A 72,089-nucleotide genomic window follows, 5' to 3' on the forward strand; every position below is an offset into this window, starting at 1 on the left:
GGCTGTGGCCTGCTTCTTGCCAGCAGTGCCTTTCACTGCCAATCACTGGCTCCAGTGGTCATGTGAGGTAGTTGGGTACGTCATCATTGTAGCAAGACTGATGCTGCAGCGATGATATTCCAAGTATTCAGCTAAATTTGCGTGTGTATGTTTTTGCAATTAAACAGCATGCATGCCTACAAAAACAGCATGGACATAAAAACAAACACCATACATGGTTTTCTCTCCATATTACCGCCACAATTTGGTGAAACACAGGAGGCTTTATTTTTACTTGATCAGTTTTTCAGATGATTTTAAGCTTAAGGCATCTTTCACAGAGCCATAGTGCCCGCAATACAGGGGTCACCAGCCGTGTGCATTCCGTGTGCATTGCTCTGGTTGGTTCCTTGCACCGAGGGATGCTCCTTCTCTTCATGTCACTTCAATCCTCTGTGTGGGCCTAGGCTTATCCGAGGACATCTACATCCGTGGCTGCATACCAACCTTCATATTGGGGATAAAAATTATCTCCCACATGTCTACAATAGCGTTGTGCCTACAATTGCGCAACCCTACAAGGTGAGCCTCCCAAATTGGAATTTAATCCAAATTTTCAAACGTTTTTACCCTATGGTGCGCCCTCTTCTCTGTTTATACAGTAAACAACTTCCCTTTATACGCATCACAGATGTAGACCCAGTCACTTGAATGGGTCTGCAAATCCAGAGATGCGGTGCGGAACAGAAGCACGGAATGGAACCTCATGGAAGCACTACGGAGTGCTTCCGTGGTGTTCCATTCTGTTGTGCAAAAATTACTTATATATATATTTTTGCGGAACGGACGGATCAAAGACCTGTCATGGCTGAGGATGGGGGAAATCCTTAGCCGTGCGGTGATGGTGGATGTCCGGTCGCTACTGGCCAGGACCACAGAGTTAGGGAGCAGGTCACCTCCTATTGCGTCCCTAACGCTGACCCTGTCTCCTGTCAGTATGAGCCGACCTTGATGGTAGGAGGGCTCATACGCTGGAACCTTATAGTCCCTACAAGCCCTCAAGTCGGCCCTGAACTAAGATCACAGAGTAAGACAACCCACTCCTCCTAGACACGGAGGAGCAGGAGTCTCCTTGGCCAAGCAGCATGAAGAAGGGAACATCAACAGGCCTATGGATATGGCAGGTGCTGCACTAGTTCCAGCCACCTGCCACAGCCTTGCTGACTGGGTCCATGTGCAGGCAAGCTAGAGTCCACAAACACAAATATAACTCAGCACACACACATCCACACACAGGAACCCAGATCCATAGCTGCACAGAAAAGTAAAGGAAAACATAAACTGAACATCACACAAACACCAAAGGACATATATTTTGCTATGACCAGAAGGATGGCCCCCACTTGGCAGATGGAGGAGACAGGAGGCTGCTCCAGCAAGCATGGCTGAAGCAACCCCACTGAGCCATAGCAAACACAGAGGCTATATAGGGCCCAGAGGCCACACCCACCAATCAGACACAACCCGTGACTCACACACACAGAAGGGAGTTAACCCTTCCAATACAACAGAAGGGGAAACAGAACATAAAGGGGAAGTGCCCAAATCCAACACACACTGTGGCTGTAGCCGTCGGCAACGACATGGGTCGCAACTATGTCCTGGGAGTCAGCCCGAGGGCCGGGACAGTGCCACCACATGTACACACTACAACCAAACGTTGCCACGGGCAACCACAGTGCGGGGAATGATGTCAGTGCACACCAAAACAACACAGTGTACACAGACATACAAAAAGTGCATACACAAACGCACACAACTCCAAGGGAACCGCACACATAGCTGTTGTCCGCGGCAACCGCACTGAGGCTAACTACATCAAGCCCCAAGCTGCGGTTGAAACAACTACCCAAACCGCGGGCAACTGTATGCGGCTCCCAAGGAGTCACGGCCATAACCGTGGCCGTGACAAGACCCCATTCAAGTGCGATCTGCATGCGGCTGCAATTTGCAGTCCGCAGCACGGGCACGGAGCCCTTACGTTCGTGGACAAGAGGCCTATAGTACTATCATTATAAGGAAAAGTCATTCAGTTTTTGAACTTGCCTCTATTTGGACTGTGCACTCCCACCCAACTGCCCAGGGCTTTTAATCAGAGTATAATATATCTGGATTCTACATTACCCTGAATTTTGTAGCCTGAGGCACAGGAGACACAATTCTGATAGTATAGATCCCATCTGTTGGAAGCCACCTTGTCATTGGTAGATGGGCCCAACACAATTTTGATAAAAAATTTGCACAAACAGATTCTAGTTTTCAAATAGTAAGTATAGCAGTAATGCAATTCATATTTATCCATGTGGCTTTGCCCATGGATCAGTGTGTGAATGATGTAGCCGTAGTAGAATGCACCTGTACTTTATTTTATATAATTTGGAGGTGATGGTCTAACATAGGTTTTTGCTTTGTTCATTTGGAGGGTTGTTGGTTGCCTCCATCTGGACCGTGCACACCCATCCATCTGGCCAGGTCTTGTAATTAGATTAAGGTATAGGTGGATTCTACATTGACCTGAATTTAGTAGGCTTAGGCTCAGGAAAGTCAAGTCTGATAGTGTGAGGGTCCATTCACACACCCGTGTGTGTTTTGCGGATCCACAGATCCGTGGATTTGCAAAACACGGACACCAGCAATGTGCATTCCACATTTTGCGGACCACACATCGCCGGCACTTAATAGAAAATGCCAAATCTTGTCTGCAGTTGCAGACAAGATTAGAACATATTCTATTTTTTTCGGGATCGGAATTGCAGACCCTGAAGTCCGGCCCTGCATTTCTGGATCCAGGCAGCACATTGAGTGGCCCCATAGAAATGAATGGGTCCGCAATTCCGTTCTGTAAAATGAGGAACAGATTGCGGACATGTGAATGAAGCCTAAGTCCTATCTTTTACAGCCACCTGGTCGCTGGGAGATGGGTCTGACACAGTTTTGATAAAATTTGTACTCAAAGAGCTTCTAATTTTCATGTAATAAGTATAGCAGTAATGCAATTCAGATTTACTCATGTTTCCAGTGTTTGCATGTTTGAGCATGGAGCACTGTGCTGCTGCATATAGGGGTCATTTATTAAGACCGCCGTTTTAGACACCAGTCTTAATAACCCCTATATCTGGCAGTGGTTTTGCTGAAGCTATGAAGAGGCACAGGCTTCTACATAACTTCGGCACATCCAGCACCAGTCTAAATGTAAGACAGCTTCTGAGCTGTCTTACATTTAGACCATTTTGTACGCCTAAAACAGGCGTAGAAAATGATGAATGAGACGGGCCTGCCTGCCCTTCCCGGCCCACGCTATGCCCACTTTTTTCCACCTGGCGTGAGTGGGGAAAAGTTGCAGATTGCGGTGCAATTAATCGTTGTGCTGCAATCTGTGCCTGAAATATCCCTAATATAAGCGTAATTCAGGATAATAAATGACCCCCATAGTGTTTGCGTTTGCATAGCAGCCATAGTAGCATGCACCTGCTCTTTATTTCATATTGTTTGAAGGTGCTGCTCTAACTTAGTTTTTTGCTCATGAATGTAGTCATTAAATAAGAAACTGAATTCTTTCAGGGGGGAAAATAACAGCCATGTAACGGTCACACTGCTCACTAGAGTATAGTTCTCAGCGCTGAGTACACCCGTGTGATCAGGGCAGATTTATATCCATTTGAAGTAAGGAATAAAGGTTCCGACTGAATGACTGCAAGCAGAGATCTTGCAAACCATGAGGAATTGATACAGAATTTATTTTAGATAGTAGTTTGGATTCTCACAAAACAATGTATACGCTCTATTTGCTGAAACCGTAATACTCTTTTAATATATGTATGAAGCATTTGCATGAAATTATCAGTGACCATAAAGAGACATGTTTTATATATGAAGTTGAAACATATTTTAGCTGGAAATAGTTAAAATACCCGTGAAGCAACTTATATCCTTTCATACCAATTTCATTTAAATGTTGCTTTTCTATGCCATATTTCATGGATGCAATTTAATAGTTCTTTCTAAAATATTAATTTGTGTGACCTCTTTGAATCCATTTTTCACTGCCGCTGGCCTATTTGCTGATGTGATGTTCCCTTCTTAAGATTTCTTTCAATTACCTTAAAGTACAGAGACCACAAAATTTTCCATTTAACAGTTTCACTTCTTGCTAACAACTTATTATTAAAGCGCACAGCGTGCGGGCATATTTTCTAATTCAAGGAATAGCATGAATATGTGTGAGGATAGTTCAAATTGGAAAACTGTATTTACTTGTTACTCACATCTCCTCCATCGTATAACATATTGTAAGGGTGCGGTCACACAGTATCTTTCTTTTTTAGCCTTTTTAGCTTGAAAAAAGCATCAGAAAAGTCTGACATTTTTGCATTGGCATTTTCATGTTTTTCCCCCTCTATAGAGTAGTTTATGGATAACGTCTGAAAAAGAAACACCACACCCAGAGCATACTGTGGTTTTACAAATACACTAGTTTGAAAAAAAAAACAATACAAAAAGTGTGTTTGTCTTGCGTTTAAAGGGGTTGTGTCACAAAATATATTCTAAATTTTTGAAACCAGCACCTGGATCTGAATACTTTTGTAATTGCATTTAATTTAACATTTTGTATAGCCAGTGAGTTATTCAATGAAATGTATCTGTACAGCACCACCTGCCATTTGTTTTTTCCTTATTTTTTTGTCTGTCTCACTAAACTCAGTTTAAATCTGTCGCACATTCTCAGTTTAAATCTTCAACTGGCACCAGTCATATCTTCTGTTAGATGCTGTGGCAGTTATAGGGAGAGAGCTGCAGCAGAAAGGACACACACCCCAGAGCTACAAGGCTAAAGATAATCTAGCAAAGCAATTGGAGAAGTGAATGTGGAGATTTCTGGATCCAAGTACGGTACAGGACTATTTCTATCTTTGTTAGAAAAGTATTGTCATATACTACATGATGTCTGATTTTCGTTTTTTACATCACTCATTAGTGATGCGCGAACATCGGCCGGGACGTTTCGCGAACGTGCAGTCGCGATCAAATATTTGCGAACCGTGCGTTCGCGGTGGGCCCCATTCAGTTTAATAGCAGGCGAACCTGAAAAACCTTCAGGTCATATTTGCAGCCACTTACTAGAAGTGCACAAATAGTCCCACAACTGCAAAAATTCCCACAAAAAAATATGTATTTAATCAGGGGCCATTTTTATGCATCTTAAAGGGAAACTCTCAAAAACATGCCCTGCTGGAGCCTAGAAATTTTTTATTTTAGACCACGAGAGTGAAGGCTCCAAAAAGTAAGCATTCACCTGACAGAAAATGACAAGTGATTATGTGGCTGGAGGTACATTAGATGGTCAGTGGATAACAATTTTACTGACGGCCAGTGGAGTACAGGCCCCAAACATTAGGCATTCACCGGACAGAAAAGAACAAGTGATTATGTGGCTGGAGGTATATTAGATGGTCAGTGAATAACAATTTTACTGCAGGCCAGTGCAGGCCCCAAACATTAGGCATTCACCTGACAGTAAATAACAAGTGATTATGTGGCTGGAGGTATATTAGACGGTCACTGAATAAAAGCTTTACTGTAGGCAAGTGGAGTACAGGCCCAAAGATTATGCATTCACTGGAAAGAAAAGAACAAGTCATTATGTGGCTGGAGGTATATTAGACGGTCAGTGGATAGCAATTTTTCTGCAGGCCAGTACAGGCCCCAAAATTAAGCATTCACCTAACAGAAAGAAACAAGTGATTATCTGGCTGGAGGTACATTAGGCGGTCACTGAATAACAATTTTACTGTTGGCCAGTGGATTACAGGCCCCAAAAATTATGCACATACCTGACAGAAAAGAACAAGTGATTATGTGGCTGGAGGTATATTAGACGGTCATTGGATAACAATTTTACTTTAGTCCAGTACAGGCCTCAAAAATTAGGCATTCATCTGACAGAAAAGAACTATGTGTCTATGTGTCTGGAGGTACATTAGGCGGTCATTGGATAAATATTTTACTGTAGGACACTGGAGTAGATGCCCCAAAAATTAGGCATTCACCTGACAGAAAAGGACTGTATATACTTAAGACAAGGACCATTCTTTGTTCTGGGTGGTGGCGTACATGTTGTGGGCTGGCATGAGGAAATTTAATTTCACGTGTTACACGTGGTCGTCACAGGTGTTGAATTCCTTCGAGATCCATGCCTCATTCATTTTTAGAAATATGAGGCGAGTGTGCTTATTGGTCACGATACCCCCTGCTGCGCTAAACATCCTTTTGGACAGGACACTCGACAAGGGGAAAGCCAAGAGTTCCTTGGAAAATTGTGTCAGCTGTTGCCACAGGTCAAGCCTACACACCCAGTAGTTCAGGGTTTTTTCGCTTCTCAGGGCGTCCACATCGGCCATTAACCCGATGTAGTCGGATATCTGTCGGTCTAGGTGTTCCCTGAGGCTGAATTTGGAGAGAGGCTCTCGATGGGTTGGCTGCAAGAATGATCTCATATCCAAAGTGACCAACACATGTTCAAACCGCCCTCTTTTTGCAGGTGCGGTAGGATTGGTACACACACCTGTTTAGCTGTGGATGGAAATTCATCTGCCAGCGCCCGCAACTGCAGAATGCAGCAAGGCCTGGAAATGCTGCATTCTGACAGCCCTCTGTGATGCTGGTAACATGCCCGCCATTTTGTGTTTGTTCCGAGGGTCTAAGTACGTTGCCGCCCAGTACTGGTCCTTGCGCTTTATGCTTTTTATACGGGGGTCCCTCTTCAAACACTGGAGCATGAAGGCCCCCATTTGCACTAAAACGGAAGCGGTTGAGCACCCTGGCTCCTGCTCATCGCCCAGGAGAATGTCCGCCTCGGTCTCCTCTCCTCATCCATGGACAACAGCAGAGATCCCCAAAAAGTTTAAAATCCCCCTCAATGCCTGCTCTTCTTGCTCCTTCTCCTCCTCTCCCCAGCCACCATACTCTTCTGACTTGTCTTCAGACTCCTGCTAATTTTTCACAGATGGAGTATCCCCACTGGGATTTCATTCATCATTGCAACTTCCTCATATTCCAGCTCTTGCTCCTCGACCGCTTGATCAATGAAACAATGCAATGCGTGCTCCAGAAAGTAGGCGTAAGGTACGATGTAACTGATGGTGCCCTGGCTGCGACTGATCAAATTGGTGATCTCATCAAATGGCCGCAGAAGCCACTGGCATGGTGAAAAGAAACAAAGCTCCCCAGAACCTATCCTGCTGCAGAGTTCATACAGATAGTCATTAACGGCAAGTTGCATCGCGAGCCGCCTGACCCCCCCCCCCACTTTCTCATTATTATGGTGACATTGGTTGGTGAGACTAGCGCAGCAGTCAGTGTCACATAAGCAAGAAGTCCTTGACTATGCAAGCCATGCCGCTCTGCTCGCATAGTGAAGGATAGGATTAGGATCGGGACGGGACAGGGAGCTGCCTTGGGCCCCCCAGGAGCAACTGGGCCCGGGGCAGCTGCTCCTTTTGCCCCGCGTTAAAGACGGCCCTATTAATATGATATAGACATACGACGCCAAGCAATAAGTTAAGGTGAAGATAATATACTAAAAATGAAAATAAACAATAAATACATACGAATCAGCCACAATAAATATGAGTACGAACAATATGTATATAAAAAAAACTATAAATACGAGTCAGCAGCAATATTCAAGCAGCAACGAAAAATAATATATGAGTTAGCAGCAATATACCAGCAACAATGGAATAGCAGTTAAAAGCATTAATTAGAGGGGCACACCTACATCCGTATTACACAGAACGCTAGCCAATGATACTGCTAGATGTTTATTGGATACATAAAAATCAATAGACGATACCTCTATAAAATAAAATAACAATAAAATAGCAATAAAATAGCACTATATGCATACGTTAATAATTACTAAAATTTATGCAACCAAACTAAGAAATTAAATAAGTGCACATTCGTGTTTGCCAACAGTCTTGTAAGTTACTGTTGGACCGTGGCCAATATACTAATTTGTTAGATCTCCGGTTTAAATGCACTTGTGGAGTGCGTGGTTCCCCTTTATGTCGTCAATTCCTCAGTCTGTGTGAACTCCGAAACGTGTCTGGTGTATACAAGTCTCAAAGAAAGAAAAAAAAACGCAGCACATAACCTACGGATCATCTGCACATATTTTGGAGCGCTCCCGAATGTTTTATAGGAAGGAGCAAGAGTCCCGTCGCGTCTAGAATGAATAGACACGAGGTAACGCCGATCTACAGACCCCGGCACCCAGCGGACTGCTCCCAATCTCGAAAGCTTTTTTTACTCACCTTAAGAGCAGATCAAAGGGAAGACCTTCTGTGCCGCAACACGTGGGACGCCACACCAGGCACGAAAACCTTGAAACCTTACCGCTTCAAACAGTGAGTAAAATAGCTTGAATAAACCACGATGTACTAGCAGATGAATACGCTATAACTGCGAATATGCATTAACAAATTGAGAGGAAATCTTCCAGTATAGCCGATGCTTTACAAATGAGGAACTTTGTACACTGAAAAGTCACTGCAAACAATTGACGACATAAAAAGGAACCACGCACACAAGTGCATTTAAACCGGAGATCTAACAAATTAGTATATTGGCCACGGTCCAACAGTAACTTACAAGACTGTTGGCAAACACGAATGTGCACTTATTTAATTTCTTAGTTTGGTTGCATAAATTTTAGTAATTATTAACGTATGCATATAGTGCTATTTTATTGCTATTTTATTGTTATTTTATTTTATAGAGGTATCGTCTATTGATTTTTATGTATCCAATAAACATCTAGCAGTATCATTGGCTAGCGTTCTGTGTAATCCGGATGTAGGTGTGCCCCTGTAATTCATGCTTTTAATTGTTTTCCTTTAAAGATTGGGGTGTATCTATTTTAGGGGGAGCACCCACTCCTTGTCAGTTGGAGGGAGAGCCATCCCAACCGTTCAGAATAATGGAATAGCAGCCCCACTGAGGAAGGGGCGTTTTGTCGGCCCCGAAACACGTTTCGTAAAGAAGGACAGCAAACAAATTTACACTCCACAAATGCGGCTCGAATATAGGAGCGATTAAGAATTATTCGAATTTTAAACCATCGATCAAATTATTATACTTCCGATACAGCGAAGCGGAGGAGTTTTAGGACCCAGAAAACACGCCCTGCATTCTTGCTGCCATCACGTGGGACGCCTAGACAGGACGTCTGGATCACATGGGACGCCGCGTAGGTCCTAGCAGGCAGAAAAGGAAGAAATATCCCGGACAAGCCACATAAGGCGTGGAGTGGTAAAGTACATTTATACACATATATATTGTGCAATATATAATATCTCTGGATGAAAGTATGGAATAGAGACATACATGTTGAAGAATGGTATTTATTTATTCATCATATGAACAGATGAGCACAGGTGAAACACAGGTGGACATTGCATCCTAGCCACTGCTGGACATTTATTTTTATACTCCGATTTTTTTATACTTCGACTTTGATGCTGCTGGTTCTTCTATCTTGTTACACATAGGATTGCTGCTGATCTATTGCTATCTATGCTGCTATTCCATTGCTGCTGATATATTGCTGCTAACTCATATATTATTTTTCATTGCTGCTTGAATACTGCTGCTGACTCGTATTTATTGTTTTTTTATATACATATTGTTCCTACTCATATTTATTGCGGCTGATTCGTATGTATTTATTGGTTATTTTCATTTTTAGTATTTTTTCTTCACCTTAATTTAATGTTTGGGGTCTTATGGCTATATCATATTAAATATAATTTTTATCAATTTTGTTATCAACTTTTATTTGTTTTGATTGCTGGTCCATGTGGCCCTGATAACTGAGTGCCCCCCCCCCCCCCCCACGCATTACTTTAATTTTTAATATCTACAGCAGGACATGTTGGGAGTTGTAGTTTTACAACAGCTGGAGAGCCGCAGGTTGGCCATGCCTGATGTAGTTGTTCCCTTAATGCCTGATAATTGTGGGAGATGGTTGAACATTTGCAGCCATTTATTCTAATTGTATGTACAGCTTCAGTTTATGACATGTAGCTATGTTATACCTTTTTGTTCATTTTTATAGATTGTTTATAGCTTAAAGACCATTTTGGACATTCTCATTTGTTAGAAGGATGCTCAACAGTAAGATGATCACCGAATGACCAGCCAGTAATCAATTGTAATCTGTGAATTACAGTATCTAGCATCAAGCATTCAATTGAGATGCAGAGGAATTGAAGTATTACACCATTGAATGGACAAATCTAGACTTTGTCACTAGTCCCCGCTGACTAATAATTCTTTTCACTGCTGTGGTGGGCATTTCTCTGGATTTTGTGTTGTTAGGTTTAAAAAAAATAAACGGATTGTAACTTGTCCGATGAAGCAACCTTGGTGTTTCGAAAGTTATTAACTCTCAATGTTTCCAGTTAGCCAATAAAAGCTCTTGCATTTACAAAACTTCCATACTCATGCCATTGAAGTGATCATAGGACAATATTTTGTAAGTCCTGCTCACGTGAGCTCCGAGGGAATCAATGCACAAGAAAAATTCCTGTAGAGCATTTTTGGCATTCCAGAGTAAAGACAATACCAAGGAATATGCTGTTAAATGGCGGACTGTTTAGTCTCTATTGCCCGAGGCAACTTCACTGGGTAAAAGTAAGAAAAGGTTCAGTGTAATGAGGCCAAACAAGATGACAGTAATATGCTATTGATCATTGGTGGAAAGGTGCTTTACATTTTTTGCCACCATTAGTAACAAATACTCGTTTTAAAACATTATAAATACAAGTAAAAATGATCTTAAAAGAATTATTGGAAATACGGGGGAAACATACTGCATGTAGATATCTGTGATGTCATATATAGAACACCCCTGTGCTGTGTATTCCTAAGAGATGGGGAGGCAATAGATTATGCTTAGAGATTAGTGAATTTCATGAAATAACATTTTCTGCAGACTCAATCTGGGGGCAAATAAATCCAACCCAAAACAAAAGTGTGCAGATTTCCCTAAAAAGTCATGTATGACAGTCTCCTAGGACTGTATCCAACCCTGTTCAAGTTCTTCAACATCAAGACAGCATTAGTAATGTCAAAGTGACATATATGGCGGTATATACCATGTAGATTGTAAGCCCTCACGGGCAGGGCCCTCTCTCCTTCTGTACCAGTTTGTAACTCGTCTTGTTTATGATTAGTGCAATTGTCTGCATTATGTATGTATACCGCTTATCATATGTACAGTGCCATGGAATGAATGGCGCTTTAATAATAAATAATAATAATATATGCTGGTAAAAAACAACCTGTTTAATAACACACTGCCTTGTAAGATTGTATTTGAATGAAGACATGGTCCAAAAATTAACTCTTGTTGCTAGCAGATGCCTTCTTCTCTGACTACTGACCTGTAACATGGTGGCCGCCATTTTGAGAGATTCATCCGAATTGAAGCATAAAAAAAAATTGGATTATGCTGGAAACCAAATTTTTGGGAAACTCAGGATGAATTACATTCATTTAGAAGCAATTCTGTAATTATGATTCATGACTCACCAGAAAAAAGGGGTAAATGGGGAAAACTAGGAACTTTATTATATTTGTACAGACAATTATTTTTTTGAAACATTGTTTTTTCTCACATTGACATTAGCATAAACTGATTTCTGCGGATCCATCTGACTGCTGAGGGAGAAAGCATAAACACTTAAAGTAAAATGAAACTATATTTATGGAGCTGTTGCTCAGGAAACATTATTCAACCGCTTAAGGACGCAGTCTTTTTTATTCTTAATTTTTTATTTATTTTTTAAAAGTCATTTTCTGTTGCCAGCTATATAAGGGCTTGATTTGGGGGACAAGTTGGGTGACAGCATGAAAAAAAAAGGTCACAGAATAAGTTAAAGGGGTATTCAAGTTGTTTTCCAACATGATAGAGGATAACTATTAGATCGGTGGGAGTTCTACCACTGGGACCCCACAGATCATGAGAACGTACCCCCTGCAGCCCCCTTCCCCCGAAATGAACGGAACACACAACCGCTGTTCTCAGATTTTATTGGATTACGGGCCAAGGGTGGCAGCATTTCTGAAACTGAGCAGTTTGTGAACTGTTCCCATGCTGCTGTGGTGAAAGTGAATCATGTGTGGACATATTGCACCATTGTGAACCGCTGTATTGGGCTATATCCGGAACTCCCATAGAAATAAATGGAACGGCCTCGGACATGTGTGACCGACTTCTCAGTTCATTTCAGGTGGGCTGTAGGGGGTACAGGGCCCCCATTCTCATGATTGGTGGGGGTTCTAGCCCTAGAACACCCACCTATTTAATAGTTATAACTTGAAACAACCAGAATACCGTTTAATTCTGCTGGAAAATATGTTTATGGCAATACAAAATTTATAGTTTTTCATGTTTTTTTAAAGTTTTCACAATAATTTTTTTTCAACCAGCAATTTTAGAAATGTTTATTTATTTTTTATATATGTGTTCATCATACAGGGTAAATGATGTGATTATGTTATTGCATGGGTCATTACAAACATGACGATACAAATGCATGCTATAGGATTCTCTAAATGGGCTTTCCCATTCCACAGGATAGGAGATAAGTGTCTGATTGGCGGGTTCCTGTGTGTCCCCATAAGTGGAGCTGTGGTCACACATGTTGCTTGCTGCTGCATGCACCTCTATGGGACTTCCAGCAGTCCCATAGAGTTGAATGAAGCAGTAGTAGTGTACATGCGTGAATGCTGCTCAGTTCCAATAGGGGGGACACAGAGCCCTTAATTCTTATGATCAGTGGGTGCCCCAGTGGTAAGAACAGCTAATCAAACACTTATTCCCTATCCTGTGGATAGGGGATACATATTTGTAATGGAACAACCCTGTTAACTATCAAGATTTCTTTAATGGGTTATCCCATTAGGACAATGTAGCCCCTATCCTCAGGATGGGAGATAAGCGTCTGATCAGAGGTGTTCTGACTCCTGGGGCCTCTGCCGATCCTGAGAATGGGAGCCCATGCTCCACCATTTGAATGAAGTGGCGGTCATGCATGCGCACTAGTGCTCAGTCAGCTCTATGGGGCTGTCAGAGATAGCCAAGCGCTTGTATGGAGTTGAATAGAGCGTCGGACATGCATGCATGTCTGCAACTCTATTCAAATGATCAGCATGGGTCCCTGTTTTTCTGGTGGCAGGGGCCACAGTGGTCTGAATCCTCACTGATCAAGCACTTATCCTTTACCATGTGGACTCAGAGTATTCAAGCTATTTTAACTACACAGTTGAGTCACATTATTATGACCACTTCTTACTTTCGATGGCAGCAGTGTGTAAACCATGAAGGACCCCAAGTGTTGTGAGCTGGCTTGGTGGGTATATATGGTGTGTGATAGGCTGTCTGCACACATATCCCACATTGCTGTCATGGGTAAAAGGGACAATTTATCAGAATTAATTGGATTTCGGGCCAAGGGTAGTATTTCTGAAACTACACAGTTTGTAAACTTTTCACGTGCTGCTGTGGTGTAAGTGGATTGTGAGTGGACAAATGGCATCATTGTGAGTGAATGACGCTAAAAATATGGAGTGCCACATGCCATTGATGTGAGAGGTGAACATCGGCTACAATGGTTAGAAAGGGCAGACCAAAACACTACAGTGGAGCAGTTCATCAGCAAAATGAACCAAGGAGCTACCATACAGTTGTCTACGACAACAGTTCAGCAAACCCTACTGCGTATGGGGCTCCAAAGCAGATAGAGGGTCACTGCATCTCTGCTAATGAAGTTGCATGTGCAGAAAAGGCTTCAATTTTCGAGGTAGTATCAGAAATAGAACTCCACTGATTTGCAAAAGGATGTATTCTCTGATGAGTCATGTTTTCTGCTTCATCAAATGGATGGACATTGGCATGGGAGGTGAGAAACATCAGAGAACAAACACCCTGCAAACATTGCTGGAAGAGCACAAGCTGGTGTTGGTAGTGTTATAGTCTGGTGAATGTTTTCTTGGCATTCTCTGGGCCCACTCAATGTGTAGAAGACACACCCAACCAATTTGGGTATGAATCCATTCTTGCAGATCATGTTCATCCATACATGTTTATTGTCTTCTCTGGGGCAGATGGGATCTTTCAGCAAGATAATGCAACATGATGGCTTGCAAGGTACTATCCTGCCCCCCCCCCCAATTCCCCAGACTTTAACCCAATTTTGCATCTGTGGGACCACCTTTATCGTTGTGTTCACTCTATTGATGCTCCTCTACACACCTTTCAGCAGCTGTGAGATGCACTGCAGTCAGAATGGCTCCAGATACCTGTGACAACCAACTAGGACCTATTGAGACACACACAGTGGTGAATACTAGCTTGTGGTCATAATAATGTGACTCAACTGTGTATATCTCTCTGTCTCAGTAAAGAGAAAGTAAAAGAATCCAAAAATTTACGTCTCCCCCTTCCCTGCCCCATATTTAAACTTATTTTGAAAATATCCTAGAGGGCTTTTATGTGGATCACTGAAGATATACACTAAAAGTGGTAAGGGTACGTTTCAAAAAAACACATTTTTTTACATTACTGTCTTCTATCTTTAGGACTGTCAATCCTACTTTCTTCCCACATACCTACTTGATGGACCTGAATGTGAAGGTCCTTAAACATGAAGGAATGTCCACATGACAACCTGTAAAAGCCCTTCAAGCAATCCAAACTCCTTCCCACCTTCCATGATAGCTTTCAACGATTCTGGGTATGCTGGATTTAAGGTGTGAGGATGTGAGGTTATATACACACATGACTGAAGATGCTGAATATTTGCTATTGAAGATCTTCCTGCAAATCCACAGTATTGTACAATACCAAAAAAATGAATGATATTTTAAGAAATTTCACCCATACAACACCTAAACAATTTTGCTGTAGAAATTTACTTGCAGTGCGGATTTGAAATCTGCAGCATGTCACTTTTAGCTTAATGGGACTGAGCTGTAATACTAAGCACAGCTGCTATCCAATGGATGATGCTGTGTTTCGTAAGCTGCGAGGAGGCCCCATCTAACAGCTGATCAGCGAGGGTGTTAGGTTTCAGACCCGATCTGATCTGAGGAGCATGAATCATAAACATATGATAGATGTGGGTCCCACCTCCAGGATCCACACATATCCCTAGACTGGGGGTCCCATGACCCTTTGTTCTGGGAAGATTGATGGAGCTACATACAGGGCAATCCTGGAGGAAAATTGGTTAGAGGCTACAAAAGACTTTAGACTGGGGCAGAGGTTCACCTTCCAGTAAGAAAACTGACAAAGAAAAGTGGTCTCAAAAGGCAGAGAAATGATCAAAACCCCAAATGCTGTTGCACATTTAGAACTTGGGGAGCAGATCCTGCCCATGTGATCCGTTGCTAACAGCAATCCCCAGCAAAAATGCATACAATGGAGAATGCCTGCAATGGACCACATGTGCCACAAGAACATTCTACACAGGATAGCTATATGTGTGGATGTGATTGATTATATAAAAGTACACCAAATTCTTGCAGTGTTCTACCTTCCAGTAGGACAACAACCCTAAGCATACAGCCAGAGCTACAATGAAATGGTTTAGATCAGTGATGCCCAACCTACGGCCCGCGGGCCAAATCCGGCCACGAAGTTGTGTCATGCGACCCGTGAGACTCCCTGGAAAAAGTCTAAGGCGTACCAATACACTGCTTCCCGCTTCTCCTGTCACCCGACTAGTGACCCTGCTCCGCCCTCCTCTTGTCACCCCACTAGTAACCCCGCTCCCCCTCCTCCTGTCACCTCACTAGTGACCATGCTCCCCCTCCTCATGTCACCTCATTACTGACCATGCTTCCCCCTCCTTCTGTCACCTCACTAGTGACCCTGCTCCCCCCTCCTCCTGTCACCCCACTAGTGACCCTGCTCCCCCCTCCTCCTGTCACATCACTAGTGACACTGCTCCCTTCTACTTCTGTCACCCCACTAGTGACCCTGTTCCTCCCCTCCTCCTGTCACCCCACTAGTGACCCTGCTCCCCCCTCCTCCTGTCACCCCCCTAGTGAGACCCTGCTCCACCCACCTCCTGTCACCTCACTAGTGAGCCTGCTCCCCCCTCCTCCTGTCACCCCCCTAGTGAGACCCTGCTCCCCCTCCTCCTGTCACCTCACTAGTGACCCTGCTTTCCCCTCCTTCTGTCACCTCACTAGTGACCCTGCTTCCCCCTCCTCCTGTCAGCCCACTAGTGACCCTGCTTTCCCCTCCTCATGTCACCTCACTAGTGACCCTGATTCCACCTTCTCCTGTCACCTCACTAGTGACCCTGCTCCCCCTCCTCCTGTTACCCCACTAGTGACCCTGCTCCCCCCTCCTCCTGTCACCCCACTAGTGACCCTGCTCCCCCTTCCTCCTGTCACATTACTAGTGACACTGCTCCCTTCTCCTCCTGTCATCCCACTAGTGACCCTGTTCCTCCCCTCCTCCTGTCACCCCACTAGTGACCCTGCTCCCCCCTTCTCCTGTCACCTCACTAGTGACCCTGCTTTCCCCTCCTTCTGTCACCTCACTAGTGACCCTGCTTTCCCCTCCTTCTGTCACCTCACTAGTGACCCTGCTTTCCCCTCCTTCTGTCACCTCACTAGTGACCCTGCTCCCCCTCCTCCTGTCACCTCACTAGTGACCCTGCTTTCCCCTCCTCCTGTCACCCCCCTAGTGAGACCCTGCTCTACCCACCTCCTGTCACCTCACTAGTGACCCTGTTCCCCCTCCTCCTGTCACCCCACTAGTGACCCTGCTTTCCCCTCCTTCTGTCACCTCACTAGTGACCCTGCTCCCTCTCCTCCTGTCACCTCACTAGTGACCCTGCTTTCCCCTCCTTCTGTCACCTCACTAGTGACCCTGCTCCCCCTCCTCCTGTCATCCCACTAGTGACCCTGCTTCCCCCTCCTCATGTCACCTCACTAGTGACCCTGATTCCACCTCCTCCTGTCACCTCACTAGTGACCCTGCTCCACCTCCTCCTGTCACCTCACTAGTGACCCTGCTCCCCCTCCTCCTGTCACCTCACTAGTGGCCCTGCTCCCCCCCCTGTCAACCCACAGGGAAGAAGCTGAACAGACTCCACCGACTATGATGGGATCCGTTCTGTTTCCATTCGAGATCCTGTCTTTTTACCGGACACAAAAGTGCTGCATACAAGGCTTTTTTGTCTGGTCTTTCAACAGAATCTGCAACAGAGGCTCCAAATGTAGCCTCCACTGCAGATTTGAAGGCCTACATAGTATGTATTTTAGTAATGCTCACATGTTCCCCCTCACAGTGTTTGCATTTCTTTCTGGCAAAGCTACCTGGTTCTGGCCCACAAAATGTATACCATGTCTAGTGTGGCCCTCAGACGAGAAATGGTTGGGCACCACTGGTTTAGATCAAAGCATATTCATGTGTTAGAATGGCCCAGTCAAAGCCCAAACCTAAATCCCATTAAGAATCTGTGAAAAGACTTGAAAATTGCTGTTTACAGATGCTCTCCATCCAATCTGACTGAGCTTGCGCTTTCTTTACAAAGAAGAATGGACAAAGATTTCAGCCTCCAGAGGTGCAAAGCTGGTAGAGGCATACTCCAAAAGACTTGCAGCTACAAAGTATTGACTGAATACAAATGAACGCCACACACAGATTTTTATGTATTAAAGATTTTGAAAACCATGTATCATTTTCTTTTCACTTTACACATACTTGCTACCTTTTGTTGGACTATCACATAAAATCCCAATAAAATACATTTAAGGTTATGGGTGTAATGGGGGGTGGGAATGTATGCATTTTGTTTCCCTTCATTTTGTAAGTGTTTTGTGAGATGAATAAAGAAAAAAATATATAAAAAAAAAAAAAAAAAAAAAGGTTATGGGTGTAACGTGAAGTGTGAAAAAGTTAAAGGGATATGAATACTTTTTGTCAGGGCACTGTATGTACGGTGACATCACCAGGTGCGTTATTTCTATAATGTGACAACAGTATGCAAATGATCACACTCTTATGACATCAATGAGTGCATTAGCCCTCTATTGTACCAGGCACTGTACTACACTGTACAAGGCACTGTAGATATTCTACTCAGTGATGTCACAGTACAGGAATTATACAATGAAAGGTCAGTAGGTACACTGTGAGATGACAGCATCAGAATGAAAACAATGATATCATCATGCAGGTAAAATGAGCCCATAGACATCACTAAGTGTTTGCCCCCCCCCCCCCCCTGCTGGGTGTAGGCTGGGGACACGCTAGCGTCATGACGTAGGGGTGACGCGTTCCTCCTCCGGCCGTCCTCTCCTCTCGTTCCCTGCCTCGATTTGCCTCGCTCCTCGATGCGGACCTGGATCCTAAGGAACGCCGCCTCCTGGCCAGGCATGGCTAGCCGAGTACGGATGGTCTAGATGGGAGTTAGAGCGATCTTACTTTGCCTCCTGCCGCCTCAGGTGACTCTTTTGTACGCCGCATTGCCCTGTCCCTGCACTATCTTCGGCCGGCTGTTTGCTGTGACTGTGACTGTGACTTGCCGAGACTCGCGATTTGCTGCCTTTGAGATGCAGGGCGTCTGGAGCTGGAGCCGGTAAGCCACTCTGTATATTACGGCTTTCGCTCTATCCTGTTGTCTGCTGCCAATCAGTACCGACGGTCAGCCCTATACTGCCTGCTGTGCCTTGTCCGTCCCCTCACTCGATGCCCTTTTTTTTGCCGCTGTGATCAGCTGTTTGCCGCCTGGGAGGCGCTGGGTGTCAGAGCTGGTAAGTTACCAGATTAATGGGGTACCGGCTCTTGTGGAGGAAACAGGGGCTGGAAGATTTGGCTGAACCCACTCTGAATGTGTTACCGCTGATAATATTGGACTCCGTTGGCGGTCAGCTGTGAGGCCTGGGGTAATCTGCTGTTTCAGCTGCTGGGCGTACGAATCTGAGCCTGTGATCTCAGGTGATCTGCAGTTCCTCTCTGTACAAAGTACAGGTGTCTTTAGCTTTTCTGGATTCTGCCTTCCCCGTTTTTTGGATGAACTGGTCCTCATATAGCCTCAGCTGCTAGTTGGAAAATCTGTGGGGCACCCCGATATGGTATCTGAGAGGCGGAAAAGCCAAATTCTGGGGTCCACAGATTGATTATTAGAAGACGTCCCTACTGGGTTACCCGGCCTGCATCTTCGTTTCGGGACATATCTTTCAAAGCTGAGTCTTAACAATCTTTTAAGACTGTAATTGGGTTTTATCCCACTTATATCTGTATTACCGTTATATATCTGCGGGAAGTCATCATTTATTTATATGAGATACTGCTGTGTGGGAACTTTGTAGAAGCAATATATTGTCCTATACTGTCTTATATGAAAATGCCGCCAAAATACCGTAAATCAGCTGGACTGACCTCTCCAAAAGGTGGATTAGGGGGGAGCCCACAGGCTCGACTAGATAAATTTTTGAAGTCACCACCGCCCAAAACTAGAGGAGGGGTACAGAGATCTGCCCCGCAGGTTGAGTCAGGTGCAGACAATACGGACCGGTTAGAACAGGGCTCATTAAAAACCAGTCTCGCCCATAGTGAAGGCTTTGAGAGCATTAATAAGAAACTGCAGGATATACTGGGAGTGGTAAATGCTACTAATATTTCGGTAGCAGACCTGGCCTCCTCCCTTGCAGTAGTACAAGGGGATGTTACTATAATAAGAGATGAAATGACGAAGCTGAGGTTAAAGGTTAAAGAATTGGAAACTGCAATTAACTCTGTTACTGTAGAGAATGGGGTATTAAAGAACAGGCTGGAAGAGGTAGATGAAGACCGTTCTTGGCTAAGAAGGAAAGTGGTAGAGCTAGAGGATAGGTCTCGTAGATATAATCTGCGATTAGTAGGTTTTCCAGAAGGGGCAGAACAGGATAACCCGCCGGAATTTATTCAGAAGTGGTTGGTAGAAAGCTTGGGTTCAGACTATGATCTAGCTTCCTTTTGTGTGGAAAGGGCCCACAGAATTCCATTTAAAAAACCTCCTCCAGGTGCCCCTCCAAGGGCAATTTTAGCAAAACTTGTATGTTCAAAGGATCGGGATTGGGTTCTTAGACGCAAAAGAGAAATATCAGAAATATATTATGATAGTAATCTCATATCAATATTCCCTGATTTCTCCCGAGAGACCCAAAACAAAAGAAGATCCTATGCTGATGTAAAAAAAAGATTGATCGCAGCTAAGATTAAGTATTCAATGTTATACCCCGCAAAATTAAGAGTTGTACATAATGATTCTGTTCATTTTTTCATTACACAGGCGGAGGTGGCGCAATGGCTGGATTCTAGGGGTTTATGAAATCATATGGAGAGGTGGTGGGGAGGGAGGTTAATGAGGGGAGATGGCGGGGAGGAGGTGTGGTGGAAGGAAAGAGGTTGATGGGTATTTTAGAATGCCTTGTCAACCATGCAGGGGGGTGGTTGGGGGTGGGTTGTAGGGAGGGATTGGCTGCTGTTCTCTGCCACGTGGTGATGCGTGCCTCTCCGCTGAGATTGGCGATACCTCTATGTATATGATATGCCATGTAACATCTTATGTTGGAATGTGAGAGGGTTGGGAGACAGAGTGAAGAGGACAGTGGTGTTTGACCTTGTGGTCCGGCATCTGCCTGCGATTGTGGCACTGCTAGAGACCCATGCAACAGTTGATAGGATTTATTCATTGAAAAGGAAATGGGCTTCTTTGGAGTACCACGCTTGTTACTCTTCCTATGCAAGAGGGGTTAGCGTGTATATACATCGAGGGATGGAGTTCCAACCACTAGACAGTTCTATCGATAAAGAAGGGCGATACGTATTTCTCCATGGGTATTGGAAAAGGCAGGAGGTGATATTGGCTTTTATTTATATCCCCCCACCATTTAAGGCAACAGTTCTTTCTCACTTAGCTCAATATACAGCTACTAAAAATCAATGTGCCTTATTGGTGGTGGGTGAGCTACTATTTCAAGGCCAGAATCGTTTCTGCGAATCTGGTAAAACGGGTAGGTTTTTGGCTCGTTTGGTGGCCAACCAGAGAGAGGTTACCAGTATAAAAGAAATCAGGAATCCACAAGGAACTAGAGTGAGATCCGCAGAAGAGATTAGAGAGGAATTTGTGAAATACTATTCTACCCTCTATAAATCTGAGTCTATGTCTAGTGGTAATGTTATGGATCAATACCTTAAACAACTGGCGCTTCCCCAGTTAACGACCCAAGATAGAGAAATGTTAGACTCCCCCATTTGTAAGGAGGAACTTCAAGTGATTCTCCCGTCCTTAAAGTATAGTTCATCCCCAGGACCAGATGGATTGCCTTTCGAAATCTATAGGTACCATGCCAAGTCCCTCCTCCCAATCCTTCTTCAGGTTTTTAATGAGTCCTGTGTATTCGGCTCTCTACCACCATCATTTAGAGAGGCAGTGATGGTTTTGGTCTTGAAGAAGGATAAGGATCCATGCGATGTGGGGTCATATAGACCTATATCGCTCTTAAATACGGACTACAAGATTTTCGCAAAAATTTTGGCTTGTCGCCTGAAAAGGGTTATAGCTGATCTGGTACACCCTGACCAGACGGGCTTTATTCCGGGCCGCCATATACAGTCGAGTCTATATAGGGTGTATTTGAATTTGTCTGTGGGGGGCAGTGTGGACCACTCCATCCTGTCATTAGACGCCGCAAAGGCGTTTGACAGGATGGAGTGGTCTTTTTTGTGGGCTACAATGTCTCATTTTGGCCTTGGGAACCCTTTTTTGGAAATGACCCAAATGCTATATGAACAGCCTGTTGCATATATTAATATCAATGGTATTACTACTTCTTCTGTTAGGATGCGGAGAGGGATGAGACAGGGTTGTCCCTCGTCTCCCCTCCTCTTCGCTCTCTTTATAGAAACGTTGGCTTGCCGGATCCGTTCGGAGAGGGGTATAGACGGCTTTGGGGTGGCGGGAGTGAGCGATAAAATAAGCCTATATGCAGATGATGTGATCCTGTTTTTGGATCAGGGTTGGAAAATCCTTCCGTATGTCATAGAGGTAATAGAACAGTATGGTAAACTATCAGGATATATGATCAATTGGGCAAAGTCATCGCTCCTCCCGCTGAACCGGAAAGCTGTAGATGAGGGGAGCCGAGTTCGTGTCTTGGCACCTAACGATACCTTAGATTACTTGGGGGTTAAGATCGGGGTCCCTATAAGTAGGTATTATGAGCTCAATTTGGCCCCAGTTCTGGAAAAAGTTAAGACTAAAGTCGGAAATTGATATTGGCACAGATAGATTGAATCGCATTGATCAGGATGGTTATTTTGCCTATGATTTTGTTTCCGTTGTGTGCCTCTCCTATTTGGATAGATGATATCTTCTTCTATAGATTGGAGACCTTGATTAATGATTTAATTTGGGGCAGGAAGAGGGTGCGTATAAAACAGAGATATCTATGGTTGTCGGAGGAAGATGGTGGGCTGTCACTACCTTTCTTTCAAGGTTACTTTTTTTGTGTACAGATTCAGCGGTGTTGTAATTGGAAAGAGAGTTTACTTTCACGGTATTTGAATAAAGTTATTGAAAAGCCAATTGAGAATATTTTTTCATCTTTAGAAAGTGGGTTCATGGGAATGAGGAAAGCCTTGTTGATCCCTTTCTCATTGCAGAGGGTGTGGTATAGGCTGAAGGAACTCCTTAAAGTCCCCGGCCCGTTCTTTTTTACCCCTCTGTGGGGGAACGGGGGGCTGGAGGAGTTTTTCAAAGTCACAGAGTTTGGGTTATAGGCATGTCTAGTTTTTTTTATATTATATACATAGATGTGATGGATTTGTTATATACTGCTATATTTTTCACATTAATGAGATTGACACTGGTCTATGTATTAATCTTATGCTTTTTCTAAAAATAAAAATAAAGATAAATAAAAAAAAAAGTGTTTGGCCCCCATTGCAGCTGCTATGCCTACTACCCTGGTAGTTACACCCATAATAAAGCAACAGTATCTCCTTACAAATAAAGTACTAAGTAAAACATATATATGTATATATATATATATATCATGCAGGAAATAGAAATGCTTTTGTTTGTCCTGCCTGAATAAGTAACGTAAAGGGACTTAATATTTTGTCTGCTGAGTTTTAAGCACATTTCGGAGATGAAGAACTGTTAAACTAATAGTCTGTCACATGTTACCCCTATAAATGTAGAGGAAGGATCCGGTGAGCTGGTTAGTGGGAGGTGGGAATGCCGGTTAAACTGTGTGAGTTACAGACAGGCATGCATGCCTTTGGGACACATCAGAGCTGAGTCAGAGGCTGAAACAATCAAAGCGTTGAGCAATGAGACGCAATAGGTGATAAAGGAAAGAATTAAACCTATGGAAATGATTCCAACTCAGTGAATTAATTGCGGAATAATGCACAGCTCAAAGACTTTAGAGCAATTGACTTTAAGATTTGTTTATTTCTACTTTTCTTGCATTTCTTTGAGCCTTCTAACTATTAGGGGATTTCAGGACATTGGAAAAAACGGCTTGTCGGAGCATTTCTTATCTATATCATCAACTCTATGGCATCATGCACAATGTTTCCATTCATTCCTATCCATGTTTAGGCTTCCTTTCTGTTCATGAACATACATATCAGTGATGCAGCATGTAATATTATTTATTATTAACGCATCATTTACTCCACGGCTCTGTACATATGAAAAGGGTGTAAATGTCTAATACAAAAACAATAAGCACAAACTGGTAGAGAAGGAGAGAGGACCCTGCCCACGAGGGTTTACAAATCCTAATCTTACACGACGATCTATGAGCCTTTTTTTCCTTTTGAAGAGGACCTTTCACCACTCCTGACATGCCTGTATTAATAGCTTCATGCATTCCCCAGGTAATAACAATTCTGGAGCATCCATTCTTATGTCTGTATGTTGTGCCATTCCTTTATTATTTCTACTAGAGGTTATGAATGAATTGCTAGCAGTCTGCAGTAAGAGTACAGAGGGGTGATACCAGTCGGGGGTGTGCCCTTGCACGGCATGACTATCCAATCAGTGCCACCAATGTCAGACTGTGCAGGGCCCCCCCGCCCCCCCAACTGGTAACACCCATTTATAGAAATACAATTACATGCAGTGATACAAATGCAGCCTCCTGTTTCTTTAAAGGAGTTGTAAGGGAATTGAAAAACATGGCTGCTTTCTTCCACAAAGAATGCCATCCCTATGGAGAGTTTTGGGAGGAAGATTTATCAAAATTTGTGTAAAGAAAATTAATTTCTGAAATGAAAGGTGGAATCTAATTGGTTCCTATGGACAACTCAGCCAATGTTCCTTTACACCAGGTTTGACGAATCTCCCCCAAATTTGATAATGCAGCTCAGCCCCATGAACTTCACCAGGGCTGTCTTACAAGAACATTGCCACACGCCACTTTTGGAAGTAGGGGCCATGTTTTCCACTCCTGGACGGTTCAAAACCACATCTGACAAAGTTTATTTTACAGAGGTTTTTTTCTTGCAGTGTGTGAACCTGACCTTAAGGTGATGCTCTTAATGGCACATTGTATTTGCTTGTGATAACTGCCTGTTCACTATCCAAAATCACCAAAGCAGATCTTTTTTATTCTTCGGCAGATTTCTATGTAAATGTTATATTCAGCCTCCTTAATTTTTATTTTTTTTGCTTTCTTTCTTTCATGTTCACAAACGGTCAAAGTTGAAATTGAAGAGCAATGTTTATCCAATTACTACAATGGCACCATATTCACATTAAACAGCATCTCATCTAAATCAGGTGATTAGCCAAGGGGAAGCAATCTGAACAATGAATTAGAACACGCAACATCTAAATTGCATTGCAATGCTTTTAGATGAGATACGCGTGATGAAATGTACTTTTTATATTTGCAGGTGAAGCTGAAACAACAAAACATATCAGTGATTTATCATCTCCGGCTTTCTGAGAGCATCCTATAAGTGTAATAATGCAAAGTTTCAGTAGATGGCGCCTTGACACAGCTCACATGGCCGCTCGCTCATGATATCTGTTATTCTAAGATATGCTATAAATATATGTAAAAGCTAGTGACAAATCATATTCGGTCAATGAAATACAGCCCAGACTTTACTGTTTTAGCCACATGAAAGATAGTTTTCCTTCACGTGGTTGTTTCACAGTTTGACTTGGCTTTTTAGTCGTCGTTATATTTAGTAAAAATGAGAAACATGGAAAAATTGACCATCATGGAGATATTGCTTTGCAATATTCATCTCTTCATTTAGACGAGCCATTGAATTAGTTTATTTTTTTTATGATAAGCGTAGATGTAGTAGAGCTGAGTTTCTTCTTTATATCATGTTTCATGAAGTTGTTTAAACTCAGCCCTCAATCACACCTCAGTAGTTGATCAGCGTTTTTCATCCGATAAAACAAAACCCAAGCGTGGATCCAATATATATGTTGCATTCAGAAAATCTTCAGACCCTTCCATTTTTTTTTAAACATTTTATGTTGCAGCGTTGTGCAGCTCAAAAAAATCAAGGTTTCCCCATTATTCTGCACTCAGTACCCAAAAAAACATGAATGTTTGAAGTCTTTGATAATTTATTAAAAAGAAAAAAGAAAAATCTTGCATTGACATAAGTATTCACACCCTTTACTCAGTACCTAGATGAAGCACCTTTGGCAGCAATTATAGCCTCCAGTCTTTATGGGTATGATTAGTGTTGAGGGGATCGAGCTTTGGATCATAGATCTGAAGTCGATTCACTCAAAACTTTGTTGTAACGATGTAGAGAGACCCCTCTCTGTACAGCATTAAAATGTATGGGCTCTGGTGAGGTGAAATTAGTTATCACTGAAGTCTAGTGAAACTTCGGTGAATAACGTCAATTTTAAAACTTGAACACCATTTTAAAACAGGATTCCGAAGTTAGCTTCGATACCAACTGGTACCTCGGTACCAAAGCCGATTTCGGATCCAAGTTTTAAAATGGTTTTCAAGTTCAAAAATCAAATCCCAAAGTTATTCACCGAAGTCCAGCGAAACTTCAGTGATAACTAAGGTGGCCTTGATGTGTTTTTCTGAGGCGAGACATCTTTCTGGAAACTCTGCCTTAGGCCTCTTGCACATGAACATTGTGGGCCCGTGGCCGTATTGCGGCCCGCATACGGCGGGTCCACAATACACGGGCACCGGCCCGTGTGCACTCCGCATCACAGATGCGGACCCATTCACTTGAATGGGTCCACAATCACAGAGATGGGGAACCGAAGCACGGATCGGAACCCCACGGAAGCACTACAGAGTGCTTCCATGGTGTTTCTGTCCGTGCCTCCGCTCCGCAAAAATTTTTAACTTTTGCAGTGTTGACAGATCACAGACCTATTCAAGTTGTTGCCTGTGCATTGGGGACGGCAAATTGTGGTCCCCAATGCACGGAACGGATGCACAACGTTCGTGTGCAAGAGGTTTAAAGGCCCACATTGGTGGAGTGCTTGATGGTTAACGTGAACAATGAACGTGATGTCACTAGCCTAGGAAAAGCAAAGAAAAGGCTGCAGCGCTCACAGGAGCGCTGTTGCCTTCTCGAACAGCTGATCAGCGGGGGCTCCCCACCGATCAGATACTCAGCCAGAGAAAAGGTCATAAAAAAAAAATCTCTGAAAACCTGTTTAAGATTTATGAAGGCAACTGAACTTTTGGAAACTTGTTCTGCTATGCATTGTCAGCTGTGAGATCTTAGATAGACAGGTTTCCAAATCATTCCAATACACTGAAATGACAATCAAGGTGTACAAACATCTCAAAGATGATCAAAGTTTAGTTTTTGTGTATATACTGTATATATTCTTGGATTAGAAAAAAACAACAAATGAAAAACAAGGATCAAATAATATTGACTTTGGCTTGGCTATTTTGACTACTCTACTCTAATTCTGTACTGTATTGTACTCCCGCTTTTGACCTATTTATGTACAACCCTTCTCCGTGTGGTTGCGTCTCTGAGTCTGTCTGTCTGTCACTTAGCAGAACAGGGAATGTCGACCAGTTGCGGACTTGCCGCTTAGGGCTTGCACTGCAATAGGCAGGGAAAGCAGGTTGGATGCCAGTCAAGGGCTCACTGTGTGTTCCTTTCTACTGTGCTGACAGTTACTTTCTGTTATAGAAAAGCTCCAGTTGTTAGATATTCTCTTTAGTTCATTATAAGGGTGCCCCCTGGTGTTTAGTCTGTATAGTAATTCTGCACATCCACTTTCTGATGTGGTCACACATGCTAAGTTTCGTCTTTCAACTGCCACCAGCCATGCTTACTGTATATGTCGAGGAAGCTGGCCGCTGAAAGGACACACCCTGAGCTGTTATAGGGAGAGAGCTACAGCAGAAATGACACATGCCCTCAGATGTGATAGGAAGAGAGCTGTAGCAGAAAGGACATGCCTCCTGAGCTGTGGTAAAGAGAGAGCTGCAGCAGGAAGCACCCACTCCCTGAGAAATGACCCTTTTTCTGAGATGCCAGCCTGAAGGGAATCTGGCAGAGCAATTGGAGCAATGAATGTGGAGATCTCTGGATCCATGTGAGGTGCAGGGCAGGTTCTAGCGTCATTAGAAACAGTTATGTACTACCGTATATGATGTCTGATTTTCATTTTTTTTTTTTTACATCATGGCATGACCCCTTTAAGTTCAGCAGGGCTGAATTAAACAGACACTTTGTATAACTCAACTTTCATCTCATTCTAAAGGAAATATTGAAGTGTTACAACTTACAATGTTTCAATTGACAAAATCAGCACTACTACTACCTCTGTATGCATCTGCATTCTCATTTAGAGTTGAAATAAAACGGTACAGTTAAACTTTATTATTCTGTTTCCAACCATTCAGATATCAGCCAGCACACCTATGGAAATGTCATTTCCTCCACCAAACCTCCCATGGCATAAATCCTGACATTGTCACGCAGTATTTTTAAAATGGACTTAAAAGTACTATTGCATTGTGTACGCCATGCCAGCTATCTGCCCATTCATTACATTATACAGTATAGAGCAGTAAAGCAATAGCTCAGTGCCATTCTTTAAGAATCAGCAGAACACAGTGTTACACAATGTCCTATTTGGTATGTTCTTGGATTGAAAGCTGTGACTTTCAGGAATAAGCAATGGCAGCATCCCCAGTAACAGAGCACTGATTGAGAAGAGAACAGACCATCTGATACAGATCTGCCATAATGAAAGTCCAGCATGGGGCTGAATGAGTTTCCACCTCTGCTGACTGAGGGGCTAATGACAAACATCTCCCTGGGCACTTTACTGCTGCTGTTAGCTTTTTAGGGCATATGGCATTTGGTTACATGGCTTTCTTCAGAGATTTCTAGTGATAGACTGAAGTTCGCTGCTCCAGAGTCTGTCTACATTTCTTACGCAGCATTTTCAAGTTTCAGGAAACTCTTGATGTGTATTATGTTAGTATTGCTGTCACGCAGCTTTCTGTTTATGTTACGTACAATATGCTTCAATAATAGTTGATATTAAAAGCCAAAGAATTAAAACATAAATAAATAAATCGCCAAACCTACAAAATCTTCATATTTTGTCTAGCATTATTTAAATATATGAGTAATATGGGAATTCTGACATGAAAGCTATTATATTATTATGATATTAATAATATATTTGTGCAAGGCCTCTTGCACACAAGCGTATTTTCTTTCCGTGTCCGTTCCGTTTTTTTTGTGAACAGTATGCGGAACCATTCATTTCAATGGGTCAGCAAAAAAAAAAAAAAGGAAGGTACTCTGTGTGCATTCTGTTTCCGTATTTTGTATATCCGTTCTGCTAAAAGATAGAACATGTCCTATTATTGTCCGCATAACGGACAAGGATAGGACTGTTCTATTAGGGGACAGCTGTTCTGTTCCGCAAAATACAAAAGGCACACGGACGTCATCTGTATTTTTTGCGGATCAATTTTTTTTGCAAACTGCAAAATACATACGGTTGTGTGCAAGAGGCCTTACTGTCATTATTATCTATTAGGGCAGGAACTCCAGACATTATGAAACTATTGTCCGTTTTGCGGACAAGAATAGGCATTTCTATGAAGGGCCATCTGTTCCGTTCTGAAAATTGCGGAAGGCACACAGGCAGCATCCGTGTTTTGCGGATCCGCAATTTGCAGACCGCAAAATACGACACGTTCATGTGAACAAGCCCTAAGGGAAACACCTGCACATGTTCTGTGTTTAGAGCTGCCTGCACCTGGTTTTGGCTCAAAATCACTGATGGAAATCACTGACAGAACACTGACACATGAATAAGGCTACATGCACACGATCGTATGTGTTTTGCGGTCCGCAAATTGCAGGTCCACCAAAAAAAAACTTATGACATCCGTATGTCATCCGGTTTATTTTGCGGATCCATTGTAACAATGCCTAAAATGGACAAGAATAGGACTTGTTCTATTTTTTTGGTGGGGCTACGGAACGGACATACTAATGCACGCGAGTGCAAAATGCATTACAATATTTTGCACTCGCGCGGAAAAATCGCAGGTGTTCCCGGAACGCACCCGCACATTTTCCTGCAACGCCCGTGTGAAAGGGACCTAAGGGTACTTTCACACTAGCGGGTTTTTTTTTCGGGCTCAATACCGGAAAATAAATGATCAGTTTTATCCTAATGCATTCTTAATGGAGAGCAATCCGTTCAGGATGCATCAGGATGTCTTCAGTTCAGTCTTTTTGACTTTTCGGGACGGAGATAATACCCCAGCATGCTGCGGTTTTATCTCCGTCCAAATTTCCGGAACACTTGCCGGCATTTTTTCCCATTGACATGCATTAATGGCGGATCCGGCCCCGAGTGTTCCAGCAAAACGGATCCGGCATTGCGGTCTGCTCATGCTCAGACCGCAAAAAATGGGAAAAAAATAAATGCTGGATCCGTTTTTCCGGGTGACGCCGGAGAGATGAATCCGGCATTTCAATGCATTTGTCATACGGATCAGGATCCTGATCCATCTGACAAATGCCATCAGTTTGCATACGTTTTGACGGATCTGGCAGGCAGCTCCGGCGATGGAACTGCCTGCCGGAATTCTCTGCCGCATGTGTGAAAGTACCCTTAGGCTTCATGCACACAACCGCTGTTTTGGTCTGCATCCGATCCTCATTTTTTGCAAATGGAATGCGGACAAGACTAGATTTAAAAAGTCACAAGATGTGTGTTTGCGACTTTTTAAACGTGACTTTGAAAAAAGTTGCAAGTGCCTCTTTGTATGCTGCCATTGGAATACATAGAGAAACTGACTTCCTGTCCACACATAAGATGCTGTGCTATTTGGAAAGTCAGAGTGCTGGTCACATGACCCAGCTGAGGATCAGAAGGGAGGGGATAGCTCACAAATACAGACACTGGTAAGAAGTTTACATTTGCCACATATTACATCATGTACCTTTATAGCAGGTCAGAGAATAAAATTTGTTGCTTTTTTAAGGCCTTGTTAACATTCCATAATTTGATGCACTTTTTCTCAGGGTTGGATTAGTAAGAGGAGAAGCATTTGTTGCTCTCCCGCTTTTTGCCAGGTGTTTTGCAGTAAAAACGTCAGCTCTGGATGTTAGCTGAAGGTCTATGGGAAATATGAACACAAGCATTTATATTGATGTTTTTCCTAATTAGGTATTGTTTTGTCTTTCTGGCTTCTTTTGTAAATGTGCTGTAGCTCTGGCATTTTCACATCCTCTTCTCTATAGAGAATAAACACCATGAAGAAAATGTGGCTTATGGGGGAACTATCTCTCCTTGGGGAGAGAGCGCCTTAATCGGCGTGAGGAGACTTATAGGCCATACATGCTCCTCTGGAATTCTGGGAAGAAAGGGATGCAAATGAGCTCTTAACAAGATCTGCCTCTAATATAATCAGATGTAAGGCAGCTATCCTATAAGTCAAAGTTCGTCCCTTTAAATAGGCCTTGAGACACGACTTGATAAATGCTCTAACCCGAAACTTTGCATCTGGAATAAATCTTCACAAGAGGAGTTGCTGTCTCCATCCATTTTTTTCTTCTTTCTCACTGATCATCTGATCACTCCCCTGGAGACATGCACCCATCACCTAATCAACCAGGCGTGCTGTCCTTCCTTGCAGAGAGACTCTAGCGAGAGAGAAGGAGTATCTCAACCCCCATCATTGCTGCTACCTTTCTTTACCTTGCTTTTGGGGAAGGATTATAGTGAGGAATATGCTTGGAACTGTGCCTTGATACAGGTGGATGTACTACTATTCCTATTCTGCACTTTAATAAAGAGAGACATTTATTCGCATCACCATTCCCCCGCCGTTGCACCTCAACCTACACTCCTGCCTTGCACCCTGCCAAAACATCTAATACCAAGGGCACCCCATCAGGCTGTGGCCCCAACATCAGGGTGTACCCCGAGGGAAGAAAGCATGCACCCTTCTGTCACGTCAAGGCCACAGGGGGATATTGGTGTGTGGATTGCCATTGTGATCTGTGGGACACGCTCCTCCTGGGCTGCCATTGTACAGAGCCCCTATTTTCTACAAGCAATTACCCGTATTTGGATTCTGTATGACTGTGGAATGTAAAGGTTTGGTTATAGACCACTATGGTCCCATATTTTATATCTGTATAACCTCTGTTTTAACAACAGTAATGCTTCTGTATGCATGAGCCCTAACAGCAAACATCTAACCTATGGCTAAATACAACAAAGCTGTAGGAACTCAGCCTGCCACCATACCGCCATAACCATACTGTACAAACGGCTTTGCAGGGAAGAGCTACTGGCATTGTCTAAGATAAAAATGGGGATCTAAGTTCAATTAAGCAGAAACATGGCAAGTCCAGGTGTTGCCCTCATAATTTGGTGGCTAAATGTGGCTGCAATTGGGCGGTCTGCACACTTTGGAGAAGTACTGGTTTGGCACAATCAGCAATTTTATGATTAATATTAATGTTCTGAAATGCCAGTATCACTTTATTGGGAGCAAGTGTTTGCACTTTTATATATATATATATTTATACATGCATGCTGTATAGTTAGTTGCACTTTAGGGGCCTTCATGGAAGACTTCATGAATTGATCACTGTTCCACATGTACATTTTGTGTCCTCCCTGGACTTATGATACCTTTTAAATGAACCAGACCACAAAGTATTCTGGTCTGCAGTAAGGTTGAAGATGACTTCATGTTAATTAGGGTCACATACCTGCAGCCACATGTTATTGTCATGGACGTAATTGATAGTTCTTATTTCCTACCTGCAGATAGAGAGAAATCACTCCCCTAGATCCATCACTGTGAAAGATCTGTCATACCGGTCAGAAGTAATCTCTTTATCTCTGGCTGCACAGGATTCACAGCCGCATGTATGTTTAATAGCAATGTAAGGGAAGTATAACAAGATGGAAATCTTTTTAACTTTGTTTAAATAAGTCCTCCAGCCCACCTCTTAGTGTTATGACTCGGTCTCCAGAGGGGAAGTGCCATTCAACCTAACATGAAGCTAAATGAATGGTGGAGGAGAGGGAAATGACTTTATACCTCTCTAAACTTTTAAGGTAAACCCTGAATACTTTATGCGGCTCGAGTGCACACATCAGCGTTTTTCAAGCTTTCGCATTAAGAAATCAGCAGTAGTGACACTCTGACAAATAGAAGTCTAGATGGAGTGTATTGTATGACTGCTACATAAGCTAATAATGAAAAAGTTACCTGGAGGAGCTTGAGGCAGGAAGAACTGTGACAAGTTAGGAACATACTATTGGATCATTTGTGGATTCAAATAGCAATAACATAACTTACAGGAATATGGCAAACATGTAAGTAATGAGAAATAAATCATACTTTATTAAGTAATGTACAAAATGTATGCTAAATTAACCATACATAAGTAACAGAAGTAGTAGGAGTAGTAGTAGTGGTAGTAGTAGTATTAGTAGTACTAGAAGTAGTAGCAGCAGTGGTAGTAGAAGTAATAGTAGTTGTAATGGTAGTAGTATTAGTGGTACTAGAAGTAGTAGTAGAAATAGTAATGATAGTAGCATTAGTAGTACTAGAAGCAGTAGCGTTAGTAGCAGCAGTGACACTAGAAGTAATAATAGTGGTAGTGGTAGTAGTAGTATAAGTAGTATTAGTAGTAGTAGAAGAAGTAGTTGTAGTGGTGATAGTAGTAGTAGAGGTAGTAGTAATAGTAGAATTAGTAGTAGAGGTAGGGGGTAGTATAAGTAGTAGTAGAGGTAGAGGTAGTAGTAGTGGTACTAGAAGTAGTAGTAGAAATAGTAATGATAGTAGCATTAGTGGTACTAGAAGTAGTAGTCATAGTAGTTTCAGTGGTACTAGAATTAGTAGTAGTAGTTGTTGTACTGGTAGTAGTATAAGTCGTAATTAAGGTAGTAGAAGTAGTGATAATAGTAGCATTCGTGTTACATGAAGTAGTAGTGGTAGTAGTTGCAGTGGTACTAGAAGTAATAGTAGTAGCATTAGTGGCATTGACACTAGAAGTAGTAGTAATAGTGGTAGTGGTATTGGTGGTAGTAGTAGAAGTAGTAGTAGAAGAAGTAGTTGTAGTGGTGGTAGTAGTAGTAGTAGAATTAGTAGTAGAGGTAGGGGTAGTAGTAGTAGTAGTAGAATTAGTAGTAGAGGGAGGGGGTAGTAGAAAAAGTAGTAGGGGTAATAGTAGTAGAAGTAGTGGTAGGGGTAGTAAGAGTGGTAGAAGTAGTAGTGCTATAACTGAAAATTACTGCCATTGTTCTTAGTGGAAAAATGAAGTGCCTTGGGTGGGAACGGTATGGTATAACACTGAAAGTCTGGAGGTTCATATAGACATGTTCTGCCATACAAAATGAGTGAACATGACATTATTGTGTGCATGAGCCCTATGGGAATTTAGAATGAAGTGTAAATCACAAATTATAAAACTTTGTGTACATTGTCATGTTGTAAATTAAGCGTGCCTTCAAATTTGAATTTTCGATGACTGAAATCAGTTCCAGTCATCTAAAAGGGGATGTTTTTACATCAAGCACATGGATTTCTGTAAGCCTCACTTAGGTGAATGGAACTGATTTCCAGTCGCAGAGATCTCGGTCGGCAGGCTCAGCAGATATAATCACAATAATACAGTAGCTCTATTCTGCCATTAAAATACCAGACACCATGATGGATTCTGACAGACTTCACTGTCAGTCAATAGGGTACATGCAAGGGGGGTACTATCCAATTCAGCAATTATAAAAATAAAACAACCAAAACAGAAGTGTGAACAGAGCCTAAAGCGGAAACCTAGTTTTCCCTTCACCTACACCACATCTCAGCTAAAGAAGATTGATAACCTGATCTTTTAATTTTTTATGGACAACTAATTTAACCCCTTCAGGACACAGCCTTACTTCACCTTGAGGACCAGGCCATTTTTTGCAAATCTGACCAGTGTCATTTTATGTGGTGATAACTTTAAAACGCTTTTACTTCGCCAGGCCATTCTGGAATTGTTTTTTCGTCACATATTGTACTTCATGACACTGGTAAAATTGAGTAAAAAAAAATCATTTTTATTTATAAAAAAATACCAAATTTACCAAAATTTTGGAAAAATTTGCAAATTTCTAACTTTCAATTTCTCTACTTCTACAATACATAGTAATAACTCCAAAAATAGTTATTAATTTTCATACCCCATATGTCTATTTCATGTTTGGATCATTTTGGGAATTATATTTTATTTTTTGGGGATGTTACAAGGCTTAGAAGTTTAGAGGCAAATCTTGAAGTCACTTTGCAAGGCTTACATAATAGAAACCACCCAAAAATGACCCCATTCTATAAACTACACCCCTCAAGGTATTCAAAACTGATTTTACAAACGTCGTTAACCCTTTAGGTGTTCCACAATAATTAATGGAAAATAGAGATACAATTTCAAAATTTCACTTTTTTGGCAGATTTTCCATTTTAATAATTTTTTTCCAGTTACAAAGCAACGGTTAACAGCCAAGCCAAACTCAATATTTATGGCCCTGATTCTGTAGTTTACAGAAACACCCCATATGTGGTCGTAAACCACTCTACCGGCACACGGCAGGGTGCAGAAGGAAAGGAATGCCATACGGTTTTTGGAAGGCAGGTTTTGCTGGACTGGTTTTTTTGACACCATGTCCCATTTGAAGCCCCCCTGATGCATCCCTAGAGTAGAAACTCCAAAAAAGTGACCCCATTTTAGAAACTACAGGATAGGGTGGCAGTATTGTTGGTACTAGTTTAGGGTACATATGATTTTTGGTTGCTCTATATTACACTTTTTGTGAGGCAAGGTAACAAGAAATAGCTGTTTTGGCACCGTTTTAATTTTTTGTTATTTACAACATTCATCTGACAGGTTAGATCATGTGATATTTTTATAGAGCAGGTAGTCACGGATGCGGCAATACCTAATATGTATACTTTTTTATTTATCTATGTAAGTTTTATACAATGATTTCTTTTTTTAAACAAAAAAAAATCATGTTTTAGTGTTTCCATAGTCTGAGATCCATAATTTTTTCAGTTTTTGGGCGATTACCTTGGGTAGGGTATGATTTTTGCGGGATGAGATGACGGTTTTATTGGCACAATTGTGGGGTGCGTGTAACTTTTAGATCACTTGCTATTAGACTTTTTGTGATGTAAGGTGACAAAAAATGGCTTTTTGTACACCGTTTTTATTTTTTATTTTTTACGGTATTCACATGAGGGGTTAGGTCATGTGATATTTTTATAGAGCAAGTTATTATGGACGCTGCGATATCTAATATGTATACTTTTTTTATTTTTGTAAGTTTTACACAATGATTTCATTTTTGAAGCAAAAATAGTGTTTAGTGTTTCCATAGTCTGAGAGCCATAATTTTTTCAGTTTTTGGGCGATTACCTTGGGTAGGGTATGATTTTTGCGGGATGAGATGACAGTTTTATTGGCACTATTTTGGGGTGCGTGTGACTTTTTGATCGATTGCTAATACAAAACCAAGCACAGTTTTCTATATTTTATTTTTTACGGTGTTCATCTGAGGGGTTAGGTCATGTAATATTTTTATAGAGCCGGTCGATACGGACATGGCGATACCTAATATGTATACTTTTTTCTTATTTATTTAAGTTTTGCACAATAACAGCTTTTTTAAAACAAAAAAAAATTATGTTTTAGTGTCTCCATATTCTGAGCCATAGTTTTTTTTATTTTTTGGGTGATTGTCTTAGGTAGGGGCTCATTTTTTACGGGATAAGGTGACGGTTAGATTGGTACTATTTTGGTGGGCAAACACCTTTTTGATCGCTTGCTGCTGTACTTTTTGTGATGTAAGTGACAAAAAAATTTGTTTATTTAGCACAGTTTTTATTTTTTACGGTGTTCATCTGAGGGGTTAGGTCATGTGATATGTTTATAGAGCCGGTCTATACGGATGCGGTGATGCCTAATATGTATACTTTTTTTTTTTCCCCTATTTTTTACCTTTTTTTTTACTTTATTTGGGGAAAATGACGTTTTGTTTATTTTTACTTGAAACTTTACATTTTTTGGGGGGAAAACGTTATTTTTTCAACTTTTTTTTCACTTATTTTTTCCCACTTTGGGACTTGAACTTTTGGTGGTCTAATCCTTTACAATGCATTCCAATACTTCTGTATTGGAATCCATTGGCTGTATGAGTAATACTGTGTGTATTACTCATACAGCTTCCTGCCTGTGAGATTCAGGGGGCTGGATCTCACAGGCACGTTACAGGAAGGCAGCGCGATGCCTTCCTTAGGCACCGCGCTGCCTTCCATGCCATCACCATTTTTAATTTTTTTGTAACCCCTCCATCCCTCGTATACTAAGCATTCTGTATTAAGAATGCTATTATTTTCCGTTATAACCATGTTAGAAGGTAAAATAATATAATGATCGGGTCCCCATCCCGATCGTCTCCTATCAACCGTGCCTGAAAATCGCATCATATCCGCACCTGCTTGTGGATGCTTGTGATTTTCACGCAACCCCATTCACTTCTTCGGGGCCTGCGTTGCGTGAAAAACACATAAAGTAGAGCATGCTGCGATTTTCACGCAACGCACAAGTGATGCGTGAAAATCACTGCTCATGTGCACAGCCCCATAGAAATGAATGGGTCGGGATTCAGTGCGGGTACAATGCGTTCACCTCACGCATTGCACCCACGCGGAAATCTTGCTCGTGTGCAAGAGGCCTAAGAGAATTAAGTAATGTGATAGCCAGACCCTTATTTCTGATATTTAAGCACTCTATCCTGTTCCACAGGATTGGCGCATAGCAAATGTGGTGCCAATATTCAAAAAGGGGTCAAAAACAGAGCCCGGAAACTATAGGTCAGTAAGTTTAACATCTGTCGTGGGTAAACTGTTGGAAGGTTTTCTAAGAGATGCTATCTTGGAGTACCTCAATGAAAATAAGCAAATAACGCCATATCAGCATGGCTTCATGAGGGATCGGTCATGTCAAACTAATTTAATCAGTTTCTATGAGGTAAGTTCTAGACTTGACAGCGGTGAATCAATCGATGTCGTATATCTGGACTTCTCCAAAGCATTTGACACTGTACCGCATAAAAGGTTAGTATATAAAATGAGAATGCTCGCACTGAGAGAAAATGTATGTATGTGGGTAAGGCTCCATTCACACGTCCGTAGCGTGTTTTGCGGATCCGCGGATCTGCAAAACACGGACACCGGCAATGTGCGTTCCGCATTTTGCGGACCACACATCGCCGACACTAATAGAATATGTCTATTCTTGTCCGCAATTGTGGACAAGAATAGGACATGTTCTATTTTTTTCGGGAACGGAATTGCGGACCCCTAAGTGTGGGTCCGCAATTCCGTATCCGGGCAGCACATCGTGCTGCCCCATAGAAATGAATGGGTCCACAATTCCGTCCCACCAAATGCGGAAAGAAATTGCGGACATGTGAATGGGGCCTAATTAACTGGCTCAGTGATAGAAAACAGAGGGTGGCTATTAACGGTACACACTCAGATTGGGTCACTGTCACTACCACAGGGGTCAGTATTGGGCCCTATTCTTTTCTATAATTTAATGATCTGGTAGAAGGCTTATACAGTAAAATATAGATTTTTGCAGATGACACTAAGCTGTGGAAAGTAATTAACACTGAAGAGGACACTATACAGCTACATAGGGATCTGGATAGATTGGGCAGAGAAGTGGCAGACAAGGTTTAACACTGACAAATGTAAGGTTATGCACATGGGAAGGAATAATGCAAGTCACCAGTACATACTAAATGGTAAAAGACTGGGTAACAAAAGTAATAATTGGAATAGGTGGACTACAGTACCCTGAAAGATTATCAAAATTAGGGTTATTCACTTTAGAAAAAAGATGACTGAGGGAAGATCTAATAACTATATATAAATATATGAGGGGTCAATACAGAGATCTCTCCCATCATCTATTTATCCCCAGGACGGTGACTGTGACGAGGGGACATTCTTTGCACCTGAAGGAAAGAAGGTTTGTACACAAACATAGAAGAGGATTCTTTACGGTAAGCGCAGTGAGACTATGGAACTCTCTGCCTGAGGAGGTGGTGATGGGGAGTACAATAAAGGAATTCAAGAGGGGCCTGGATGTATTTCTGGAGTGTAATAATATTACAGGCTATAGCTACTAGAGAGGGGTCGTTAATCCAGGGAGTTATTCTGATTGCCTGACTAGAGCCTAAGGGTCCATTCACACGTCCTGTTTTTTTTCATCCTGAAAAACGGTCCGTTTTTTGCGGATCCGTTGTTCCTGAAAATGTTTCCGTATGTCATCCGTATGTCATCCGTTTTTTGCGGATCCGCAAAAAACGGGAACATGTATACATTTCAATAATCAAAAAAAGTTGTTTGGATTTCTTTGAAAAAAAATTGAAAAAAAAATAAAAATTTGTTATGTGTTTCCAGGAACGGAATCCGCAAAAAACGGATGACATACGGAATGACATCCGAATGTCATCCGTTTTTTGCGGATCCATTGACTTTGTATTGTACCAGGATCCGATTTTTCAGGACAAGAATAGGACATGTTTTATATTTAAACGGACATGCGGAACGGAACAACGGAAACGGACAGCACACATTGTGCTGTCCGATTTTTTCCAGGACCCATTGAAAATGAATGGGTCCAGATCTGGTCCTGATCTGTTCCTGAAAAAACGGAACAGATCAGGAAAGAAAAAACGGACGTGTGAATGGACCCTAAGGGTACTTTCACATTTGCGGCAGAGGATTCCGGCAGGCAGTTCCATCGCCGGAACTGCCTCCCGGATCTGTCAAAATGTATGCAAACTGATGGCATTTGTCAGACGGATCAGGATCCTGATCCGTATGACAAATGCATTCAAAAGCCGGATCCGTCTCTCCGGTGTCATCCAGAAAAACGGATCCGGCATAAATTTTTTTCAAATTTTTTGTGGTCTGACCGCAATGCTGGATCCGATTTGCAGGAACACTTGGAGCCGGATCCGGCATTAATGCATGTCAATGGGAAAAAATGCCGGATCCGGCATTCCGGCAAGTGTTCCGGAATTTTGGACGGAGATAAAACTGCAGCATGCTGCGATATTATCTCCGTCCTGAAAAGTCAAAAAGACTGAACTGAAGACATCCTGATGCATCCTGAACGGATTGCTCTCCATTCAGAATGCATTAGGATAAAACTGATCAGTTATTTTCTGGTATTGAACCCCTAGGATGGAAGAATAACGCTAGTGTGAAAGTACCCTTAGGCCCCTTTCACACGTGCGCGTTTTCCGGGCGGGTGCAATGCGTGACGTGAAGGCACAGCACCAGCACTGAATCCTGACCCATTCATTTCAATGGGTCTGTGTACATGAGCCCTGACCCCATAGAAGTGAATGGGGCTTCAGTCAAAAACGCATTGCATCTGCAAGCAAGTGCGGATGCAATGCATTTTTCACTTATGGTTGCTTATGGAGATGTTGTTTGTAATCCTAGAGTTTTTTATCACGCGTGTAAAAAATGCATCAAAACGCATTGCACCTGCAGACAAAACTGACTGAACTTTCTTGCAAAATGGTGCGAGTTTCACTGAACGCACCCTGAACGCATCCGGAGCCAATCTGACACACTCATGTAAAAGAGGCCTAAAAAACGGATCTCAGACGGAAATGACTCAAACGGATGACACCAGATGGAACAGGATCCGTTTTTTTACAGGATCCTGTTTTTTTTCTCTCTCTCTCTCTCTCTTCTTCTGATGGATCAGAAGAACGGAAAGCAAAACGGTGATGTGAACAAGCCCTTATTATGTTACCTAGTTTGGATTAAGACTGAAATATGAAACTTTGGTCTTGATAAATCTCCAATAAATGGTGTAAAGCTCTAAATTTATGCACCAAATGTATTGTAGAGCGTGAGCCACTGTGATCAATTTGATTCATCTTTAGATTGCCTTCATACGTTTACACTGCCTAAATACTAGTCAGGGTTACTAAATCTTTCCCATTAACTGCATCTACTATGAGCCAGCTTAAAAAAAAATTGCATTTACTTTTTCTGTTTATGTACACTGCAAAAAAGTCGCCAATTTTTACAGACTGTGAATTTGCTGATAATTGATAACCCTACTCCCAAATATATCATAAACCATACAGCTATGGGGAATTTATCAACTGCAGGATCCTCAGGATAGGTCATCAACTCATCATTATGAGTCCTGCCACCACCACCACCGATCAGCTGTTTCAGGGAGCCGGCACGCTCACCGGACCTCTGGGGAACACAGCAGCTTTCAAAGCACAGAGCTGTACATCGTATAGTGGCAGTGCTTGGTAATGCATTCTCTTTTATGGGGCTGAGCTGCAACTATGCCATGTGACCGATGTATGGTGATGTCACATGGCCTAGATAGGGGCCGCAGTGCTCATTGAGTGCCCGACCTCTTCTAACAGCTGATCGGTGGGGTTCCTTGATGTTGGACCCCTGTCTATCTGATATTAATGACCTATCCTGAGGATATGTCTGTGAAGGTTCTCATTAATCCAGGTCATGGTATATATCTGTCAAGAATAAATCAAGGCAACTGGACTTAGGTTATTAATATCTATTCCCAGATAAAGCCTTTAAGACAGGCATAATACCAGTCTTAATAACCCCTCCACACACACATATTAGTGCATGTTTATTTCAAGAAGTGAAGGGGATATGTGGCAATTAGACATACAGCACTTCACATCTCCTCAAAGGGAAACAAACTGGCAAATATTACAAAAGAGAATCATGTCTAATCCTTCTTCCCCCAAATGAGATATTATAAATACGTTGTCGAATTGCTATTATCAGTCATTTCAGGATTAGTCCAGAAAAATGCCAGACCCCCTACGACCACTGATAACCCCAAGAAACATTTGCAAAGATATTTGTGAAACACATTAGCAACTGACCATATTAATTATATTATCAGTGTAATTGCTCTTGAGTGTATTATAATACTGTATAACTACACTAAATAGTCTGCTGCCTTGAATTCAAGATTTAAATGATGGCAGTGGCACCTGCAACCTGTTCAACCAGATGTAATGTTATTAATTAAACTTCAAAAGCGTACTTGTGACTCACACATTTTAATTAAATATTGAGTCTGTAAGGGTGTACCAAATCTACAGACTTGTCAAATTTTGTATGTAGGGCAAGTATAACAATTTTACTTTTGACATTTTTTTCATTCTTCTATTTGTTGTTGAGCCAGCAAACATGATTCATTCTGAAGACCCATTTATCTTGTCTGCTATATCTATTCCTCTTGCATTTTCCTCCCTAAACTACTCAACATACTTTGCAAATTTGCTGCTCTCCTCACAGTTCCCCAATCAAAATGTATCTTTCTTATTGTGCATATTCTGCAATATGTGCAGCGATCATCACCACTAACATCAATCTCTGCCCCCACTGGGGCTTCCAATCTAATTTCTCCTTCTAATGGTCCCTTTACATGGGACAACGATCTATCAGGTGGTCTGGAAAGAAGCGTTCCTTCATGGCAATCTGCTGATTGCTAGTAGAGGAGACCGTCACATTTACATGCAGCGATCTACTCCAGAGTATCTCCTCCGAAGTAATGGCTCTTCCCCATACTGTCTCCTTGTTTCCTGGCAGCAGATCATGTTTACACAGCACAATCTGCCACTGGGAAACAATGAACCTTTGTGCTGCACAAAAAATATAATTACCTGATGAACGAGTGTTTTGCTCATTCATCAGATAATCGGTGGTGCATTTACATCACAAGACCATCGCTAACAAGAATTACTAGTAATGCAGGTTAGGGATGATCGTTTAACCTTTAAAAAATTGTATTAAAGAAAATTGGCATTGTACTTGTACAAAGCATAGTATAGAAAAAACTGCTGTCTACAATGAGTAATTAGTGAACAAAGGCACTAATATACACGTTTCTCAGTTTTATAAACATGCAGTATTTGGAGAAAACAGCATCATTTAGGTCAATGGACCTGGTAAGTAGGAGAAGGAGGGTGGGAAAGAGGTGGAAGCAATGGGGGAGGCAGAGAAGTAGGGCAACCCATGTGATAGGTATTTCAAGAGTAAACCTTTTGCTATATACTTCTACATAATCCATACGGGTCAGTTGAGTTAATCGTATCTGTAGGAACATTCTCATTGGGGGAAGTGGGGGGGGGGGGGGGTCCCAAAAACTTTCTATGATGTTTTCAGGGATTCCATATGCATGCAAATAAATGTGTTGTGTTTTGTTCCAAGTGCGCTAATTGTTCTACCCTATAGATGTGGTCGCATTGGTTAGCCATTGCACTGTGGACAGGGGAGTGGTAGTTGGCTGCTACAAGGATTCTAGCTGCTGCAAGCAAGTGACGGTATAACTGCATTTCATACCGTTCGTTGTATGAAGGGACAGGAGCACCTAGTAGGCAAAATTGGGTGTGGAGCTAACTTTCTAATTATGCAGAAGTTACATTATGAAACACACTTCTTTTCAGTAATGTTGCAGTAGAGGGCATGTCCACCATAAGTGCAGAAAAGTTCACAGCTCTTTGCCACATCTCCAACAGACTGGGGAGGTGGTTGGGTAAATCTTTTGTAGGCAGACTAGGGTGTAGTTCTCCTGTACTCTAACACATCTGGAGACCTTTGGAGTTTGTGAACGGAAGTATTGCACTTCTTGTTTATTAAAAAACATTTTTAAGTCTGTTGATGGTGGTTATAGTAATTGTTCCTGCGTCAATAGTGAGTATATAACAGATATTTTTTTAATCGGTTCTTTAACAGAAAGTACCATGTTTTTCGAAAAGGGAAGAATGGAACGAACCTATCGGTTGTATGTCTTTAGCATATTGTAAGATATGTGTTATTTGGAAGTATGATAATGAGTGGCGTGTCATACAGCCTGGGTCTGCCAAGAGGGTGCATCTTCCCTCTGAAGAGCTCTTTAAGAAATGTAGCAATTATTTTTGTTGAGGGTGGTCATCGAAGATTGGAATGCTGCAGGAGAGTCCCACAAGACATATCTTACTTGTAATAGGGGTGACAGGTGGGGAGTAAGCAGGGCCCTAGCCAGCGATGATTGTTTCAATTGTCGGCTTGTGTAAAGGGCCCATTAGACACTCTAGGCCAATCAATGTATTAGTTTTTTCTACAGTAGAAAACCAGAGAACCTGGAGGAAACCCACTCAAACTTAAACAAAAACATTCCTTGAAGATGTTGCCTTTGGTCAGATTTGAACCCAGGATCCTAGTGTTCTAGCATTTTACTGTTCTCACTAAAAATATAGAAAAACATAAGAAAACATATTATAAAAAAAATCTCAATTGAGGTGGTACTTTTTTTATTTGTCGAGGTGCAAACCAGGAGACATTGTTAGAAGAAACAAAATTGGATGGTTTCCTTTCATTCTGTGTTAAAAAAAAAAAACAGAAAGTAAGCAAACATGGGCTAAATCGACCATAATATGAAGAAGATACTCTACTGCTGCATGATAACTACCATGAAAAGGGGGGTGAAGTTCTGAGTTAAAAACATGTAGTTCACAGTGTACAGTGATATTTTTTTTTAAATCCAAGATCCTAATATGAGATATTTCAGAATCAGAAATCTTCCAGTTTCTTTAATAGACAAAGAAATGTAACACAGATAAGGCCGTACTCTGCTTCCCTTTAACCAGTGAACTATTCAAATTGGTTATTTATGCTTAATTTTCTGCATTCGCTTTGCAGATTTGATATACAAACAAGTGCTAGAGTCATATAATGCCTCCATAAAAGAAAACTTAGAGATAAGATCATTATTAGAAAAGGCTATTTTTGGCTGCAATATGGACCAGAATAAGATATGTTCTAGATAGTGTGGAAAAGCAAAAAGAAATTAGTGGTCAGTGTGCTATCCCCAAAACTTCAGATAGAACATGGATGAAAAATATGGTCATGTGCATGAGGCCCTAGAATTGGAGCCAAGGTGCTTCAAGCTACATCATTGCTAAGGCTTTGGGGCATCTGCTTCCTCTGCACCCCCTAATTCTGTGTCTTTCCCATAGGATCTTCCATTGGTTTTAGCTTTGTTTCCATCGTTTTTCAGATCAAACTTGTCTTTGTCATTAAAGGGAACCTGTCACCGGAATTTTGTGTATAGAGCTGAGGACATGGGTTGCTAGATGGCCGCTATCACATCCGCAATATCCAGTTCCCATAGCTCTGTGTGCTTTTATTGTGTAAAAAAACCGATTTGATACATATGCAAATTAACCTGAGATGAGTCCTGTATGTGAGAGGAGTCAGGGACAGGACTCATCTCAGGTAATTTGTATATGTATCAAATCGTTTTTTTTTACACAATAAAAGCACACAGAGCTATGGGGACTGGGTATTGCAGATGTGCTAGCAGCCATCTAGCAACCCATGTCCTCAGCTCTATACACAAAATCCCGGTGACAGGTTCCCTTTAAGGTCACTAACATATGAAATCAGTTTTGTAGAACAATTAGTTACCAACAATTAGGTTGAAAATTTGAATTACTCAAATTGCCCATGACCATGATTGACATAAAGACACTGGACACATTGACTATGTAAAACCATATATGAAGCCACAAAACAACTTCAGTAACTTATGGGGAAAATGGCTTTGTAAAATGTACTGTATGCTTTGCTCAGTTGTACTGAATCATAGAATTTTTCTAACAGATTTTCTGTTGGTCCATTAGGAAAGCATTATCCTTTTAATCTATTTAAATGCTGTGATTTGGGCTGGAGATAATTGAGAACAAATGTATATTTAAGATTTCGACACTACCCCGGTATATACAATACATCTGCATTTTAGTAATTAGGCAGACATTTAGTGGACAAATCTGTGTCTTGAGGCCATAACTTGGTAAGCTCTTAATCTGTACAGAATCTTACATTTCATGCCATTTTTTCATCAAGTCACTCAGTTAATCAAAGTCCAAGTATGGTCAAGCCGAAGTCATAAGACATTTAATGTTTGCCACTGGGCTTATCTGGGAAAATGGCTCTTTATTTAGATTAAGATTGCAATGTAATTAAAAATCATGTTTTGAACGAAGTCAGCACATATAATTGTAAGTGATTCAAATCAGCTTCAGGGTGTTCCTTGAATGACTTGCATTTCATTTTCATTTAGTGCTCTAGTCTTTGTAAACAGTACTGTACTGCACATCTCACTAGACAGAGACTACGATGATGGAATCCCCTGGCTTCTTACAGAAAATCCATGAACGTTCATAGTCAAGAAGGACGTCATCTGACATATTCTTCATACCCTTTGGGTTAGTTCTATAACATTTGTTCCTGTATAATTTTAATGATGGGTATTGGATTATTAAATGCAGTTTTTGTGATTAGTAGAATAAAAAAGAAACTCTTTTTGATAAAGATGAGGAAGTTCAATTGGTGGGAATACATCAATAATTATCCTCTAGAACAGGAATATAAACTACCTTTGTTGGTTTATGGTGCACATTATGATATCCTATTAATTAAAGAGACTAGTGTTTGGCGAGCATGCTGGGCCGAACACTAGTTCGTCTCGAGCATTGCAATGCTCGGCAAGTTGCGGTGTTCTGCAGAATACCATGTGTACTCAAGCGCGATGCTCGAGTCCCCCCCCCCCCCCCCGCACGTTTGTTGGCTGCTGCTACGCAGACAATAAACATGCAGGTAAGTACTGCCATTCACTGTAATGTCATAGCCATGTTGGCTGCTGACATTACAGTGACTGGCGGGCCGAAATGCGCCATTGGGTGCTATATAACACCCAATGACACGTATTCGGCTCAGTATTAGTCAGGGAGAGCTGGAGAGCAGAAGGGAGAGATAGAGTAGGGATTAAAATAGCAATTTTTTCGTTTTTATACTTGTTATAGACCCAAAGGTCCTTTTAAGGACTATTGTGTGTGACAGCAATATATATTTTAAGCACAACCTACGCTAAATTGCTAAAACTTGCTAGAGAACTAAAAGTCCTTTTAAGGACTATAGTTGTATCTGGCAGCAATATATATTTTTGGCGAAACCTGTGCTAAATAGTTTGCAATTGTTTGGCCGCTGAAGACAGCGACATTACCTGCGCTACATCTCCTGTATAACGTTTGCGTATCTGAAATATCAGTGACATTCAGTCAAATTTTTTTGCTGCTGGTGGCAGCGACATTACCTGCGCTACATCTCCAGTATAACGTTAGCGCATCCGAAATATCAGTGACATTCAGTGTAACTTTTTTTCGCCGCTGGTGACAGCAAAATTATCTGCGCTATATGTCCTGTGTAATGTGTGAGCATCCTAAAAATATCAGTGACATCCAGTGTACTTTTTCTGTAGACGGTGTCCGCTGCGGACAGTTACATTACCTGCGCTACATCTCCTGTATAACGTTTGCCTATCCTAAATTTCAGTGATATTAATTCAGTGTCATTTTTTATTAGGCAGTGGTGACAGCAACATTACTTGCGCTATACCTCCTGTTTAATGTGTGTGCATCCTAAATATCAGTGACATTCATTCAGTGTCATTTTTTATTAGGCGGTGGTGACAGCGACATTACTTGCGCTATGCCTCCTGTTTAACGTGTGCGCATCCTAAAAATATCTGTGACATTCTGTGTACTTTATTTGCACATACACTTAAAAACCTGTGCTACTGTACGTGTTACATACTTGCAAGCATATATACCATTTAAGATGCTCAAGGCGAGCAGTAAGGGAAGGGGAAGTGGCTGTGCTGCCGATGGTGCATACAGAGGCCGTGGCCCTGGGCTCAGTAAAACTGTGCCTGCTGTCAGAGCACAAGAAACACCCTCATCCAAGATACCTAGCTTCATGTCCTAGTTTGCAGGGTGGTGCAGGACACCACTCTCGAAGTCAGACCAGTGCGACCAGGTGTTCGGTTGGATTGCAGCAGGTAATGCTTCCAGTCGGTTAAGCACTATCCTGTCTTCCACAAAGTCCAGTCTCAATAGCCAAGAGTCTGGTCAACAGAATCCTCACCCTGATACTCCATCCACCCACCATAGAGAGTCTTGGCAAACAAGTGATCCCACACTCAGATATTCAAAGGAGCTCTTTTCATCACCATTCCTTAATTTGGGACTCTTGCCAAGCCCGCTTGAAGAGGGACATGAGGAGATCTTGTGCCCTGATTCCCAAACTCTAGAGCATCCACAGTAAGAAGAAGATGACTGTGGGGAACGGCAATTAGTGTTTCACGAGGTGGATGATGAGGAAGAGACACAGTTGTCAATAACTGAGGTTGTTGTTAGGTCAACAAGTCAGGAGGATGACCAGAGTAAGGAAGTGGAAGAGGAGGTGCTGGACGATGAAGTCACTGACCCAACATGGGAAGGTGGCAAGCCGGGCGAGGACAGCAGTACAGAGGGGGAAGGGATCCGCAGCACCGCAACAGGCTGGAAGAGGCAGTGGGGTGGCAAAAGGGAGAAGGCAAGCCACACCAAACAGGCCCGCAACTGTTCCCAGGAGCACCCCCTTGCGGCAATCTCACTTGCCAAGGGGTAGGTGTTCCGCAGTCTTGTGCTTTTTTGAGGAAAGTGCAGACGATAAAAGAATTGTCATTTGCAACCTGTGCCATACCAAAATAATCAGGGGCGTGAACACTAGCAACCTCACCACCACCAGCATGATCCACCACATGGCATCAAAGCACTGTAATAGGTGGGCCGAATGCCAGGGTCCACAATCAGTGTCTGCGGGTCACACCACTGTCTCCTCCTCCCCTGTGTTACATGCTGGCCAATCCCCTGTCCAAGACACAGGCTTGGATACCTCCCACAATGCACCTGGACCTTCCCGAGCACCATCAAATAGCACAAACATTTCTGTGTCCCAGCGCAGCGTACAGATGTCTATACTCCAGGCCTTTGAACACAAACGCAAATTCCCAGCCACCCACCAACAGACTATAGCACTAAATGCGCACCTTTCCAATTTGCTGGCCCTGGAAATGTTGCCATTTAGGCTTGTGGAAACTGAGGCTTTCCGCAGCCTAATGGCGGTGGCTGTCCCACGGTACTCTGTCCCCAGCCGTTTCAGTGTTCAGTCCCAGCCTTATACCAGCATATGTCCCATAATATCACCCGTGCCCTGACCAAAGCAGTTATTGGGAAGGTCCACTTAACAACTGACACATGGAAAAGTGCTTTTCGCCAGGGATGCTACATTTCCCTGAAGGCCCACTGGGTGAATGTTGTGGAGGCCGGGAGAGAGTTGTACCCTGGGATGGCACAGGTGCTACCGATGCCAAGGGTTGTGGGCCCTACTTCCATCAGGGTTTCCTCCACACCCTACGTTAGTTGCTGCAACCCCCCCTTCTCCTTCTCCGCCTCCCTCCTCCTCCACCTTCACCTCTTAATTATCATCTTGCAGCACCAGTCAGACATCAGTCAGTAGCTGGAAGCAGTGTAACACTGCAGTGTGGAAGCGGCAACAGGCCATGCTTAAACTGATCTCCTTAGGTGACAAACAGCACACCGCCGCAGAGCTGTGGCAGGGGATAAGGGACCAGACTGAACTGTGGCTCTCACCACTCAACCTACAACCAGGCATGGTTGTGTCTGATAATGGCCGTAACTTGGTGGCGGCTTTGGAGCTCGGCAAGCTCACACACATACCATGCCTAGCCCACGTGTTCAACCTAATGGTTCAGCAGTTTCTCAAAACCTACTCCAATTTTCCTGAGCTACTGGTGAAGGTTCACCATGTGTGTGCCCATTTCTGCAAGTCATCGACAGCTTCCGCCGGTCTGGCAATGCTGCAGCATTGCTTGCAATTGCCAGCTCGCCTACTGTTGTGCAACACGTTCCACATGTCGGCCAGGCTTTGTGAGCAGTAGAGGGCAGTAGTAGAATACCAGCTGCAACTAGGTCGTCACCTTTCCAGTCAGCTTCCGCTCTTCACAAGCGACGAGTGGGCATTGATGTCTGATCTCTGTGAGGTTTTACGCAACTTTGAGGAATCAACACAGATGGTGAGCAGCGATACCGCTATTGTCAGCGTAACCATCCCACTTCTGTGTCTACTCAAACGTTCGCTGCTCACAATTAAGGCGGACACTTTGCATGTGGAAGAGGTGGAAATGGGGGAAGAAAGTACACAGGGAGATAGCCAGACCACCCTCAGTTCGTCTTCTCAGCGTGAATTTGATGATGATTATGAGGAGGAGAGGGTAGTACCCATGGAAGTTTTATTCCATCTGTTCAACGTGGATTAGTAGAAGAGGAGGAAGAGGATGAGGAGATTGAGAGTCATCCTCATGATGGGGACAGCGAAGTCTTGTCTGTTGGGACTCTGACACACATGGTTAACTTTATGATAGGCTGCCTTTCCCGTGACCCTCGCGTTGTACGCATTTTGGCCAACACCGATTGCTGGTTGTTCACCCTTCTTGACCCCCGGTACAAAGAAAACTTCTCATCTCTAATTCCTGTGGTGGAGATGACGAGCAAATAGGTGCAATACCAGAAGGTCCTTGTGGAAAATTTGCTCCAAAAATTTCCAGCTGACAACGCTGGCTGCAGAGTACGTAGTTCCTTGGCCAACCGTGGAGGGGAGACAAGGGGAACACACAGCAGTTCTAACAGGGCTAGGGAAACACTCTCCAAGGCCTGGGACAATTTTATGACACCCCACCAGCACCCTCAACCTAGTGTCACAAGGAGGGAAAATTTTTGGAAGATGATAAAGGAGTACATAGCAGACCGTGTCAGCATCCTCAGTGATCCCTGTGAGTCTTACAACTATTGGATGTATAAGCTGGACACGTGGCACGAACTGGCGCTCTACGTCTTGGAGGTGCTGGCCTGCTCATAATAACTGATAAGCACATCCGTCTGTCAACTGAAAATGCTGACAGGTTGACTCTTATAAAAATAATTACCCCTGACTTCTCTACTCCACCAGAGGAATTTGACTGAACATAAAGGCACTCTAAATGTGGCTTTTATGGTTTATTGAAAACACTGTATTCCCATGGACCCCTTCCACCACTAAAAAGGGTATATGGTTCAATCTCCCTTTTCTCGTCCTCCTCCTCCATCATATCAACATAATTATTAGGCTGCCCTCACTCTGAATGTTTTAGATGGTCAGCTCAGCAATGGGCCCTCACCCGTAATGTTTTAGAGGGTCACCAGCAGGTCCTCACCCATAATGCTTTTGAGGGTCACCAGCAGGCCCTCAAACATAATGTTTTAGAGGGTCAGCTCAGTAGTGATGAGCGAGAGGTGCCATATTCGATTTTGCGATATATCGCGAATATTCGAGTGAATATTCGTGTTATATTCGTCGAAATCGAATATTCGTAATTATTTACATTTTTCGCAAATAATATGCGAATATTTTAATCGCGTGATTTTTCTAGTATAATAGTATAAGGCAATGGTATTTTACGAAATTTCGTACTATTGCTCTAACTTCGTCTTTTAGAATATTACGAATATTCTAAAAGACGAAGTTAGAGCAATATTACGAAATTTCGTGAAATACACATATATATTGTAATTTAGCTAATATAGTGCTATAATCATTTTTTTTTTCTTTCATTTTTTTCCCTCTTCTGAACTTAAGCTTTGTAAAATATGTACACTGTTAAAAAAAGTTAATATAGCAGTATATTAGCTAAATTACAATATATATGTGTATTTTACGAAATTTCGTAATATTGCTCTAACTTCGTCTTTTAGAATATTCGTAATATTCTAAAAGACGAAGTTAGAGCAATAGTAGGAAATTTCGTAAAATACACATATATGGAAAATAGCAGTGCGAAGCTGAAATTGCGATGCGATTAATATAACACGAAATAATCGCATGGTGATTTCTACTTAGTACTGCTATAGTCCATATTCGGCGAATATGGAATATAGCAGTACTATACTTCGAGTTATATTCATCGCATGGCGATTTCAACTGATGGACTATAGCAGTACTAAGTAGAAATCACCATGCGATTATTTCGTGTTATATTAATCGAATCGCAATTTCAGCTTCGCACTGCTATATTCCATATATGTGTATTTTACGAAATTTCCTACTATTGCTCTAACTTCGTCTTTTAGAATATTACGAATATTCTAAAAGACGAAGTTAGAGCAATATTACGAAATTTCGTGAAATACACATATATATTGTAATTTAGCTAATATAGTGCTATAATCATTTTTTTTTTCTTTCATTTTTTTCCCTCTTCTGAACTTAAGCTTTGTAAAATATGTACACTGTTAAAAAAAGTTAATATAGCAGTATATTAGCTAAATTACAATATATATGTGTATTTTACGAAATTTCGTAATATTGCTCTAACTTCGTCTTTTAGAATATTCGTAATATTCTAAAAGACGAAGTTAGAGCAATAGTAGGAAATTTCGTAAAATACACATATATGGAAAATAGCAGTGCGAAGCTGAAATTGCGATGCGATTAATATAACACGAAATAATCGCATGGTGATTTAAACGTAATTCTCTAATCCGACAGTACATTCTAGTATATGGAGCGTCCCCATGGTGATGGGGACGCTCCATGAGCACGGCAACGGGCACTGAATGGAGCATTAAAAAGAAAACAAAAAAAAACAACGAATATTCGATTTCGCGAATATATAGCACTATATTCTAAATATTCGCGAAATCTCGAAATCACGATATTCGAGAAAAATATTCGCAATTCGAATATTCGCGCTCAACACTACAGCTCAGCAGCAGACCCTCACCCCTAAATTTTTAAATAGTCAGCTTGGCAGCAGGCCCTCGCCCACAAATTTTTTTAGATGGTCAGCTCGGCAGCATGCCCTCATTCACAAAATTTTTTAGATGTCAGCTTGGCAGCAGGCCCTTACCCACAAAATTTTTTAGACGGTCAGCTCGGCAGCAGACCTACGCCAATAATGTTTTAGATGGTCAGACCAGCAGCAGGCCCTCGCCCCTAATGTTTTCGAAGGGTCACCAGCAGGCCCTTGCTCCTAATGTTTTTGAGGGTTACCAGCAGGCCAGCAATCATAATTTTTCAAGGGTGTGTATGGTACCCTCCTTTATGTGTAATAAAGGGTGTATTGGAGTGCCGGTTCCTTGTAATTTTTGTCAGCCCTTTCACTTAGTGAATAGGCTTTATGAGTGTAGGAGTCCTACTACCTGAACAATTGTACCACAATGTGAATGAGGCCCTCCATTATGTGATATACAGGTTGTATCGGAGTGCCTCTTCCTTGTAATTTTTGGCAGCACTTGTACTTTATATACTAGTAAATATACCGAAAAGAATGTTTCCTAACAATGTCTCCTCTAAAATCAAGTTTGTCTTCGGTTTGGTGCATATTATTGTCAGTCTGTAAAAGTGGCATACTATTGCTCGGACAACATCGTTCCCAGCAGGGACCTGGGAGTCCAAGATGCATCCAGACATCCTCCCCATGCTGTTCCCGAACCATTTCAATGGTGTTTCCATCAATTCCTGACCTTTTCCTATGAACCAGACACCCTCCACTCTTCAGAGCAGGGGGTGCATGGTTTAATGCTTGGGTTCTCCCATTGACTTCCATTGTGCTCGGGTTCTCTACCAAGCACCCAAGCATCCCGAGGTGTTCTACTCGAGCACCCGAGCACTTTGGTGCTCGACCAACACTAAAAGGGACCTAAGATATATTAAGCACTAATAAGAAGAGCATTTCTGTTAATTAAAATTAAGGTGAAACTTTACAACCCCACTTACTAAATAGTGACGCTGGACATTTTTCTAGGCAAAGAAATGTGTCACTTCCAGCTCCAAAAAACAACAAATTAATAATCTGAGAATTAAAGGGATTTTTTTAGAATACTTTTTCACTTTTCACAGATATGCCCATGTAGTTGCTTACCTCATGTACATCCTCCCCATGCTTTTTTTTTTCTGTTCGGACTCTTCTGACCCGTTTTCACCATAAAACAAATCACTCTGGTTTGTTTCCATCCTGTATCTAACATTTCTTGTTGCCGAATGCAACAAAACCCATGATGCACTTCTCTTTTCCCTACCACAGCTCCAGCATCGCCTCTAAGAGAACCCATCTGGTTTATGGCTCCTCCAACCCAGCTAATCACATAGACACTCCCCTATCACTGCCCCTCTTGCTGATTTCACATGCCTATGGACATAACATGGCAGGAAATAAAGAGCTGCATGGACATGGTCATGTGACCACAGCCCAGAATGGAACATAGGAGAAATAAAGGTAAAAGAAACACATTACAAAAAACATATACACTGACGAGTAGAGTTGAGCGAACACCTGGATGTTCGGGATCGAGAAGTTCGGCCGAACTTCCCAGAAATGTTCGGGTTCGGGATCCGAACCCGACCCGAACTTCGTCCCGAACCCGAACCCCATTGTAGTCAATGGGGACCCGAACTTTTCAGAACTAAAAAGGCTGTAAAACAGCCCTAGGAAAGAGCTAGAAGGCTGCAAAAGGTAGCAACATGTAGGTAAATCCCCTGCAAACAAATGTGGATAGGGAAATGAATAAAAATAAAAATAAAATAAATAAAAATTAACCAAAATCAATTAGAGAGAGGTCCCATAGCAGGGAATCTGGCTTCACGTCACCCACCACTGTAACAGTCCATTGTCAGATATTTAGGCCCAGGCACCCAGGCAGAGGAGAGAGGTCCCGTAACAGAGAATCTGGCTTCATGTCAGCAGAGAATCAGTCTGCATGTCATAGCAGAGAATCAGGCTTCACGTCACCCACCACTGTAACAGTCCATTGTCATATATTTAGGCCTAGGCAGAGGAAAGAGGTCCCGTAACAGAGAATCTGGCTTTATGTCAGCAGAGAATCAGTCTGCATGTCATAGCAGAGAATCAGGCTTCACGTCAGCCACCACTGTAACAGTCCATTGTCATATATTTAGGCCCAGGCACCCAGGCAGAGGAGAGAGGTCCCGTAACAGAGAATCTGGCTTCATGTCAGCAGAGAATCAGTCTGCATGTCATAGCAGAGAATCAGGCTTCACGTCAGCCACCACTGTAACAGTCCATTGCCATATATTTAGGCCCAGGCAGAGGAGAGAGGTCCCGTAACAGAGAATCTGGCTTCATGTCAGCAGAGAATCAGTCTGCATGTCATAGCAGAGAATTAGGCTTCACGTCAGCCACCACTGTAACAGTCCATTGTCATATATTTAGGCCCAGGCAGAGGAAAGAGGTCCCGAAACAGAGAATCTGGCTTTATGTCAGCAGAGAATCAGTCTGCATGTCATAGCAGAGAATCAGGCTTCACGTCAGCCACCACTGTAACAGTCCATTGTCATATATTTAGGCCCAGGCACCCAGGCAGAGGAGAGAGGTCCCGTAACAGAGAATCTGGCTTCATGTCAGCAGAGAATCAGTCTGCATGTCATAGCAGAGAATCAGGCTTCACGTCAGCCACCACTGTAACAGTCCATTGTCATATATTTAGGCCCAGGCAGAGGAGAGAGGTCCCGTAACAAAGAATCTGGCTTCATGTCAGCAGAGAATCAGTCTGCATGTCATAGCAGAGAATTAGGCTTCACGTCAGCCACCACTGTAACAGTCCATTGTCATATATTTAGGCCCAGGCAGAGGAGAGAGGTCCCGTAACAGAGAATCTGGCTTCATGTCAGCAGAGAATCAGTCTGCATGTCATAGCAGAGAATAAGGCTTCACGTCAGCCACCACTGTAACAGTCCATTGTCATATATTTAGGCCCAGGCAGAGCAGAGAGGTCCCGTAACAGAGAATCTGGCTTCATGTCAGCAGAGAATCAGTCTGCATGTCATAGCAGAGAATCAGGCTTCACGTCACCCACCACTGTAACAGTCCATTGTCATATATTTAGGCCTAGGCAGAGGAAAGAGGTCCCGTAACAGAGAATCTGGCTTTATGTCAGCAGAGAATCAGTCTGCATGTCATAGCAGAGAATCAGGCTTCACGTCAGCCACCACTGTAACAGTCCATTGTCATATATTTAGGCCCAGGCACCCAGGCAGAGGAGAGAGGTCCCGTAACAGAGAATCTGGCTTCATGTCAGCAGAGAATCAGTCTGCATGTCATAGCAGAGAATCAGGCTTCACGTCAGCCACCACTGTAACAGTCCATTGCCATATATTTAGGCCCAGGCAGAGGAGAGAGGTCCCGTAACAGAGAATCTGGCTTCATGTCAGCAGAGAATCAGTCTGCATGTCATAGCAGAGAATTAGGCTTCACGTCAGCCACCACTGTAACAGTCCATTGTCATATATTTAGGCCCAGGCAGAGGAAAGAGGTCCCGTAACAGAGAATCTGGCTTTATGTCAGCAGAGAATCAGTCTGCATGTCATAGCAGAGAATCAGGCTTCACGTCAGCCACCACTGTAACAGTCCATTGTCATATATTTAGGCCCAGGCACCCAGGCAGAGGAGAGAGGTCCCGTAACAGAGAATCTGGCTTCATGTCAGCAGAGAATCAGTCTGCATGTCATAGCAGAGAATCAGGCTTCACGTCAGCCACCACTGTAACAGTCCATTGTCATATATTTAGGCCCAGGCAGAGGAGAGAGGTCCCGTAACAAAGAATCTGGCTTCATGTCAGCAGAGAATCAGTCTGCATGTCATAGCAGAGAATTAGGCTTCACGTCAGCCACCACTGTAACAGTCCATTGTCATATATTTAGGCCCAGGCAGAGGAGAGAGGTCCCGTAACAGAGAATCTGGCTTCATGTCAGCAGAGAATCAGTCTGCATGTCATAGCAGAGAATTAGGCTTCACGTCAGCCACCACTGTAACAGTCCATTGTCATATATTTAGGCCCACACACCCAGGCAGAGGAGAGAGGTCCCGTAACAGAGAATCTGGCTTCATGTCAGCAGAGAATCAGTCTGCATGTCATAGCAGAGAATCAGGCTTCCCGTCAGCCACCACTGTAACAGTCCATTGTCATATATTTAGGCCCAGGCACCCAGGCAGAGGAGAGAGGTCCCGTAACAGAGAATCTGGCTTCATGTCAGCAGAGAATCAGTCTGTATGTCATAGCAGAGAATCAGGCTTCACGTCAGCCACCACTGTAACAGTCCATTGTCATATATTTAGGCCCATGCACCCAGGCAGATGAGAGAGGTCCCGTAACAGAGAATCTGGCTTCATGTCAGCAGAGAATCAGTCTGCATGTCATAGCAGAACAGCTCTCCGCCTGGGGCCCAGCAGCCACTACATTTACCCAGTGTGCCGTGCTTACTGGTCCACGTATCTGTGGTTAGGTGGACCTTGCCACAGATGGCGTTGCGCAGTACACACTTGATTTTATAGGATACTTGGTTGTGCAGGGAAGGCACGGCTCTCTTGGAGAAGTAGTGCTGGCTGGGAACAACATACTGTGGGACAGCAAGCGACATGAGCTGTTTGAAGCTGTCTGTGTCCACCAGCCTAAATGACAGCATTTCATAGGCCAGTAGTTTAGAAATGCTGGCATTCAGGGCCAGGGATCGAGGGTGGCTAGGTGGGAATTTACGCTTTCTCTCAAATGTTTGTGAGATGGAGAGCTGAACGCTGCCGTGTGACATGGTTGAGATGCTTGGTGACGGAGGTGGTGGTGTTGGTGGTACATCCCCTGTTTGCTGGGCGGCAGGTGCCAACGTTCCTCCAGAGGCGGAGGAAGAGGCCGAGGCGGCAGCAGCAGAAGAGGCCGAGGCGGCAGCAGCAGAAGAGGTAGCAGGGGGAGCCTGAGTGACTTCCTTGTCTTTAAGGTGCTTACTCCAATGCAGTTCATGCTTTGCATGCAGGTGCCTGGTCATGCAGGTTGTGCTAAGGTTCAGAACGTTAATGCCTCGCTTCAGGCTCTGATGGCACAGTGTGCAAACCACTCGGGTCTTGTCGTCAGCACATTGCTTGAAGAAGTGCCATGCCAGGGAACTCCTTGAATCTGCCTTTGGGGTGCTCGGTCCCAGATGGCGGTGGTCAGTAGCAGGCGGAGTCTCTTGGCGGTGGGTGTTCTGCTTTTGCCCACCGCTCCCTCTTTTGCTACGCTGTTGGCTCGGTCTCACCACTGCCTCTTCCTCCGAACTGTGAAAGTCAGTGGCACGACCTTCATTCCATGTGGGGTCTAGGACCTCATCGTCCCCTGCATCGTCTTCCACCCAGTCTTGATCCCTGACCTCCTGTTCAGTCTGCACACTGCAGAAAGACGCAGTAGTTGGAACCTGTGTTTCGTCATCATCAGAGACGTGCTGAGGTGGTATTCCCATGTCCTCATAATCAGGAAACATAAGTGGTTGTGCGTCAGTGCATTCTATGTCTTCCACCGCTGTGGAAGGGCTGGGTGGATGCCCTTGGGAAACCCTGCCAGCGGAGTCTTCAAACAGCATAAGAGACTGCTGCATAACTTGAGGCTCAGACAGTTTCCCTGGTATGCATGGGGGTGATGTGACAGACTGATGGGCTTGGTTTTCAGGCGCCATCTGTGCGCTTTCTGCAGAAGACTGGGTGGGAGATAATGTGAACGTGCTGGATCCACTGTCGGCCACCCAATTGACTAATGCCTGTACCTGCTCAGGCCTTACCATCCTTAGAACGGCATTGGGCCCCACCAAATATTGCTGTAAATTATGGTGGCTACTGGGACCTGAGGTAGTTAGTACACTAGGACGTGTGGCTGTGCAGAACGGCCACCTCCTCTCCCAGCTCCAGAGGGTCCACTAACACCACCACAACCATGTCTGCGTCCGTCTCCCTTACTAGATGTTTTCCTCATTGTTACCGTTCACCACAATAAGAAAAATATTATTTGGCCCAATGTATTGAATTCAAATTCAGGCCTTTTTTTACAGACACCTAACACTATCTGGCTATCTATTTAGGTACCGTATTACACTAATACAGGCACAGCAGTAACAACAGATTTAGCTTAATATAAATTTAAGGCCTAGTATTTAGGCGCTGGGTGACAGGTATAGGTTTACTGACAGAATTAGACTTGGAAATGCACAGTAGCGTGTGTGTGAAGTTATTCAGAATGACCCTATGTGCACCTTGAATCTTATATACCCTTTTAGGGATAGATTTAAAGTAGCTCTGATACAGCAGAAACCACTAAATTAGAAAATTGCTAAATTGGGAATTGTATTTCAACCCAGAACAAAAACTGTGCTTTGACGGACACTAAATAACTTGACCAGCCATAGCAGTAACGACAGATTTAGCTGAATATAAATTTGAGGCCTAGTATTTAGGCGATGGGTGACAGGTATAGGTTTACTGACAGAATTAGACTTGGAAATGCACAGTAGCGTGTGTGTGAAGTTATTCAGAATGACCCTATGTGCACCTTGAATCTTATATACCCTTTTAGGGATAGATTTAAAGTAGCTCTGATACAGCAGAAACCACTAAATTAGGAAATTGCTAAATTGGGAATTGTATTTCAACCCAGAACAAAAACTGTGCTTTGACGGACACTAAATAACTTGCCCAGCCACAGCAATAACCACAGATTTAGCTGACTATAAATTTGAGGCCTATTATTTAGGCGCTGGGTGACAGGTGTAAGTTTACTGACAGAATTAGACTAGGATATGGCCAAACAATAACCACACTATTGAAGGTTAAATGCACTTTGTGTGACAGCTTGACCCTGATGTAGGATTTAGCCAAAAAACAACCACACTATTGAGGGGTAAATGCACTTGGTGACAGCTTGCCCCTGATGTAGTATATGGCCAAAAAATAACCACACTATTGCTGGTTAAATGCACTTGGTCTGACAGCTTGTCCCTGATGTAGGATTTAGCCAAAAAACAACCACACCATTGAGGGTTAAATGCACTTGGTGACAGCTTGCCCCTGATGTAGTATATGGCCAAAAAATAACCAGACTATTGATGGTTAAATGCACTTTGTGTGACAGCTTGACCCTGATGTAGGATTTAGCCAAAAAACAACCACACTATTGAGGGTTAAATGCACTTGGTGGCAGCTTGTGCTGGCGCACCACAAGACACAAAATGGCCGCCGATCACCCCAGAAAAAAGTGACTGAAAAACGCTCTGGGCAGCCTAAAAACAGTGAGCAATTGAATAGCAGCAGTTCAATCATCCACAGCTGCAGATCGATCTCTGAATGAAGTCTTTTGGAGGAGTTAATCACTGCCTAATCTCGCCCTAACGTCGCAGCTGCAACCTCTCCCTATACTGATCAGAGCAGAGTGACGGGCCGCGCTATGTGACGCCAGCTTAAATAGAGGCTGGGTCACATGCTGCACTGGCCAATCACAGCCATGCCAATAGTAGGCATGGCTGTGACGGCCTCTTGGGGCAAGTAGTATGACGCTTGTTGATTGGCTGCTTCGCAGCCTTTCAAAAAGCGCCAAGAAAGCGACGAACACCGAACCCGAACCCGGACTTTTACGAAAATGTCCCGGTTCGGGTCCGTGTCACGGACACCCCAAAATTCGGTACGAACCCGAACTATACAGTTCGGGTTCGCTCATCCCTACTGACGAGCAAAAGGGTAACAATGTTTTGAACTTTTGACTTTCAGGCTGCATATCTCACCATCCACTACAGCTTCGAACATGAGACTACCATCATTTTATAGACAGTCATCTTGGCTATCTTGTAACTATTTAGCATATGATTAGTTATGCAGATTCTTGTCATGTAACTGTATTGTTCCTATTTTGCTCCGAAATTTATAAATTTAAATGTTTATTATTTTGTTAGTATTTTGTAAATCCACCCTTGGCTTTCAACACTGCCTGAATCCTTCTGGGCATGCTCTCGATCATATTAAAGCATGTCTCGACCGAAATCTGTTCCCAGGTCTCTTCTACATGTTCCCAATGTTGGTGCATACTGGTCAACTCACTTGGTACAATTACAGCTTTTTTTTCAGCTCTACCCACAAGTGTTCAATTGGGTTGAGGTCTGAGGACTGTGGGAGCCAATCCAGCACCTCTGATTCATTGTCATTGAACCATTTCTTCGCCAACCTCATATCTCTCCCATGTTATGTAAAATCTTGTATTAAAAAATGATTACATGCCTTACAGCTACTAAGCCACTATACAGCTGGGCTTTGGAGTTCCAAACCTGTTCATATCAAACCCATCTGTCTTTACAAAGAAAAGTAAATTAAAATCAAACTTTCTGGGAGAAAGTTTCGTACTGTGCTCTAGCGGCATCAGCCTCATGTGCACTGCACCCATAAGGCTGAGAATAGTACACCTCACTTCACTGCACATGCACTGTACATTGGGCACATGCACAGTGAGGTGAGATGTACAATCCTGGGAATCAATGGCACCTGGTGCCACCGAAGAGAAGTCCTGGACTCATGCCTTGGTGAGTTCAATTTTCATTTCCTATTCTTACTGAGGGTATGGATTTTGGTCATGAATAGGTTTTAGACCCTAAAAACAGTGACATACAGCATACAACATGCTGGTGGTTTTGTGGCCCCAAACCAGATGACAGGTTCCTTTGAAATATTTGACCTACTGTACACGTCTTCCATTTTGCAGTTGTACACATACTTAAATCAGGGGCATATACACATGAACGTATTTGAAATCTGTGAGATCTGACTACATGGGCAAAAACACATACTGCCCCCATGGGCTGTTTGATCTACAGTCAGGGCCCAAATATCCTAGGGAGCCCGTAACCGATAGTTGATACAACCTCCCTTATGATAATCCACAGCAATTCCGAGATCATGCGGCTGCAAGCTTGTCTAGGAATAAAGCCAAGATCCAACCAGAGCTGCTTTAACCACAGAGTGAACAGTGCACCTGCACCAGGCCTCCGGACAGCTAGCCCCCTTGGCATGGCACCACTTTCAACTGTATCTACATCCTCAGGAATAGAATACACTTGAAACTATGATGGAGTAGCGAGCTACTGACACTAGTCTCACTCCCTATGGTGGCCCCTGTAGTTCCAGCAGTGTGGCCCTGCCCCTGTAATCCAATCATTCAGCGCTGCTGCTCAGGCCAGCAACAGAAAGTCCCTAGGTATCAGCACAGAAGGGAACTGGCAAGTCTAAATACAAGCTAATGGCATAGTAAGAAATGTCACTGATAAAAAGAGGTACATGAGTTTCCAGAACACGCACGAGCTTGCTAACAAATACAATATATAACCCCATTGCCGGTGTGTATCTCGTCCTAATGACTCTGATATAACTAGAGCGTGGTTGGCATTATTGTGAATTGTGTATAGCGGCACACTATTTAACTGGTATGTGTTGATTAACAAAAGGTTATTTTTAATTAGATATATTAATTAGATAGGAGTGCTGCAAGCATTATCTAGAAGGGTCCCATGCTGGCAGTGCGTGATTGGGAAATCACGATTCACAAAGAGACCGTGGTTGATTTAAATTACAAAAAAAATCTATAACTGCTATAAGAATCCAATTAAAACATCAATACCAAACTAAATAGTAGAAATACCACAGATTTCAGTGAGAGCTGGAACTATAGAAAGTCTCTATTGTTAATATATGACTGAGATTACCTTTTCTAATAGATCCATTGGCTATATTTATATATATATATATATATATATATATATATTATTTTTATTTTTTTCTTTCTATACATCATGGTGGAAATGACTACATCATACCGTAGTAATACTTTATTAAAATTTATTGCATTAGCTCATGCAGTTGCTTCCCTCATATACCACTTCCACATGTTTTTTTTTTCAATTTGGACTCTTCTGACCCATTTTGACCATGCAAACAATCACTCAGGTTTGTTTACTTCCTGTATGTTGCACTTACTGTTGCTGTATCCAAACAAACCCATGATACACTTCTCCATTCTAGTTTATCGCTAGTTTATAGCTCCTCCTCCAGCTATTCACATAGACACTCCCCTATCACTGCCTCTGTTAATGGTTTGACATACATAACATCACAGGAAATAAGAGCTGCATGGACACGGTCATGTGACCACAGCCCAGAATGGAAGTTAGGAGCAATAAAGGTAAAAGAAACACATTACAGAATTACAGCTACCTTCATAAAGGATTATTTTAAAGGACATTTATTCAAATCAGAAAACCCCTTTAAGGGGTATTCCAGGAATTTTAAGTAACCAGACATGCTGCCACGTGCAGATTAATTGAAGTCCATGCACGAGGAACCCCAGCCAATAACAAGAAAGCAAATGCCAAGACCCCTCAGCATTTTCTTTGCACCTTTCCAGTCTAGGTGCTGTGCAGAGAATTACATTCCAATGAATTAGGACTGAGTTGTAGTATCAGTGTAGCAGCTACATACATGTATGTGATGCTTTGCAGAAAAAAATTCCATGATTGACAGCCTTCCCTGTATGACTGTGCCTAAAGAAATAGCTGACAATCACCAAACAGGATCGAATAGGACCACCCACTGTACCCTTAGCATAAAAAGAGCAGAGATTAAAGGGGTATTCCCATCTGAGGGGGAATCAGAGGTGTGAGTCACCTATACTGAGAATGGAGCAGGGAAGGTGGTGGCTGAAGGCCCCCGGGTTTCTCCGAGTCCAGCCACCACTGAGTGCTCTCCCCATAGAAGTGACTGGAAGTGCACCGTGCTTGCGCAGCCACCTCTCCTATTCATTTCTATGGGGCTGACAGAAATAGCCAAACCAGCGCTCAGTTTTTTTTGGTGGACCCATAAAAATTAATGGAGGGTGGCTGCGCATGCGCAGTGTACCCTCCATCACTTTTAGGCCTCCGTTCTTGCTGTAGGTACATGTATGCCCTGCTGATAACTGTATTCCACCAATGGATGGTTTTCACTACTGGTCAGTACAGGCGTCCTGTGCTTCACTTGCTGAAAACTATTGCCAGTTCCTAGCCTCATCTGTAGTCAGGTAAGAGGCCATTATATATATCAAGCAGTTAGCATCACATTTCTTTAAAGGGGTTGTCTCACTAATACAAGTCACTTACTAATGTGTTGTGATTGTCCATATTGCCTCCTTTACTGGCTTGATTTACTTTTCCATCACATTATACACTGATCATTTCCATTTCCATTTCCGTGGCAGCCAGATAGAAGGTCGCTGGGATGGGAGCTGCTGGGATGGGAGCTGCTTTTTTCCAAAAAAACAATAATAATAAGGACTCATGCACACGACTGTTGTTTTGGTCCGCATCCAAGCCGCCGTTTTTGCGGCTCGGATGCAGACCCATTCTCTTCAGTGGGGCTGCAAAAGATGCGGACAGCACTCTGTGTGCTGTCCGCATCCATTGCACCGTTCCGTGGCCCCGCAAAAAAAAAATTATAGCCTGTCCTATTCTTGTCCATTTTGCAGACAAGAATAGACATGTCTACAATGGGCCGCCCGTTCCGCGAATTGCGGAAGGCACACGGGCTGCTTCCGTTCTTTGCGGATCCGCGGTTTGTGGACCGCAAAAAACTGCACGGTCGTGTGCATGTAGCCTAATAATGATAATTTGCAGTGGGCTCAGAAATACATGAAGACTAATTTTCAGTTTCATTCACTGATGAATGCCGTGCTACACTGGATAGCCCTGATGAATCGAGTTTGGGATGGCTGGTGAATGGCCCCACCGCCCAAGACTGTAATATCAGCAAGGAGGTGGTGGAGTGATGCTTTGGCCCGGAATATTGAGACGTGAGATAGTCGGTCCCTTTTAGGGTATGGCCACGCAGTTTTAGAAGCAAAATCCATGAGTGAATTAAAAAAAGAGGAGAAGTCGTATATATTCTGTACACTTTCTTTCCTTTAATGATCCATTCCTAATTCTAAAACTACATCAGGAAACCTGACAGTGTGGACATATCCTCAGGGTCCCTTACGCTGGGTTCACACCTGAGCGTTTTACAGCGCGTTCCTACGCGCTGTAAAACGCACAACAGGCAAGAACCAATGATTCCCTATGGGAAGGGTTCACACCTGGGCGTTTTACAGCGCGTACGATTGCACTGTAAAACGCCCGACGCTCAAACAAGTACAGGAGCTTTTTTTGGCGCGTTTGACGCGCGTTTGGGCCATAGACTCTTTGGACAACACTGCTGTCAATCACTCAAACGCGCGTCAAACGCGCGTCAAACGCGCGTTCACTATTAAAAAAAACGCGCATAAAACGCGCGACAAAAACGTGCATAGAAACGCGCGTTTGAGAAACGCCTAGGTGTGAACCCTTCCTTAGGGTGTCAAAATTAAATCTGAACAATATGTGGAGTTCCCAACTGAGCATTTTCTGCCAGAAAAATTATGCCTTCTGAAATAAAATTATTTTCATGCAAGACAATGCACCATCGCAGGCTGCAATAAAAAAAACACCATTTACTTGGTTGCTATGGGCATAAAAGGAGATACAATCATGGTTTGGCCACCATCATCTCCTAACCTCAATCCCACATGAAAACCTGTGGAGCATTCTAAAAAGGAAAATCTACAGCAGACCAGGGCTGCGGGAGATAACCATCTCTGTACCGCACTATATAAGAATAATACATATGTAAACGGAAATATATATACATTTTATAATCTCTTGTTTTGGCTTACTTAGTTATAATGTATTACTGAGGCATAATAGTTACATTGTGTTTCTTCCTACTGTCGGTTACAGTAAAACCAGCAATTCTCAACCTTTAAATAAGAATGTTTTCAAGTTACTGCACATGGTTTAACCAATAAATCCGAGAATTAGAAGTAGAATGGAGTAAAGAATATTTTAAGTCGCTAACTTAGAATTGCATAAGAGTTAGCACTAAAACCAGACTTATATAACAGACTGAATGATTCTTCTTGCACGGAGTCTTTGTCTGGCTTTCCTCACCTTAATTCCATTGTACATACTAGGCACATAAAAGGTACACGAGGTTATGAAGAGGCATGCTATAAAGGATAATGCAGGCATCTCCAGACAGCGGAATTACTCATTTATTGTCCTGTGTTCTATAATGAAGAATGTCTCACCCAAACAACCACAAAGTTGTTCCCTTACAAAATCTTTCACCTTAAACAATCTGCTTTGGTACACACCCTGTTAAATCAGATTCATGAAATGACACCATCTCCAAGCACCTACTAGCTGTTACATGTAATAAGCCTATGAGAATACCTCTGCCCAGACAAGCTTGAAGTATCTTGTCCAAATCACCTGGTATAATATATTGCTCTGGACAAGAAGTCATTGTTTATATGGTGTTTGCGTGTTTTAGTGTAATGGATTACTGCACTGCTTTATCTAATAAGTTTGAGTCATAGATCTCCTTGGACGACCAGTCTCCATGGGCTACACAAAGTCTCTCCCATTCCTTCTTCTTAGGCCCCTTGCAGACGAGCGTGTCCGGATTAGGTCCAGATGTGTTGCGTCTGCGATCAGGGAAAATCATGCGAGTAGGTACGCAATTGCAGTCAGTTTTGACTGCGATTGCATTCCGATGTTCAGTTTTTACCGCGCGGGTGCAATGCGTTTTGCACGCGCGTGATAAAAAACTGACTGTGGTACTCAGACCCGGACTTCTTCACTGAAGTTTGGGTTTGGGTTAGGTATTCTGTATATTTTATTATTTTCCCTTATAACATGGTTATAAGGGTAAATAAAAGCATTCTTAATACAGAATGCTTACTAAAATGTGGCTTTACGGGTTAAAAAAAACCCCATATATATTAACTCACCTTATTCTGTTGTTTTGCGCAGCCGGCATCTTCTTCTTTCTTCTTCTTTTTTTTTTTTTTTTACAGACAGTGAATAACGGACGTAAAAAAAAAGAACAAGTTTTATCCATTCTTATCCGTTTCTCACTGACCGACAACCCCTATACAATTGAATGGGTTCGATTTTAATGTCTGTTTCTCAGAAAGGAATCAGTGAAAAAAATGTCTGTTAAAAATTGACAGTTTATCCATTTTTAAATGGACTTTTTTTTTCCACTGTCATGTGTATGTAGCTTTACTGTACCAGCCATCCTGCCTTCCTCACTTAAAGGGGACCTGTTTTTATGGTGTCCTAACTAAGGGCAACTTAAATAAGTGACTGATTCTCTTAGCAAAATGCTGGGTCACTTTCTTTAATTGACCCAGTCAATCTGCCAACATCTTGTATTGAAAAGCTCCAGCTGATAATGATGAGTCCTGAATGAGCTCCTGACTCTCCCCGCCTACCTGCTGCTGATTGACAGTTATTTTCCATATGAATCAGCAGCAGGTGGGCAGGGGAGTGACTATAGCTCTGAATAAAAAAAAAAACGCTGGACTCACTGACATCACGCTGGACTCCAATCAGCACATCTTTGTGTGTATATTATAAGGTAACCATCTGTCACACCAGTAAGTGAATACATCTAAGGTACTTTTTAGTAGATAATGATTGTATATAATTAGTTAGATTATAATCAAATATCCACATGACAGGTTCCCTTTAAGGAACCAGGCTACTATCCAGGTTTTCTTCCAAACTTTCCACAGGGCAAAAATATTACCCCGAGATACATAAGCTATGATCAGGATGCAGTGCTTCACTGGTTACCCAGGTGAAAATCATCTGTGATTGACCAACTACCTCTCGTGCTTTTCTTTAATTTTCTTAGTTATTTTATTATGAAGCCGGATAATTCCTTGTGCAAACCTTTTATGCTTCCTGTTGTTTGATTGGAATAGGCCATGACAGAGTGACATGTGTAGGCTACATAGAAAAGGAAAACCTACTTACCAACAGCTTGTGGTTCTATGCTGAAATGCATGAAATCCACTCTGAGCTAGTTTTCCACAAACTATGGGTGTCATTTACATGTGTTTGTTAACCCTTTCAGGACCAAGCCATTTTTCACCTTTCTGCCCAGGCCATTTTCAGCAAATCTAACATGTGTCACTTTATGTGGTAATAACTTTAAAACGCTTTTACTTATCCAGGCCATTCTGAAATTGTTTTCTCACATATTGTAATTCATGACAGTAGTAAAATTGAGTCAAAATATTTCATTTTTATTTATGAAAAAATACAAAATTTACCAAAAATTTTGAAAAATTTCCAAATTTCCAAATTTCTATTTCTCTACTTTTATAATAGATAGTAATAACTCCAAAAATAATTATTACTTTACATTCCCTATATGTCTACTTTATGTTTGGATCATTTTGTGAATGCCATTTTATTTTTTGGGGACGTTAGAAGGCTTAGAAGTATAGAAGCAAATCTTTCAGAAAACTTCCAAAACCCACTTTTTAAGGACCAGTTGAGGTCTGAAGTCACTTTGTGAGTCTTACATAATTGAAACCACCCCTCAAGGTATTAAAAACTGATTTTACAAACTTTGTTAACCCTTTAGGTGTTTCCCAAAAATTAATGGAAAATGGAGATAACATTTCTGAATTTCACTTTTTTGGGCAGATTTTTCTGCCAAAGCTCATTTGCATGTCTATGCCCATGTTTATGCAAATTTGTTTCTACACGACGACTGTATAGAAAGGTTAGTGAATATTATGTTAGGACAATCAGAAAACTTTTTGACTCCCTAATGATGTTGATCTAGGCGAGCAGGTCCACCCAAGCCATCCAACAGATCTGAAGTAACTTTGAGGCTTACTGACTCTCAGTCAGATGAGAGCTGGTTTGGAATGTCTCATAGTGCACAAGGCTGCCATTGTAAGGTATGCTGACTAAGCCTGTCTTCTGTCTCATGGATAGATTGATGACTTGCATATACCTGGCTTTTGGCATATAGCCTTTGTGTGGTTGTCTACTGTATGTCGTAGATAATAGAAGTCCAAGACGCATCCAGCCATCCTCTTAATGCTGTTTCCAAACCATTTTGATGGGGTTTCCATCAATTTCTAACCTTTTTTTTGGTAAACCAGACACCCTCTCATCTTTAGAGCAGGGGGTGCCTGGTTTGATGCTCTGGTGTCCCATTGACTTTCATTGTATTAAATTGTACTCAAGCACCCAAAGTATTCGGCCGAGCACTCGGGTGTGCCGAGCATAGTGGTGTTCGAGCCGAACAGCAGTTTGGCCGAGCATGCTCGCTCAACACTAATGTATGACAATTTTCTGGTGCAAATAATACATTTTTGGATGGCAAAAACCTAATCACTCCCCATCCATTCCCGATTCATATTTTGCCTGCTTTTCAGAGAAGTGGTGAGTGTGGCATCAATGGAGGAATAGTCAAACTTTTGCACAAAACTGTGATTGTGCAAAATTTGGCATAGAGGTCCTGACAAATTATCTCTCCTGTGACTACACCTGCACAAGTAGGTACATATACTAAAAGAGTAATCACCTATGCAAATGGTTGCTAAGCAACATTATTAAAAAGTCATTAGCCTGGACCTGTCAATCAAAGTGCAGAGGGTGCTCTATGATTGCCCCTGTAAGGTAGGTCTTTTTATTCCCAAAAAGGGATATTAAGATGAGCACTTTCTCACCTAATCACTTTTCTGCTCCTAATAAGGCTTTTAATTGACTCCACAAGCAGGCCGCTCAACCATTCAATGGTCAATGCCACGGTACTATAAAAGCTTTTATCTAGTTATCCCCCTCCCAAAAACAGGATTAAAAAGTAATCAAAAAGTCAGATATACCCCAAAATGGTACCAATGTAAAATCACAACTCATCTTGAAAATGATAATCAAGTCCTGAAGTAGCTCTTTTATGGGTCTTGAAAGTAAACCATTTTGTAAATAAAGCAAAATATTTGAAGCCAGTGTTGCTCGAGTCTACATTGGTGTACTTTGTGCTAACACTTTTGTCTAGAAAAGCTACTCCAGTGTTTCTACTCCACCCTCTTATGAGTAGTTCAACGGAAGGAAGTACTGGTTAATACCACTCGACCCCCATAGTCATACCTCCACGCCACCTCAATCAATATGCCTCCCTCAATCCTCTCTACCCCAATAACGACACTGACCCAATTAAATTAAACCCACCAATCCCTACACCGGGGGGTCTCGCTAACCACCCCCCCCCCCCCCCGTCATGGTCGCCTCCCCTAAAGTCTCCCGCCCCCCAGTCCGGCTCTACTTTAGTAATTCAGATCTGCACCTGTTCTTTGTTTTTTTACCCTCACCTAGTCTTGGCTCACAATCACTGATGGAAATCACTGATCTAATCAATAAAGCTTGGACTAGGCCTTAGTGGAGTAAGATTTCAACCTTTTTTGCAACATGTAAACAATCTGGAGTGAAACTCATTAACATAGCTAAGCACGCCCACTTTCCAACCGATATTTCAAAACTGGAGTGAAAATTGCCACACAATTCCATGTTTTATAAGCCACACCCCTTTTTTGCACAAGTCAGAAATAGTTGTAGAAACTAGTGTTGAGCAAATCGAAGTCCACAAAGTGGACTTGGATCCGAATTTCAGGGAAAATTTGATTTGCTGCAAAGCCGAATTTCCTCGTGCTTTGTGGTAGCGAATAGATTTTCCCTGCGATCAGCTATGAATGCGGCATCTGAGGGGTACAATGATGGGGGTGGCGCAATCACTGCCCCCTGTAATTGCACCCACTACTTACAAAGATATGCTTTGTAAAATAAACTACCGGTATTGTAAAATTCTGCAAAACAGCCAAATAAAATTTTTGAATACTTTGCTCAACACTAGTACAAACCATAGTTGTGCCAATTTGCTTTATTTATTAAGACAGTCTAGGCACAGACACATTAGTAAATCTGTGCCAGTGTCTCATACAGAAACACTGAAGAAATCTAAAACAGCTATGACTTCTGGAACACAAAGGTTGAAAAAATGATACTGTTCTTAAGGGCTAGAAATGGTCAAGTTTTTCTCCTTTACAATATGTATCTAACATCTTCCATCTATCTTCCCCTACTTAGCTGGTATTTGAAAGAAGTGTAAAAAACCCAAATATTTTTCTGTTCCCTTTTATCTACATTTCAGTTACTGGAACAACAAATAACAATAGATTTTTTTGTTTGATATTGTCTTTTCTTTTAATCATGTACATCTTTAAAGAAATTAGATTTGAATAAAAGTCACTTAACGTAAACCCTTTGTGGCACACTGCATGTCTTGAGTAGTTTACAAGAATCATATATTAAAATTAATATAGTACATGTAGGCAGAAGATAATGCCACAAATGCGTTCAACGCTAGACAAAGTGAAAATACAACAAACTATTTCATCATAAATTTTAATACTCAACTAGACCAAGCGGTTGAACTGACAGTAACAAATGGGAGATTAATGATGCAGAGCCAGAAAGTACATATACAAATGAATTGTTAGGATGTTTTTTTGTTTTGTTTTCAAAGTAAATTGTTGTTAGTGATCTAATGTGAGGTTAGCTAAATAAAAATATCCATAATAAAGCCTATCACATTTACATTTTTCACGGAAAAGTCAAATTTTTACATAATAATAATATAATTAATAATCATAATAGTGTTTTGTAGGAGGTATCATGGCTATACACATCGAGTAGCCATAAAGTGTCAACAGGACCATTTAACACATTGCTGAGTCTAGTGCAGTGGTTTCAAGAGTTCCCTCCTCATTAAACATGAAGGGATGCTGCTTCATGCTGGCCGAACCAGAAGCATCACTAAAGGGTTACTACATTTTTTACAAAGCTTTTGATAGTTCATAGAGACATATCAAAAGTTTAGATTGATGGGGATCTGAATGCTCAGACTCCCATGATCCATAAAGAGAGGAGACAAAAGTGTGCATATCAAGCTTTCTCTCCTCACTGCTGAGGACAGAATTGAGACGGGCCCATAGAAATTTATGGAGCCCGTCTCGTGCAGCGAGGAGTGAGAGCATGCTCTGTGCGCTCTTCTCTCTCTTTATTCTAAACTATTTGCAGCAAAGACTTGAAACTGTCAGGAATTCCTCTGAGTCTATCATACATATGCCTTAAACTTATTTCCTGTTTACATTCCTAAGGCCTCTTTCACACGAACGATACGGATTAGGTGCGGATCCGTTCAGGGTGCATTCAGTGAAACTCGCATCATTTTGCAAGCAAGTTCAGTCAGTCTTGTCTGCGATTGCGTTCAGTTGTCCAGTTTTTGCCATGCGGGTGCAATGCTTTTTGATGCGTTTTTCACGTGCGTGATAAAAAACTGAAGGTTTACAACATCTCTTAGGCCCCTTTCACACGGGCGTTGCGGGAAAATGTGCGGGTGCGTTACGGGAACACCCGCGATTTTTCTGCGCGAGTGCAAAACATTGTAATGCGTTTTGAACTCGCGTGAAAAAAATTGTGCATGTTTGGTACCCAAACCCGAACTTCTTCACAGAAGTTCGGCCTTGGGATCGGTGTTCTGTAGATTGTATTATTTTCCCTTATAACATGGTTATAAGGGAAAATAATAGCATTCTGAATACAGAATGCATAGTAAAATAGTGCTGGAGGGGTTAAAAAAATAAATACAATTATTTAACTCACCTTAGTCCACT

Source organism: Bufo gargarizans, chromosome 5 (genome assembly GCF_014858855.1).
Source record: "Bufo gargarizans isolate SCDJY-AF-19 chromosome 5, ASM1485885v1, whole genome shotgun sequence".
NCBI classification, from domain to species: Eukaryota; Metazoa; Chordata; class Amphibia; order Anura; family Bufonidae; genus Bufo; species Bufo gargarizans.